The sequence below is a fragment of the Silene latifolia genome, chromosome 6 (assembly GCF_048544455.1).
Source record: "Silene latifolia isolate original U9 population chromosome 6, ASM4854445v1, whole genome shotgun sequence".
NCBI lineage: Eukaryota > Viridiplantae > Streptophyta > Magnoliopsida > Caryophyllales > Caryophyllaceae > Silene > Silene latifolia.
In genome coordinates this window covers 70512044-70577367 of record NC_133531.1, presented here as the reverse complement: position 1 = coordinate 70577367, position 65324 = coordinate 70512044, and the positions used below count along the sequence as shown (strand labels likewise).

The window sequence follows — 65324 nt, the reverse complement described above, 5'->3', positions numbered from 1 at the left end:
AGGGACTAAATAAATTGTATCTCATACAATTAATTAGTTGTCTATTGGGATTCGTTCCTATAGGTGTGACCGAAAGGGGTCAGTTGATCACCGCCGTCTCACGACAATAACGTCAAACTCTAGTCAGCCAACCGTTATCGATTTACGTTAATCAACTGACGAGGATCAAATAATTAAATATCTGACGATATTCCATTAATGAGATTTATTATGTTAACGCACTATTGTGGAGGACACTAACTCCAACAATCTCCCACTTGTCCGACACAAGGTGTGCGCTACCAATTCTCTTGTCCGTTTTAATCTCCCACTCAATGCAAGGTGTCTTTCAGGTCGCACTTGCACATGAACACATCGCGAGTGGTTTTCTCGATCAGGAGTGTGACTACCTAACCGGAAAAATCTCTCACAGATTACTTCCGAGCGTGGCCACGCATTTGTAGTCATTAACTCCTCGAGTGGCCTTGAGATATAGTTACCCAACGTGGGTGGACAATTCCTGTATGCCCTATTTATCCTATTGCACAATACAGCACACCATGACCTAGTAAATGCCCTTTTGGCCTCCTTTCACGGCACGACCTAGGACAAAAACCAAAGTCACTCGAAAACTGCACTTGCTCAGATAATAGTCTCCAGTCAAAATAATCGACTCATTAGAACATCTTAGAGATCCCCGCCACGACCAGGCGTCTATAATAGAACTTAGGGACTCTCTAAATGATCACTGTCCGGCAAAATGTCACACACTCTGCCTATGTAATCGACCAGTCATCACATATGACCTTATGGTGTTGAACAACCATCAATCGACTTACAATCTAGTCACTCAGAGACGTCACCTCATTAAGTGACTAGGGACAAAATACAATGTTCATCTTATTCACTTGAATAGTGTTCAACATTGTCTCCACAACTTATTCAGATAAACAAGGTATTAATAATTACAGTCAAACTGAATAATTGAGTTCTTAAGAGACTCAAACAATGAATGCGATCATCACTTATGTAAATATCAATACTCTATCCAATATTTTCATAACGATCTTCAGCAATTAAGGTATACTGCTCAATCATATTGAGATGACATAACCATCATGTCTACCTTATACCAACGGCTTTGGTTAGAGGATTAGCAACAGTTGCATCACTCTAATTTCCATTGTTATTTTCCTTTGTTCTATGCAATCTTTTCATCACATAGAGCCTTTCTAAGTACATGTCTAAACAAGTTTTTAGACTCTGGTTCTAAAGCCAGTCAAACACTCCCACTGTTTTCACAGTCTCTTGGGATACGATATTCGCCAATGTAACTACTCTAGTCCCATTAAATTCCGGTTATCAACTATCTCTCTTACAACATCGGATGTTGTAATGTACTTAGCTTTCGTTCATGATTTGTACGTATAACACTTATACATACACATCCTTCATATGACATCCTTCATATGACTTCTTATACATATTATTCTTTATGCACATAGCACTCTTACATGCTAACCATTCCTTAAAGAGGCCCATAACATCTTATAAGCATAGGAATGTTTCCGTGTAATCCTTTTACACAAAATTCACAAATTCCTCCAAACTACAAGAGTAAATCCTCAGTGCTTCTCAAGTACTCAAGGTTGCTCTTGATAATTATCTAGTGACTGATCGGGTCCATTTTGTGTTCACAATTAAGTATATGTGGTCGTTGGTCAATGGTCGATACAAAACACAATTTATACTTCACAAACAACTCTACAATTAGTAAAGAGGCAAGTAAAGGTCGGATCCCAAGGGACGGGTATTGAAATGAGAATTCTATTGTAACTAGTAGTGTCTAGGGGTGTCACAAATTGAGTTGGTGTAGAAGGTTACTAAACTAGAATAACAATGAAAATAAACAAGCAAGATGAATAAAAAGGGGTGTAAACAATTGATTAAAAGTACTAGGGTGTCATGGGGTCATAGGGGAATCATGGGATATGATCATACAAACATGTTCTCAAATTATAAGCAAGCAATTATTGTTGTGATGGATCGAGTTGGGTTATATCTTACAATCCTAGGAAAGTTTGGGTCCCGGAGCCGAATCGATTAGATTGTACAACACCTACAAGTCGACTTAATCTTTCCTACTCAACACATGCATGGTCTAACAAGACTCGAGTTGGGTTATGTCTTACAAGTCTCATTGAAAATATAGAAGATGATAGTAAATGCAAGGATTCATAGGCTTAGCATTTCATCAAATATAACATGTGCATGAGTTGAGATCAAAACAAGCAAGCAAATAAGATATGAAAGCATATTGATTTAAGCATGAATCATCCCCATGATGGTTTCCCCTAATCACCCATTAAACCCTAGCTAAGAGACTACTCACTCATTATCATGTTGATCATGCTAGCAAGGTTGTCAATCATACCAACAATATGAAACATGATGAATAAATGAAAGTAATTAACAATAATTAAAAAGGGATTAAGAGATTATACCTACTAATGATTCCAATAATAAAGCAAGAATAATAGAAGTACTTGAATCCTAGATTGAGAGGTTGTCAATCTCCCAATAATAACCCAAATAATCTTCAATTACCCAAAATAAAGGAAGAACAAGAGAGAGATTAAAGAACTAAAACTTGGATTAAAACTTGATTAATACTTGATTACAATATTGAAGAGAGATTTGATTGATATTAACTACACTAATTATTGATAAGAAGAACATGCTCCTCTAATTAGACTAATGGGGTATTTATAGTGAAAATTAGGGAGGATGCATTAGGGTTAACTAAGGGCTAAACTAGTAATTACACTTTTAAGTTGAGCAAGGAGGACCCGGTATTTTCCGAGAGAAGGGCTTCTCTTTTCGTAGCTTGAAGAATGAAATCCGTCTTTGTGCGGAACCGTGCGGATTAGAGTCGGGACGGCCGGATTTGGGCTGTGCAATCCGAGCGGATTCAGGAGAGGGACGCTCGGATTGTTGTAGGGGAATCCGAGCGGATTCCAAGGAGGGACGCTCGGATTGTTGAGGCCGGACGGACGGATTGTCCGCAATCCGTTCGGATTGTTGGTCGGTCAAATTCTTCTTCTTTTCTTCCTTTTTCTTCATAAATTCCTTGGGGATTTCCTTGGGGACGCAAGGATCCTTTCTCAACATTGCTCTTCTACTATGATATGTACAAAGGCCTTCTAGTCTTGTCTCTTCTTGATGCTTGGTCATTGAATACAATCAATTTAGCCTCGTTTTGCCATGAAAATGCAAGATTCTTACTCCTTTCCTACCAAGGGATCAAAATCTCAAAGAATATGCAAAACAAAGAACTAAAGATAAGAAATGACCCAAATAGGCACTAAAAAGCATGGAAACAATGGTAATTCGGGGGCTAAATATGCGCCAATTATGGTCACATCAAATATCCCCAAACCGAACCTTTGCTCGTCCCGAGTAAAGAGGTGACAAAGACTAGGACCAATACTAACCTATCCTAATAATAATAGCCGATATGAGACAATTAGCGGGTCTCACTCCGCCCCTTCAACTCACAACAAGACAACCATGAGGTAGGATGCCTTCTTGCAAGGCAAGGTGGGTCTTGCCAAAATGGCGACACATCCAAACATTAAGCACATAAAAATCACATAATGGATGCATCTACAAAAAGAATAGACACTTTCCTCATCTAAGTGGCGGAAATTATCTACAAGGGAAGCAATTCAAGGGTACACAATCCTTCATAGATGCAATTTGTTCAAACTACTAAGCCTAGAAGGATACCAATAAATCACCTCCAAGTTGTGTCAAGCTAGGGTACCTTTGTCCTCAATCGTTAAATGCTTTTGTCAAGAATAGACTCCCTATGGTGTTAGAAACACTGGAGGATCGCGGAATTCCCCCTCTTGCCTAGACAAGCAGAAGGGTCGTCCCCTCTCTACCATGCACAAAAATGGATACGATGGATAAAGGGATCAATAGATATTTGAGTTTCATTTTGGGAGTTTGCTTTTGTTCGTTTTTCCCCCCAATTTCATGTGGCATATAATATTTGAGAACACTTTCTTTTGCCATTTCTTTTCATTTTTGGCATTTCAATACTTGACAACTTTTTTGCATTTCTTTTTGAACATTTTCAAAGTCACCCCAATTAGTAACGAGGGTGCCTTGTATTTGAAGCTTAGGAGTTCTATTTTTGCTCCTCTTTTCATTTGATGCATTTTTGCAAACTTTTTTTCACTTTTCATTTCTTTGAACTCAAATTGATTTCTTTTTGTTTTGTGCCCATTCCCTTTGATGACAAAAATATATGGTAGAACATGGATGAATGATGGAAGTATGCATGGTTTCAAGGGTCACCTTGGAATAAACGGTAGCCAAGGAGTTATCACACCACAAGGTACTCTTGACTAGGCCTTAATCCATGGGTCAAAGGATACTAGCATGACACATCCTAGGGTGTTTTACAAGTATTCTAACAAGCAAAGTCTTAAGAATAAAAAGCATCTACTAGGGCCTATATACACTTGTCAAGCTTCCCAAGTAGACGGTTTCGCAAATTTTTTCTAACCATGCAAACTACATGCCATGATGCAACTAACATATAAACATCCTAATGCATATGATTCTACCAACTAATATGTCATATAAACTAAATGCAAGTCCTAAGTTCACATTGTTTTTACCGCATCAATCAAAATAAAGCCACATAGTCATTAACATAAAGAGGAAAAAGGAGATTGGAAAGATCATACCATGCGGTCTTCATATTCCTCATGCCTCGGATGTGGCGTAGTCAATCAAAGTGAACAAGGATAAAACAAACACAATATATACAAGACAATATATACAAAGGAAATGAACTTGTTTTTGGGTTTTCAATTTTCAAATTTTTATGATTTTTGAAATTTTTCAATTTTTATGGGTTTTTGAATAAAAGTTAAGTGTTAGAATTCCCATCCCCACACTAATATGGGCATTGTCCTCAATGGCCAAAATGATGGAAATTATGCAAAGATGATGCATGATTTCTATACTAAATGCAATTCTACACTAAGCTATACTACATGATGCATGGTTTTTATTATGACGGAGAGGATAATTTAGATTACCTCCCGTTGTGTATGCATTAACTTCCCCAAACCAAATAAGACACTATTGCTAATGTCAAAGTATGGGTATAGTTCATGCACACACTATGCTATGCATGAAACTAGATTGTCATTTTGGATTTTACAAATGGGAACAATAAAGAACACCTCAATGGTACCGAGGTGTGAGTCCTTTGATGTTGCTAGGACTAAACCAAGAATGATCAAAATGAAATAAAATACAAAGAGATATAGACAAACCGTGGGAGAGTAGGAATCTCCAAGGCTTGCTAGTCCTCCATCATGCTATCATCATCACCACTTCCCTCATGAGAAGTGGTCACATTGCCACTTTCCTTGGCACTTTCTTCTTCATCTTGTTCCTCATCTTGTTCATCATCATCTTCACCATCTCTTTCTCCATATCCACTTGCTTCTTCCTCAATATTATCATCAATTTCTTCACCATTTCCAACAACCTCATTGTCTTCCACCACGTCCCTAGATGCACCCGGAAACAAGGCTTCTTTATCCGCCCAACTAGGCAAAGGACAAGATGGATCAAGGATTCCTTGCCTAGCTAGATGTAGGAGGGGAGGATATTGAGCCAAATATGCATTCTTCCGATCTTCATAAGCTTGCTTGTGCATGGCTTGCATAAGAAGAGTGACATAGTCTTTCCCAATTTCAACTCCTTGCGGTTTGAACTCTTCATACACAAAGGGGTAAGGCGGTATAACAATGGAAGAGGAGGGGGTTTCATGATCACCCTTTTGTTGTTGAATGATGTACCCGGCTTCTTCGGATAAGGGAAGTAGATAGTTGGTCCGGTGGACACTTAGACGACAAATCTTCGCGGGTAAAGTGAATGATCGAGCCTCACTAGTTAGCCATCCATACTTGGTGTCAAGGGGGTTTTGAGCAACCCACTTGAACTTGTTAATCATAATAGGCATATCAATAAGATGGCCACCTTCCTTTGCCTTGTACTTGTTATCCTTATTGAAATTAGGATCAAAGTGCTTGGCTAGGACCGTGACTAGGCCGCCATTAACAATAACGGTTGTACCCTTCTTCCCACTATCAACATGGAGCCATCTATCAACCAATAGCCTCAAAGAATTGAAAGGTTTGGTGTGAATTCTTCCGACATTCAAAGCCGATTCAAGGAGAATAAAATCAAGTCTTGTGAAATGATTGGTGTCTTTCCTAGCAATTATGGTATTTCCCACAACTTTGTGCCATACTCTTATGCCCGGATGATGGACCAAAAGAGCACGACAAGCATGAAAATCATCAAATTTCTTCCCGGAGATTGCCTCCCAAAGAGGCTCGGGGTCATACTTTCCATAATGCTTAAGATATCTCGATTCATCGCTAAGACCCAAAATTTCACCTAATTCCTTAAAGGTAATGCGTCTACTAATGTTAGCTAGACGAAACTCAATATTTTCCCTATCTTCAACTTTGGTGACTTTTAAAGAACTTAAGAATTCCAAGACAAGGGAAGGGTATGTCGATTCCTTTGTTTCAAACAATTTCTTCAAACCCATGGCATTGAAAAAGGCTTTTGTTTGTTCAAGAACACCCAATTTCTCCAAAGCATCTTTACATATGAATTTGGTGGATTGAATTGATTTCATAGCAAACTTGACAAATGTATTTCTATGGGTATCGGAAATAAAAGTTACCTCCGGATAATGCAAGAGTTGATCGATTACCGGAGTAGAAGGTGATGCTCCCATAGAAATTGGTTGTTGTTGTTGTTGTACTTCCAAGTTTGGTGTTGCTACCACCATTGCCAAGGCTTTCTTTGTTTGGAGAGCTTTTTGCCTTTGAGAGAGAGCCTTTGCCTTTGGTGCCTTTGTTGCTTTTGTTGCACCCTTTGTCCTTGCCATTTGATGAACTAACCAAGAAAAGAATCAAAAATCTTCAATTTGTAGAATGCCCAAATCGATTTGAAGGTGAAAGGCTTTGCCTTTATGAAATCAAAAATCGACTCAAAGGTTGAAGATTTTGTTCTTGGTTTTGATTTTTGTTGAAGATGGAGTGATTGATTTGTTGTTTGAAGGATGGTTTGATTTGATTTTGGTGGATTTTGTTGAGGGTTTTTGTTTTTGTGATGGAGAGGATGAGGGTTTTGATGTTGTGGGTAGTGTTTATGAATGAATGAATGAAGGAATGAAGGTGGGAGGGTATTTAAAGAAGTCGAAATTTTCGAAAACGCAGGGGCAATCCGTGCGGATTAGGCTCAATCCGTGCGGATTCTGCAGCTTCAAAATTTTCAGAAGCTCGCCTAAAGACGGGCGGATTCTGGGGAATCCGCTCGGATTCTTCTGTGATGGGACGGGCGGATTTGCTGCAGGACGGACGGATTCTAGTTCAGAGAAATTTCTTTGTTTTCTTCAGCTGCAAAGACGGGCGTCTTTTTCACAAGACGGACGGATTCTATGAGACGGGCGTCTTTCCAGAAATCCGCTCGGATTCTTCAACAGTCAAGAAATTTTCAATTTTCAGCTCAGCTCAGGACGGGCGTCTTTTGGTCAGGACGCTCGGATTCTATGAGACGGGCGGATTATCAGGAATCCGCTCGGATTCTTGTCCTTTGTACCCGGATTCATTCCATTCGTGCACAATGCATTTCCCTTTACCATTCTTCCATTCTTCTTCATTTCTTGTGTTCTTCGTTGTGGGGGCATTACTAAGGCATGGATAGCCTAGGCAATTCCCATCCCCACACTAAGGTAAAGCACTACACATCAATTGAAATCGTTAGTCCCTCCCTCACTTCTCTCTTACATGACAATTATTTTGATCAAAGTAAATAAAATCCAAAAATGACAAAAATGCAATACAAGAATTGAAATGTAAGTTAGGGAGTTAGAAATATTTACAAGTGGTGGTTTAGGGAGGACTCCACCAAACTCTCATTCTTGATGAGATGTCAAGGGGGCATGTTCAAGGTGTTGTTGATGTTGCTCAACACCTTGAAGAAGTAATCAAAAGCTTGTTCATTATTGTGGTAGAGGTCCTCAATAGACCGTGGCTCTTGTTGTTGATCATGATTGATGGCATGCCCAATGTAGGGATTAAAAATCCCTTCAAACTCGTCGTCCCAAAGACCACAAACTTCATTGAGTTGATCATTGAAAATCTCTTGCTTAGATGGAGACAACTCTTCCAATTTCTTTTCTTGGCCAATGAGGCCATCCTCTTCTTCCTTGGTTGATTTTGATGAGCTTTGCAAGCTCTCCTTGTCACAATTCACTTGCTCTTTGAATGGAGCATCTTCAATTTTCTTCCTCCATTGGAGTTCCGATTTCTTCCTTTCATCTTTTCGGCTATAATGATCAATCATGAAACATGGCTCATGCAAACGAGGAGCTCTCATGGTCTTGTCAAGATTAAAAGTTATGCTTTCATCTCCCACTTCTAGAGTGAGCTCTCCATGTTTCACATCAATCACCGCACCCGCGGTGTGTAGGAAAGGTCTTCCTAAGATGATTGGAATGTTGGAATCTTCCTCCATATCAACTATGACAAAGTCTACCGGGATGAAAAACTTCCCAATTCGCACGGGGACATCTTCCCATATTCCTAATGGTGTCTTCGTCGATCTATCGGCCATTTGGAGTGTGATATTGGTGCATTTAAGCTCTCCCATTCCCAACCTTTTACTTACCGAGTATGGCATGACACTCACACTAGCCCCTAGATCACATAAGGGTTTGTTGATCATCGTGTCGCCAATGGTACACGGTATTGAGAAGCTTCCCGGATCCTTTAACTTTGGAGGTGAACTCCCTTGAAGTATTGCACTACTCACCTTAGTGAAGGCGATAGTCTCAAGTTTCCGGATCGACTTCTTCTTTGTGAGGATATCTTTCATGTATTTTGCATAGGCCGGTACGTGATTGATTAATTCCGTGAAAGGAATTGAGACTTCTAAGTTCTTCACAATTTCCATGAACTTTCCAAGTTGATCATCAAATTTGGGTTTGGCTTGACGACTTGGAAAAGGAAGTCTAATCACAATGGGCTCCTTCTCTTTGGCCTTGTCTTCATTTTTCTTTGAAATTTCTTCTTTTGATGATTCCCCTTCTTTGGGGCTTTGCACAATTTCTTCCTTTTCACTAGCTTCCACAACTTCATCCTCAACTTGCTTCTTCGGTGCTTCATACCTTGTACCACTTTTCAAGTGAATGGCACTAACCGTTTCATGTCTAGGGGGATTACTTTGAGGTGGTAATTGCCCCTTTTGTCTTTGTGAGCTTGAAGATGCTAGTTGGGTCAATTGTGTTTCCAACATCTTGGTGTGAGCTAGAATGTTGTTGATGGTGGTGTCCTTTGCTTGGCTATCTTTTTGCATTTGAGTGAAAAATTCTTGTTGATTCTTTTGCATTTGGAGAACCGCTTTTTGGACATCAAAACCTTGGTCATTTTGGTGATTGTATGGATTTTGATTTTGGTAACCTTGGTTTTGATTGTAAAAGGGTCTTTGATTTTGATTTCTCATGGGTGGTGGAGTGTATGTTATTTGAGGGTTTTGAACATTTTGGCTTTTGTATGAGAGATTTGGATGGAACTTGGTGTTTTCATTGTAAAGATTTGAATAAGGGGTACCACTTTTGTAAGCTTGGAAAGCATTAACTTGTTCGGTTGTTCCCCTACACTCACTTGGGTCATGACCCAAAGTTCCACAATTCTCACATATCCCACTTGGGATTGATGAGGATGCCGTCATGGCATTGACATGATGCTTTGATGATTTCGAGTTTTCCTCAAGTCTAGCTATAGCTTGTTCAAACTTCAAGTTGATTGTGTCAATGTGAGCACTAAGTTGAGCACCCAATTGAGTAACGGAGTCCACTTCATGCTTTCCTCCTCTAGTAGCCTTGCGAGGTCTACTATATTGTGAATTATGGACCGCCATTTCCTCAATCTTGTTCCATGTTTGATTGTCATCAACTTCGGTGAACATTCCATTTGATCCCATATTGAGAATGTTCCTTGAATCTTCATATAAACCATTCCAAAATTGTTGCACTAAAAACCATTCGCTAAGTCCATGGTGAGGACATGAGCGACAAACATCTTTGAACCGCTCCCAAGCTTCATACAAAGATTCGTCATCCCTTTGCTTAAAACCCGTAATTTGAGCTCTTAGCATGTTGGTCTTTTCCGGTGGGTAGAACTTTTTGTAGAAAGCTAGAGCTAACTTCTTCCAAGAATCTATTCCAAGGGTGGCCTTATCAAGGCCCTTCAACCATTGCTTTGCGGTGCCGATTAACGAAAAAGGAAATAAGACCCATCTAATTTGGTCTTGAGTCACGCCCGTTTGAGAGATAGCATCACAATAATCGCGTTTCCATATGAGAATGAGGGTCCTCACTAGGCATTCCCCCGAATTGGCTCCTCTCAACTAGTTGGATGAAGGCGGACTTGGCAATAAAATTACCGGTGAGATGTTGCGGTGTAGGAGTACCATTTGGTAGATTCTCCTCGGTAGGTATAGAGTGTGACGAGAATTTAGGCATTGTAGGTGGATTTTGTGTGGTATTGTGTAATGGGTTTTCTTCTCCTTCTATTGCGAAAGGATTGACAAACTCACTAGTGGGTTGAACAACTTCACCATCACCTCTCAAATTCCTCCTAACAAGTCTCCTATTATTCGTCAAGGTTCTTTCGATTTCACGGTCAAAAGGTAACAAATCACTTTGTAACCTTCTAGACATGCAAAATATCAAACAACTCGAAAACAATTAGAACAAACCTTGAGGAGTTTTACTTCCCCAAGGTGAAGAAAGACACAACTAAAAACAATAAAATAAATCTAAAATCAATTAAACACCGTCCCCGGCAATGGCGCCATTTTTGATCGGGTCCATTTCGTGTTCACAATTAAGTATATGTGGTCGTTGGTCAATGATCGATACAAAACACAATTTATACTTCACAAACAACTCTACAATTAGTAAAGAGGCAAGTAAAGGTCGGATCCCAAGGGACGGGTATTGAAATGAGAATTCTATTGTAACTAGTAGTGTCTAGGGGTGTCACAAATTGAGTTGGAGTAGAAGGTTACTAAACTAGAATAACAATGAAAATAAACAAGCAAGATGAATAAAAAGGGGTGTAAACAATTGATTAAAAGCACTAGGGTGTCATGGGGTCATAGAGGAATCATGGGATATGATCATACAAACATGTTCTCAAATTATAAGCAAGCAATTATTGTTGTGATGGATCGAGTTGGGTTATATCTTACAATCCTAGGAAAGTTTGGGTCCCGGAGCCGAATCGATTAGATTGTACAACACCTACAAGTCGACTTAATCTTTCCTACTCAACACATGCATGATCTAACAAGACTCGAGTTGGGTTATGTCTTACAAGTCTCATTGAAAAGATAGAAGATGATAGTAAATGCAAGGATTCATAGGCTTAGCATTTCATCAAATATAACATGTGCATGAGTTGAGATCAAAACAAGCAAGCAAATAAGATATGAAAGCATATTGATTTAAGCATGAATCATCCCCATGATGGTTTTCCCTAATCACCCATTAAACCCTAGCTAAGAGACTACTCACTCATTATCATGTTGATCATGCTAGCAAGGTTGTCAATGATACCAACAATATGAAACATGATGAATAAATGAAAGTAATTAACAATAATTAAAAAGGGATTAAGAGATTATACCTACTAATGATTCCAATAATAAAGCAAGAATAATAGAAGTACTTGAATCCTAGATTGAGAGGTTGTCAATCTCCCAATAATAACCCAAATAATCTTCAATTACCCAAAATAAAGGAAGAACAAGAGAGAGATTAAAGAACTAAAACTTGGATTAAAACTTGATTAATACTTGATTACAATATTGAAGAGAGATTTGATTGATATTAACTACACTAATTATTGATAAGAAGAACATGCTCCTCTAATTAGACTAATGGGGTATTTATAGTGAAAATTAGGGAGGATGCATTAGGGTTAACTAAGGGCTAAACTAGTAATTACACTTTTTAAGTTGAGCAAGGAGGACCCGGTATTTTCTGAGAGAAGGGCTTGTCTTTTCGTAGCTTGAAGAATGAAATCCGTCTTTGTCAGGAATCTGTGCGGATTAGAGTCGGGACGGCCGGATTTGGCTGTGCAATCCGAGCGGATTCAGGAGAGGGACGCTCGGATTGTTGAGGGGGAATCCGAGCGGATTCCAAGGAGGGACGCTCGGATTGTTGAGGCCGACGGACGGATTATCCACAATCCGTTCGGATTGTTGGTCGGCGTCAATTCTTCTTCTTTTCTTCCCTTTTCTTCATAAATTCCTTGGGGATTTCCTTGGGGACGCAAGGATCCTTTCTCAACATTGCTCTTCTACTATGATATGTACAAAGGCCTTCTAGTCTTGTCTCTTCTTGATGCTTGGTCATTGAATACAATCAATTTAGCCTCGTTTTGCCATAAAAATGCAAGATTCTTACTCCTTTCCTACCAAGGGATCAAAATCTCAAAGAATATGCAAAACAAAGAACTAAAGATAAGAAATGACCCAAATAGGCACTAAAAAGCATGGAAACAATGGTAATTCGAGGGCTAAATATGCGCCAATTATGGTCACATCAGTGACACTCACTAGGAAATGATTGGTAATGACTTCTCATATTCTCAATATGATAAGTCCCGACGAGAGCAGCTTTTAGCATATTTAATAGATCCTGCAGCGGAAGCAAAAAGATCATATTAAGTTGTTCAACAACTTGAACGAGTCAAGAATTTCATCACATAAGTCTCTTGACTAAGATGCTAGTATCCATGGAGATCTATCTCATTAGATCCGGATATTTAAGATGCGCCATGATACTCTCAAGTATTTACCCGAGAATATTTCTAGTCACTAATATGTCAAACACATATTTTAGACTAAGAAATATCACCTTAGCTACATTTCTAGTCAATAATATGTCAAGCACATATTTTAGACTAAGAAACTCACTTTAGCTCCCACTAAACTCCATGTATCATCATGTTATCTCGACACTCGAGTAATACCGTTTTGATAGACTACATGATTGAACCCAAAGTTCCAACTCTTTGACGTATATAGATCACAAAAGGGATCTTTCAAGCATGCTAGGCTTCTTAGCATTGACAACATCAACAAAACTTCTCCCTTCATAAGATACAATCAAGGAGAAAGTTTCATTATCCTTTTGCCTAATCTCATCCTCATGAGAGGCAATATTGCTAAGACCATACGAATTGATAAAGGCATTTGGGTTGTCACAAACTCTCTATAACAAGCCCAAATTTTAAACATCTTATGTAACCTTTACGACAAGATCAAGGTAACCAACCAAAGTATTCACCTTAAATCAAGTCTCGAAAACATCTCGTGTTTCCTTCCTTGAGCAAGGAGATCAATTCGAATTGCATGGTGACACGCTATTACATAGAGTTCATACTATAGAAAAGCCTTTGATGAGGGTTTAAGATTCGTCACTTTTGAAAAGTAACGCAATATTATCGCAAAATTATCTCCTTATAACCACTTAGCCACAATAAAGAACGTCTTCTTGCATTGTACTCACCACTGAGCCTCAATAAAGAACATCTTCTTGCATTGTACTCAGTTTGTGGGTCTTGGACTTCCGTAAGTTCAAAATTTCTCCCACTCTGTCTTCCAGAAAATGAAAATCTTTCTGGAAAGACAGCATTACGAGCCACAAACTCTTTGTTCTCGTTTTGGAGGAGTAAAAACCAAGTGGTTCAATTTTGGATAACCCTCACAAATACACCAATTGGTTCTGAACATAAACATTTATGATCCCAAATGTATAAAAAGACAAGTTAGGGACTCTCCCTATCCATATCTCATATGGAGTCATTTAGGCTATTATAGTCGGGTTTTAAACTTTTAGTGAGAAAATAGCTTACAAAAATTGTGAAAAACCTCAAACTATATCTCATAAAGTTTGGTTTATATACTTGACTACACCATACTCTATGGTTTCCCAAGGAGAAGGTGTATGTGAACTGGTTCACAATCGTCTTAGTGATCATCAAGGTCATTACTTGATTATTACCCATTTCACCTTCAAAGTCATTACTTTGAAATTTCTGATCAACATTTTGATCTTGGCGTGCATTTGGTTTACTACTTCATTTTGAAAATATAACACGTTTCAAAAATCACTTTTATGTCTTATTAAATAGATACAAGGTTTTCATATCTACTTAACAATACGATAAAAGTAACCAAGTATGTATATTACCAACTATCGGCCTTACACATCCGTATGTCTATGGTCAATCACCTCACTATTGTGTTTCTTTTCTGCAAAAGAAAACATAATTTATGCAGACACACCATAAGATTCTCAATCAAATGGTTGTTCGATGTGCTTATCGTTTATTTGTTTAAACGATTTTACTTGAGGTTTGGTCAATTGGGTTCACCAGATTAGAGACTTTAAAATCTACAAGATAGTATAACATTTAGTTTTCGTGAAGAATGTAAAATTCCTCTAACTTAAGTGGTCTAAACCAACCACCAAGTTATCATAGGAGTAGGTACAACCTTTTGTTTTAAATCACATGAGTGATGCCTTCTATGTATAAACATAGATGATTACATTCTTTTAAAACCAAATTTAGGTACATTTGTCCCTATCGAAATCATTGCTACTCTAGCACCATTTCGATACAAAAATGTCCTATGCTAGACGTCTTACGTTTTATTAATTCATGTAAACTTCTTTACAAAGAAATGACCCGTACTTGGTATCTCATACCAAGATAGTGGGACTAGCCTATCCATTGAGTAGATGTCTCTTTCAACTTTGTTCTATCGCATACATCTAGGGTTGATTCTTCTTAACTCCCACTCACTTTCACATTCCTCTTTGCTTCAATCAAGCAAAAAATGAATCTCATGAAGTCCGCTCTTCAAGTCATTCGTGATATTTTATACACTTAGTAAGAGTGAATTACTATAAAGTGAGTGCAACATGTGGTAAAATCTCAACTTCTTGCGAAATTGGACTACCTAACCGTTCAATTGTCATCATATGTCTAAACTCTTTAGCGCATAAACAATCAATTTGGCCTTTCTCGAAGTGAGCCATTTGACGCTATCATTTTGGAGTATTTTTGTGTTTTTGAAAACTCTTTTCTTAAACTTTTGAATTACTCTTGAGTAATTAAAACTAATACGTCATCTTCATGACGGAGGTGTCACTTCCGAAATCAAGACTCTCTTGCTAAAATGTGACTTCCTTTTAAACTCATAATATGAGTTTGCAACATAAAACCCCTTTTTAATATGTATGGACGTTAAGTTGTATAATAATCACAAAAATTCTTGTAAGCTTATGTAGGTGAATTGGTAAATCATGTTACCAATCATTAATTCCTTTAAGAAAACCGCTTTCTATGAAAGAATGAAACAAGTATTACAATAAATAGAGAAAGGAGGATGAAGTGCGCGATGTCATACATTTATGAGAATGAACGAAAAATAGGAAAAATTAACATTCAATGTTTTAATTTTACTTTTGAAACATCTTTAACAAGTTTTAACATTTATATAATGATCTCCCACTAAATTATATAAATGATTCCAAGACCCAAATATTAAACAAAAATGAGCATCGCTTGGGCGAAACATCCCATAATTGTGTAAATTCGGTAAGTCACGTTGACTAATTCTACCTCTAGAACTCCTAGTCGACGAATTTCCTTAAATCCATCTACTAGCCCCGGAACACAAGACCATCTTATATCCCATTGAGTCCAACCAATTTTAGCGTGTGATAACCGTTTACCACCCTACTTACCCAAGGTAAAAAGAGAACACCCCGCTTGGGCGAGCGTGGCTCTAATGAACAAGAGATTCATAGGTGTTACTAATTGGTAAGGCTAATCTCAATTTTAGATATGTGAGAGATCTTGTCAATTTAGTCATAAATTCCTTATACGTGAATTAATTCGGTGAATGTAAATGATATGAATTGACAACCGCGAAAATAAAATGCATGTGAATGGCGATTTTGGCATGCGCGAAAATAAAACAAGCAAATATGTAAGCATATGAATAAATCCTAGTATGGCCACCTAGTTAATAAAAACTAGTCTATTACATTTCGGAAACCAACTCCTTGGTCCCTTGCCTCTTCATTCCATAAGTGGCTCTTCCTTGTGGGATTTGGAACACCTTCCAAAAATAGACTCCGTCTCGTTGTAATCCGTCTTTTGGAAACGCCGGTAAGAATAACTATTACAATTGAATTACATAGCTATTCCTATTATACATTAATTAATAAAATAAATAAAACTATTAATTAATTACAAACCGACGATACGAGATCGTATTTAATTACAAACAAATCGATATTCCCATTCATTTCGGGTAATAACGATTAAAATTAAACTAGGCCATACTAGGTACAACAAGATAAATACTTTAAATAAATGACAATCATTCATTCAACTTAAATATATATGCTTAAAATGCTGTAAATTGATGCCAAAATCGCCATATCTATCAATCGTTGGTATCCATCTCGGTTTTTGTGGATTTAATCGATTTTTAACATGTAAAAATCAATAATTAACTCTTAAATCTCATTTAATTCTAAACTAATTGTTCAAACTGATTTGAACCTCAAAATAAGTCCTCACTAATTTTATGATGAATAATTAGTTTGATTTGCTGATATTTTCCTAATTTAATCGGTAAAATCATAATATTTAAGTAAAAATCCAAAATAATTGAAAAATTACCCAATAAATTAAAACAAAAATTTTGAGTATTCTGAAACACTCCCAAGAACATCACAGAGTCAGAAAAATTGCCCCAAAAATCCGGATAAAATTTATGAAGAAAAAGATCGATATTTATCGGTTTTTAACCACTAAAACCAATAAACATCAAAACAAAGTGAAAACACATATGCAAAATCCCTTTTAACATTTAAATAATATTCTTAAATGTACATAAATTTATCATGGGCAGAATCAAATGTTTCGAAATTATGATTAATTAATTTCACTTTTATCGACTTTTATCTCATAAAATCAATAAACATGCAAAAAATTTGAACCAACCTCCAACTTTTTGCATAAAATCAGTAGAAAACATGCATGAAATACCATAAAAAATCCATGCACCGAATCAACTTTTAACTATTTTTAGTCAATTTTTAACTAAAATGCGACATTTTGACTCGGTTTTCTACCACAAATCATTAAAAATAGCAAAATAACTTCAAAAATCACCAAACTTAACCACAAACCTTTTAAGATAAGTAGGTATGCATGTCCCAAAAATTTCGTGCTAAAACCTCTTCTAACACCATTTTTTAGTTTTTATAAATTATCTCATTATTCATTAAAATGCTTAAAATCAACACGCAAATTACAAGCCTAAGCTCTGATACCACTTGAAAGATCAAAGATCCATATTAGACTCTCTAATAAAATTAAATTATCTCATAATTTATCATTTAGGTGATCTATGTAACATGCATGCTAATATGAAAGCATAAAAATGAAAGTATAAGGAAAAACAATTTCCTTACATTGATTTTGTGGTAAAAAAGGCACAGACTAGTTCACCTTACTAGCTTGTTCTTGAGCTTATTCCAAATGGATGATCCTCCTTACTAATCTTCAAAGAGAAGATCTCCTTCTTGCTGCACCCAAGAACTTACCCAAAAATAATAACAAGTATTTTACTAGAACTTGTTAATATTATACCCTTGATATTATTTGTAATATTACTAACTCTCTTAGTAATAAAATTTATTTACTAACAATCTTAGTAAAGATGGATAATTGATTTTAGAGAGATGAATGATATTGTTCACATGCAAAACATACAAAAATGAAGTAGTGAAGAAATGAACAATAGATGGAGTAAAAAGGAAGGGAAGTGGCGGGTGGAAAATGGAGTGTTGGAGTGGACAAACTTTGTCTTATATTTTTCATCTTACATCACATGCAAAATGTTATATAAGATAACTTATGGTAGTATACAAAATAAGGTGAAATGATTATGTGAGTAATCATCCACTACTCTATTTTACACGGTCCACATGCCCATTTACGGGTCCATGTTGGTTCTTATATTTGTCGCACAAATACGTGTAATTTTATTTTAAACATCGTTTCATGTTTAAATACTTCCATAATTAATTCGTCCAAATCACTCCGTAAATATACGTGTACCACTACACATATTATTTACGTACTAATATGAATCACATTAATCAATTAGTACAATTTTAGTGAATTAACAGTTAATTAACTAAAACCCGTCTCCCAAAATTTATTATTCAATTATCACATAATTAAATAATAACTGCCGTTCCTCGAGTTCGCAACTCGAATTCTCTCTTAAAATAATTGTCTAACCTTTTAGTCTACAAATCAAGGGACTAAATAAATTGTATCTCATACAATTAATTAGTTGTCTATTGGGGTTCGTTCCTATAGGTGTGACCGAAAGGGGTCAGTTGATCATCGTCGTCTCACGACAATAACGTCAAACTCTAGTCAGCCAACCGTTATCGATTTACGTTAATCAACTTACAAGGATCAAATAATTAAATATCTGACGATATTCCATTAATGAGATTTATTATGTTAACGCACTATTGTGGAGGACACTAACTCCAACAATTTTAAGGCAGAATTTTGAGTAAAAACCATCAAAATCAACTTTAAATATGATACCCATAACATACATTACCCAATTTCCCCCTTTCATATGAAAAAGACAATCAAAATTCAAGTTAAAATTCCAACCCTAGAAATTTTAACTCATGCTTTCCCCCAAATTGATTCGATTTTTATATATTTAGCATCAAGCAACAAATTGAAGCAAATAAATCATGTGACAACAGTTATAGACAAGATTTGGCACATATAAATCGATTTTTCAGCAAACACCAACATCCTACATGCTTCTAATTAATTAAAACATAGAAAATAGGATAAACATTCTTACCTTGAATGATTAATGAGTAAGGAGGACGGATTAAGCAAAGAAAACACAAGATTCAAGCAAAAAATCACAACTTTAAGAGCAACTTTGAGAGAGATTTAGAGATTTAGGGTTTTGTGTAGATAGGAAATAAGAAGAAATAATATAGGAGAGGGTATAAGGATCCCGCAAATCCCCGGGTACTGTTCACTGACTCTCAATCGAGTAAGTAGGTTACTCGATCGAGTGGCCTCTACTCAATCGAGTTGGAGCTACTCGGTCGAGTTTTCGCTAGCAGATCCAACGTTTTCGATGTCATAGCTTCCTAACTAAATCGAATGAGATCTATTCGATAGAGTAGATACTCTTACTCGGTCGGGCAAGAATAAAACGAGGTCAAAAGTTACGAGTTTGAGTAACGGTTCCTGCAAAACAACAATGCGTGTCGATTCCAAAATAAATTCGGAAATCGTTACCGATTATTACACTCATTTACAATGCGCCATTACTACCCAATTGTAACACAACGGTTTCATTCAACCAGATACATAATATTTCATTTTATAACGAACATTACCCAAAACGATTTATTACATCATTAGCTTATTCATACATACACTTGACACATTACTTTACTTCTAATCATGCATTTGCAACTTCAATAATACAACTTATAATTATATCACTCTAGCATTCATCTAACATCAAACCATCATTTATCATCCAAGCTTACTAATAATTAAATCAAATCACCACGAATTAACATCTACTTTACTCAACTTAACTATGCCATAACATAAAAGTACTCATCCATTTATTCATTGCAATTCTAATTATCACTTGATAAACTCTACCATGCAACATGAAACTTATCATCCCTTGACGTACTCACACGCCTACCAAGACTTACTATTCCTTATTATCACATACCCAAGCCCCGCAACACCTTTATAAGCCAACACGCATAGATAATTGTAGAAATCGCTATTATCACCACATGCAAGACTCACAATTCCTTTATAACTATTACGTAAATAACGATTTAGGAAGCATTATTATCATCACTTCACACGACACTATTACGTACTATAAACATTCCACCACTTCCACTACTTTCATAGCTACTTTCATTCAACCTCAGACTTTCACGTTTTCTCATCACAGTTACACATACTAGCATTAACAGAGGCTCCATCACAAACATTTCTAACATAACCATTATACACACTAGGCACATAATTCCCGACTTAATATCCCATAACCGGTGACTGCCTTAAGCATAATGGGGCCATGATTTTGAAATGAGGGCACCTACTCACCCAAAATATAGCATCAGCTGGGGCTCCCAATATACATACACCAGGTTCATTTTATTAGACTCTCTACATTCATTAGGCTCATTTGTTACAGGTTCCAAAATCGTCGCTCTGATACCACTTTGTAACACCCCCATATACCAAGGAGCCTTAACAAGACCTTCCATAGCATATAAGAGCGTTACCATCTCGGTTGCCCGAGGACAGTAATAATCAAGTGTCGATAAAAGAACAATTAAGTATATTACAAGTGATTAACAAAACTACTGATATATAAAAGATACAACTCAAAACAACTATCAGCTATGTGAACTACTTCTGTCGTGACTCGTTGAAGACTCATCCCGCCAAGCACCCAGCTAACATCCAGATCACAACCTGCTCAGACTGACTGCTCACCATAAGGGATCACGGCAGACACAACAGAAACAAACAACAAGACAAAACCACACAAGGTCAGTAACTGAGGAAATACACCAACAACCATAGACACAACACAAGGACAACAAAACATACATACACCGCATCTCCTCCAACCAATCACCATCACCGACTGTCCACAGGACCAGCCCTGCCAGTGGGGGATCACAGCCATTCCCACCTAAGCCCGCTCATCAAATCGAGCGATAAACCCATGTCCATTAATGTGCACATCCCTCCCGTGGCGGGTTCCACTGAGGGTGAACTATGGGCTTGAAGCCACTCCCGCAAGTGACTCCACTCAGCCGAGGACGCACCTCAAGAACCATAGACAAACAATCACAATGAGTTGTACCATAACAACGTTAATCGAAACAACACAACACCAATCAATTACCACAATCAATCAACCATACTGACACTACATCAACCAAACCATATTAAAAGACACTCTAGACAACCAATAATACTGAGTAGGCGAACCTACCTTTAGCCAACCGCAGCGATTTCGCGTCCGAACACATGACACCAACCAACCAAGCAACACACCTATACAAACAGTACAATCATCTATCACTATCACTACAAACACAACTGAAACAACGATGACGATGATGATGACGATAACATACCTATACATAGCAATCCGGCGTCAAGACCGCTACTCGACTCAAGCATCCCATCCCCATGGCATAAGCATCCTCAAGGACCTCAAAGAAAGGGATTATGGTGAAGGGAAAAGAGAGTGACGACATCTAGGTTTAGGAAAGAGAAGCGGAAATGATTTGAGGTTTCACGATTATCGATTTATAATTCCCCGCTGCAAACCCGTTACTCGATCGAGTAACTAACTTACTCGATCAAGTGAACCCTACTCGATCGAGTTCCCAAGCTACTCGATTGAGTAGCCTCAGCTAGATCGACTAACACACAAGCCAAAGCTGACATCGTCACCTGTCATCACTTGTAAGGTTTCCGATGGTCAAGATAAGTGTCTAAGGTCGGTCAACGGGTCCTTAATAGGACTGGTATTACAAGTACACTGACTCGGCGGGCATGACGACGATCTCAGAGATCCGGGAGTTTAGTGAGGCAGTGACAGACACTGGTCTGCACGAGTGGCAGCACATCGTGACGAGGGTAAGCCCCCAGCTTTGGCTGTCTTTTATGTTTTATTTACATATGAATGCATTTTCTTGAACCTTCTCTGTATTTGAATGAACGTGGCACCGTCCAGGCACGTGGAGCCGTGGAGGATGGCCAACCGGCTGTAAACTACGACCATTTAGGCCCTTGCAGCTGGCTCGGGATGGCAGGTATGAACCTTTTGTGCCCGTTTCTTATTTTTATTATCTCCAATTTTGTGTAGGGAAGTAAAGTAAAAAATTGCTCCATTTCTTCTGTGTAAAGGGAGTGTAGCTTGGAGCGTGAGCTGGCGCAGTCCCAAGAGGAGACGGCCTACCTCCTGAGAGAGCTCGAGGTTAGAGATGCTGATATTGCTGCTCTTGAGGCGACGGTAGCTGAGCTAAGGGGTCGTCAGGACTAGTTAGCTGGCTGTTTGTTGTATTGTTGTACACTTTCTTTTGATGTCACTTTGGGCAGGAGCCCATGTTTTGATGTACATTTCTTTTTTGGTTGTATATATGATGGCATGTGTGCCTTTGCTGCTGGGTGTTTGCTGTATCTGCAGGTTAGCTTAAAAACAGGTTTGGCATGTGAAGGTTTACGCCGTCATGCTATCGAAATTCACGTAGAAAATCACATAGCAAAGAATATAATTAACTTAACTTAAAACTTAAATGAATGGCCTACATAAGCGCAAAAAGAAAAAAGAAAAAAAAAAGTGCCCGAAAATAGACAAAAATGAAAAAAAGGTGCCCGAAAATGGACAAAAATGACGCGACCGGATGGTAGGGAGGGCTACCCCCTAAAAAAAGAATTTAAAAGAAATGTCTAAGTGTATTAGAAACATTTTGAAAAGAGGGAGTGAAATGATTCCCCGAAAAGAAAAAGAAAATAAAAATGAGTAAGTGTGTGTATATGGCGAAAATGTTGATTTTGCCACGAAAAGCAAACCCGTAAAGATTAGGAAACACAAATTTGGCAATTACACGGACTTACCGAATTAAATCCTTATAGGAATAGGAAAATTTAACTAAAACGGAATTAGGAAAGATCCACGGTCGTCAAACGAGGGAAAGGACTTGGGGAAGAGGCACAGCAGGAGTTGTGATCCTTCGAAGAGGCGCAGCAACTGCTGCGTCTTCTGTCCATTTGGTTCGTCCTTGGCTGAAATTAGGAAACAGCGAATAGTATAAATAGAGACCTCGGTTGAGCTTCTATGCTCACAATTCTCTCTTCCTCGATCTCGTCTATTACATAAAATCTCTTATAAATTTCTCAAAATTTCCAATAAAACATGGATGCCTTTGAAAATCGCATTAAGGAGTGGACGAATGAATTCACAAATGTGGAGAAACACGACATGGGTGCTTTTAATTTGGGATCAAACATAAGTTTAAAGCTAGTGAAGGTTATGAGGCCCTTTCTGGATACTTGTCTTGAATATTGGGACTCGAATTTCCATGTATTTGCCTTTCCGGGGGGCGAAATTTGTCTTTTTTCGTGAAGAAATTGCTGCGGTTGGAGGATGGGATGCAGAAAGTGTTCCGGTTATACCTCCTAGCGCTCAAGGATATAAAAACATAGTTAGGGACTTGCTTGGATTGACCAAGGGTGAGGTGGACCATCTTGTGACCTCAAAAGGTGTCCGCATGTTTGAATTTGTTGATCGATTTATAAATAGGGAGGACCCTACTATCTTCTATGTGGCGAGGCGCCGAGCTTATGGATTATGCCTTCTTCATTCCTATATCCTGCTAGGGCATGTGGACCAAAAGATGGGGGTGACCCTCGATTTCTAGGCATAGTGGAGCAAATGGAACTGCGCAGGAGCCTTGCATGCTTGATTTTAGGGGAGACCATTCTTGGTTTGGACAATAGGAACGCGAACCGCGAGAAGTCTTATCTTGGGAGTCCTATTATATTTACAGGTAAGAACCCGTCTTTTGTCCTATTTGGCCGTGTTTTTTTTTCGTCTTTTTTTTTGGCTGAATATGGGACTGACTCCCATCTCTTTTTCTTTGCAGATTTGGCTAATGGAAAGGTTGCGGTTGATCGAGCCCCCAGTTGATGTGATAGGATATCGCTCTCGATCGATTGCAATGAGAACGAGGCTATACATGGTGGACTTCACTCGAGTGTTAAATTATTGGGAAAATAAACTGAACAGTGAAGGCGACCCCTTGATCAGGTGGATAGTGCCATGGTGGCATCTTAGGTCAGTGACTAGAGTATCATCCTTGGATCCGACGCGGTCCATTCGCGTTCCTGGCTTGGAATTCATGGTCCATACTTTTCCGGAGAGATTTATGAGGCAAGTGGGCTTAAGACAGAAAATCCCGAAGCTAGACACTGTCCCTCAAACTGCCTTGGCGCATACTACGTACTCTTGTCGGGAGCGGGCTATTCGCTGGGCCCAAAGGAATATATGGTTCATACCTGTACCGGTTGATTGCCTCATTATGGGTATCTGACTCATATCTGTAGTGGAGAAAAGCTAGTACCCCTGAGGAGCGTGAGAAGCAAAGGAAGCATGAGCCTGTAGACTGCAAAATACGTAAAGTGGCGAAGGAGAACCAAAGTCACTTGACTGATGATGAAGACGCCGGATATCGGGTTTTTCGTCCATTGAAGGAACCAAAGAATGCTTCTGCTGAGAAGATGGTGGTGGATCGAAATGGGAAGGCTAGACCGCGAGAACGACCGTTGGTGATTAGGTCGGAGATAACACAAGAGCGTCCCGCTCATGGTCGAGACAAGAATCATGACAAGGATGACAAAGGCAAGGGGAAAATGGAAGAATAGCTTAGTCATTTTATAATAGTATTATTTATTATTATTCAAGTTGTAATAAAAGGTGGGGTTTTAAGTAGGGTTGTTCACTCAGTTGTCCGGACCAAAGACCAGACCGGACTGGACCATTTGGTCCGGACCAGACCGGACCGATATTTATTTGGTCCGGTCCACGGTCTACCTATTTACTCTACTTTGGTCTTCGGTCCGGTCCTGGACCAAACCGAATGGACCGCGGACCGGACCATGGACCGAAGTTATATAAAAAAAGAATTTTTAACATTGCAATATTATTGATTTTATTTTCTACTTTGTTTACATATATTATATTAGATGTATAATTATGTAGTTAAATTTTGTAAGAAAATAATGTTGCTCATTTTGATCGTTACGAACTTCTCGAGTTCTAGTTTTATATGGTAAAACATGTCAATGACAACAGTATTTAATCCACTTTGATCCATTTGGTCCGGTCCGGTCCTCGTGTTTTTATGGTCCAGACCGGACTGGACCAATATTAATATGGTCTGGTCCTCGGTCCACTTCTTAACCCTTATTTGGTCTTCGGTCCAAAGAGTTTGGTCTGGTCCAGTCCGGTCCCGGACCAATGAACACCCCTAGTTTTTAGAATCCTAGCCTAGCATTTTAAATTTCGGCATTTAAATTTATATGTATGAGGCGTATTATTATTATTTATGGAACAATAAATAAAATATTTATTAGTTAAGAAACTTTCATAATTTTTCTTTATTTATTCTTGTCGAATTTCAAATGCAACATGCAAATGTCCTTCTATTTACATCTTAAAATGACGGGTTGTATCCAGTGAAGGATTGCCTACGTATTCATTAGAAAAAATGAAATCAAATCTTGTGCGTAGTTCGAGAAAATGTAAAAGAATAAATGTTCGAAGCAAGAGCTTGTAATGAACTTAGAAAATAAGCATGTGCTTTACTTACTCCTAAGGAAGTGCAATTTAATTTATTTGATGATATGAGGATGTCAAAATGTCAAAACGCAAGAGCGAAATGTCATGAGCTTTTTAGCGGGCCAAGGGCCGGTTTTATTTCGTGTCACGTAAGCGGCACGTGGGTCACGCGAGGCGCGTTTTATCCTATTTCTAAAGGTAGTACCGTTCCAATTGGTCTACGTTGCTTGGATTTGAAAACTCATTCTCGTCTAGGTCTGTGATCTTAACCGTACCCCCTGAAAGTATGGACTTGACTAAGAATGGTCCTGCCCAGTTAGGCTTAAATTTTCCCCGTGGATCGACAGGTAAAAGAGCTCTGACTGACTTGAGTACTAAATCTCCTTCCTAGATATTTCTGGGTTTTACCCTTTTATCAAAGGCTCGTTTGATGCGTGCTTGGTATGTTTGCACATTATGTAATGCGCGTAGCCTCCGTTCATCCAAGAGGACAAGTTCGTCATTCCTATCCCTTTTCCAATCAGCTTCTGGAATTTGACTTTCATGTAGAATGCGCAGAGATGAAATCTCTAGCTCTACTGGTTGCACAGATTCTATGTCGTAAGTTAAATAGATAGGAGTAGCCCCCGTGGGCATCCTAACTGACGTGCAATGTCCCCATAATGCAAAGGGTATTTTTCTAGGCCAATCTCGATAATTGTCGATCATTTTCTTAAGGATTGTGACGACATTTTTGTTGGCTGCCTCTACCGCACCATTAGTCTGAGGTCTGTATGGCGAGGAATGGTGATTCTTGATCTTATATTTGGCTAACAATTGTGCCGCTTCGGCCTAAAAATGTGATCCATTGTCACTGATGATTTTATGTGGGCAACCATATCGACAGATGAGATTGGTTTGTATGAACTTTGCCACATGTTTGGCTGTAAGGCTGGTGTAAGATGCTCGTTCAACCCATTTAGTAAAATGGTTGATAGCCACAAAAATGAAATAGTGACCTCTTGTCCCAGCTGGAGTGATTTTCCCGATGATGTCTATTCCCCAAGCAGAAAATGGCCAAGGAGATGTCATGGTATATAGCATTGAGGGAGGAACATGTTGCACATTCCCGAAGATCTAGCAATTCTGACAATGCCTAATATATTTGATGCAATATGACTCCATTGTCGTCCAATAATACCCCAGACGTGTAATCTTCTTTGCCATCATAGGTCCACTCATGTGAGGAACGCATTCTCCATCGTAAACATCTTCCATTATTTTATGTGCCTGTGAATGATCAAGGCAACGCAAGACGACACCAAGAGGTGTTCTTTTGTACAACTCTCCCTGCATGAGGAGGTATTGAGAGGCCAGTAGGCATATGGCGCGTTGTCCTCTCTTATCCATATCTGGTTGGTATGTACCATTGAGCTTGAAATTGAGGATGGCATGGAACCAAGGTTCCTCTGAGTTTTGTTCTTCACCTGTTAGGAAGTGTACATAGGCTGGCTCTGATCACCGTTCGATACATAAAGGCATTTCAACCATGTCGTCTGGCATGTTAATCAAGGATGCGAGTTTTGCAAGAGCGTCCGCAAACTGGTTTCTTCGCAAGGCAGGTGTAGATAAGTAACCAGATCGAAGAATTGAGCGACTTGATCTATCCTAGCCTAATATGGTGCTAGGCTTTCACTTCGGATTTTCCAGGATTTGGTGATTTGGTTGATGATTAAAGATGAGTCACTGTGAACTCGAAGATGCTGATACGTGCATATTCTATACACTTTATTTGCAGTTTTGGCACGTATTTCCATGCGTATTTGTTAGCTTAAAGCTACTATTTCTCCCGAAACGGTTTACTTTGGAATTTCTATGATTTATTGTAGGAATGAGTGGAAGTGAGCTAAATCAAGCTTAAATCGTCCTCCGGAAGCAACTTTATGGAACCTTGGAAGATGGGAGTTCGGACTTGTTCACCTCGGGATGCGTGCATGGAGTGAAGAGGCTGTTTGGAAGAGAAAAGAAGCTACTGCACAGCGTAGTTGGTCGATCGACCAACATCTCCAGTCGATCGACCGTGGAAGTTCAGCAGAAGAGAATCACTGTACTGGCTGGTCGATCGACCGTGCCACTTGGTCGATCGACCAAGCCGCGAACCTGTGATTTATTTTACGCGTTAGACTTTTGAAAGCCCACTTGTAATTAACTTTTGGGGAGAACGTTTATCAGTAGTACGCAACAATAATTTAGGTTATGCTTTTCATTATTCAACAACTGAAGTTTTTAGATCTAGTTTTGGGGAACAAGAAAGTGTAGACTACGGATTTCAATTCAATTGCTTTGTTCATCAATTATTTAGTAAGCTTTAATTCAATTTCCTTCTTTTCTTATTGCTTGTCAATTTAATTCTTGTTGTTACCAATTTATATTCAAGTAATTCAGTTTTAATCCTTCATCTTTTATTCAATCTCAATCATGTCAATTTTATTCTTTGTCTTTAGTTTTGCAATTGTCGTATTTTTAATCATGTGTAGCTAATCATCTTGATTGGGAACTAGGTGAGCCATGGCGTAAATTAGGGTCGAATTTATTAGTATGATTTCTCCCGTATCGATCTTATTTTCTTTTGATAAACCCGTCTTGCTAGATTGAAAGATTAGTAAGTTAGGTTTTCATTAGTTTTGGAATTTCCTTTGAGCGAAAGCTTTGAGAAATTCTAGAAAATTAGAAGACCGTAAGGTTAAATTTGAGCATTGATCGAAAGGCTTGCTCATATTTCCTGAGACCGTATTACAGGACCTCTGCTACCTTTTTTACCTGACCTTAGCCATGGTGAACCGAAGTTCCTGATCTCCCTTTTATCTTGTTTGAGAAATTTCTTATTTTGCCAATTAGCCTTTAGAATCAAACAAATTCAAAACCCCCATTTAATTGTTACTTAAATAGATTAAAAATAGCAAATAGAATTGATCTTGTCTCTCTGTGGTTCGACCCTTACTATCACTAGCTATAGTTTTAGTTCGGATTTATAAATTAAATTTTGATACAAAATGACGGTATCAAATTTTGGCGCCATTGCCGGGGAGACGGTGTAATTCTGTTTGCTTTATTTTTAGTTTATTTTTCTTGTCTCAAGGAACTTTGGTTCCTTGAGGCCGTTGCTTACTCTTGCTTCTAGTTTTGCTTTTGCACAGTTAGAGGACAGATTTTTGAGAGGAAGGCTTGAGTACTCTCAGTTTTGCGATCATGACTACAATATATGATAATCTTCAGCCACAAGTGCATCATGTTCCAAAGGGATACGATTTACCCACCCCTACTCATGGTCATTTCGAATTCCGTTCCTCCTATATCGATTTAGTGGAGCGAAATCAGTTTGCTGGTCAACCGGACGAGGATCCTTTGAAGCATATGGAAATTTTCACAGACTACTGCAGTTCCATACCTGTACCGGCTGGGGTGACCCAAGATGAAGTAAAGGAGATGATGTTCTTATACTCCTTGAAGGATTCTGTGCGAGATTGGTACCGCTACCTTGATAGGGTAGCAGCTGGAGTCACAGATTGGACATCTCTAGCATTAGCTTTCTACAAAAAATACTTCCCACTCGCAAAGACTGATGCCTTGAGAAGCAAAATTACAAATTTCCAGCAAGGACCTGATGAGGAATTTTGTGAAGCATGGGGACGTTTCAAGAGTTTGGTTCGGTTTGTCCCTCACCACGGTTTCCAGCAGTGGTACCTTTGCAACTAATTCTACAATTCTTTATATGATGACTACAAGGTTATCCTGGATGCAGCTGCGAATGGTAGGTTCCAAAATAATACTGGTCAGAATAAAGGTTGGAACACTATTGAGGAGATGGCAGTCCATAGAGCTGAGTTTGGGAGTTCGCGTGGAAACTCGCGAAAGCAAAGTGATGAAATGAGTGCCGTTGCGACACTCATTAATTCTATTACTGCCCGGCTCGAAAAGCTCGAGACTTCTAAGGTTTCCGAGAGAGAAATTGAAATTCTTGTTCATAACTCAGATGAGACCGCGGAATTGAGAGAAATAGTCCGAGCTCTTTTGGTTCAAGTCACGAAAATAGAAGAAGCTGGGATTGAATCTGCAAAGAATTTTGTGAAGCAGTTAGAGAATTTAGAGGCTAACCAAGTCGCCAATTCTTCAAGCAAATGTGAGGGGCCAATTGAAACCATTAATGCCATTAATCTCCGAAGTGGCCTTTCTTATGATGGTCCCGATAAGCCAAGAGAAGACTCCGGAAATGATGAAAAGACAAATTTAAATTCTGGTGCGAAAATGAGCTTTACTGCCAGTACCAGCGGTCGATCGACCAACAACAGCAGTCGATCGACCAGGATCTCTGACGAAGGAGTTTCTGACCAGAAAATTGAACCCAGCACATGTGGTCGATCGACCAACAACAGCAGTCAATCGACCGAAGTTCCTGACGAAGGAGTTTCTGACCAGAAACTGTTCAAACCCAGTGTAATTGGTCGATCGACCGAGCCCAATGGTCGATCGACTGGGTCTCCAGTGCAGGACGCAAATCCGTCAATTAATTTGCATAATTCTATACTTATTGATGATTTGATGGAGGTTTTAAATTTACTGGAAGCCGAAGGTTCTTGATCCTACTACGGCCAGTGTTGCGATCCCGTATCCGGAGCGTTTAAAGAATACTAAGTTGGAGCGCAAGTTTGGTAAGTTTTTGGAGATGGTCAAGAATCTTGAGGTAACCATTCCTTTCACTGATCTAATTACCCAGGTACCCTCTTACGCTAAATTTATGAAAAGACATTTTGAATCGTAAGAGAAATTTTCATGATGATGGTGCTGTTGCTTTTGTGGAAGAATGTAATGCTCTTTCGCAAATTAACATACCACTTAAATTAAAGGACCCGGGTAGCTTTTCAATTCCTTGCACTATAGGTAACCACGAAATTGGAAAGGCCCTTTGCGATTTAGGGGCCAGTGTCAGTGTCATGCCATATTCTGTCTGCGAAAAGCTAAATATTGGTAGACTCAAGGTGACCGATATTACCCTTCAGATGGCAAATAGATCGACTCAGAGACCTTTAGGAGTCTTAGAGGATGTACCCGTTCGAGTGGGTAAGTTTTTTATTCCTGTCGATTTCGTTGTTTTGGACATTGCAGAGGACAGTCAGATGCCTATTATTTTAGGTAGACCATTTTTACATACAGCTGGGGTTGTAATAGATGTCAAACGCGGAATCATAACCTTAGAGGTAGGGGATGACACCATTGAGTTCAGTCTTGCTCGTAAGGCTACTGAACCTGCTGATGATGACACGTGTTATTCCGTTGATATTGTTGACATGGCTGTTAATTGTAACTCGAGGGAATCCTTAGCCAAGGATCCCTTAGCTGATCTAACCTGTTTAGATGAGTGTGCAGATAATACAGCGGAGAATGCTGAGGAGCTAGATGTTTTGGTAGCCTTAATGGAAAGCTACGAGCTCACAGAGGAAGAAGATGAGATGCTCATAAGCCTGGCCAACGAAAATTTGGTAAACACTTGCTATACCATTGAAGCTGATTCTGCATATGCTGTAGAGGTAAAGGTGCCAGAGCGTAAGCCATTTCCTCCTAATCTTAAGTATGTTTTTCTAGATGATACGGAGCAGTACCCAGCTATTGTTAGTGCTAAGCTTAATGATGACCAGCTTTCTGCTTTGATGTGTGTGCTTAAGAAAAACAAGAAAGCCTTAGGTTATTCTTTGGATGATATTAAGGGCATCAGCCCTGATATTTGTATGCACAGGATAGAGCTGGAGGTGTGGGAAATAATCTGTATACTTCCCTTATTATTAAGGATTATAAAGAATTTTATGATGACGATCACTAGTCATAAAATTAAATACATAAACAAAAGTAAAGGATTCAGAAATAACCTTCGGTCCTAGCAAAAATGGCCTAAGAACAATATCAAAATAGATATTCGCCTATTGGTTGCACCCAAGACGATATGAGATATGCCCTTTGATAATGCTAGAATCGATCCAAATTTTCTGTAAAATTTAGGTTGTTTTTGTGTTTTTCGTAGAGATGAGAGGCAAGGAATTCGGTTAGTATGAATTAGGGTTCCAAAAATGCTCTCCCTTTTTCTTCTTATAAAAACCGAAAATGGGTGTGAATAAGGGAGATATTTCTATTCCCTCATTCGGCCCATATCACCGAAATAAGGATTATATTTTCCTTATTTTCGGTTATTCCAAAAATGTACAAAATGTGTTAAATTGTCATCTAGTGAGGATCGAACCCATGACCTCTTGGTTTGTGTACCCTCACTATTACCACTATGACACATTCAACTTGTTGATATTAAATATAACTGATTACATTTAATTACGAATTAACAGATTAATTCGTCCAAGCTAACATTACATACATTTAATTAAATATAACTTATTATATTTAATTTACGAATTCACAGTTAATTCGTCTCAACTAATATTATTTAATCTTCATTAAATAATTGTCTCATCAACACATTGACTAACTGTTTAGTCATATTAGGCATCAATGTGATCATATTTCTATAACCACATCTCTCAAACACATCCTATAGGTGTGACCTTTAGGGACCAGTTGATCACCGCCATCTGTATGATAATAACGTCAAACTTTCTAGCAAGCCAACCGTTATTAGGTAAACGTTAATCAACTGATTAAATATACGAAGTATACCCTTGTGAACCTGTAAGAGATTTACAAATGTTATCACACTAATTTGTGGAGGACACAAGCTCCAACAAACTCCCACTTGTCCTCACAAGTGTATGTGCGATAACCGATTCTCATATCCTAAAATTTCTCCCACTCAATGTAAAACAATTTGCAAATCCGCATTCACAAAGGTCGTATTTTACAAGTGATCATTATCAAGAGTGGTTTCCCCGACTAGAGAGTAACTTAACTGATAAACGAATCAACATTCGAGCATGGCCATGCATTTCAGTTACAACTCCTCGAGTGGCCTTGAGAAATAACTATACCTAATAAGGGTTGGATATTTTCCTCAACTCGAATCCTGCAGATGTAAGCACAGTATGAAATGACCCGAAAAAATCTACTTAGCCTCCGATTCTACGGCAGACCGTGAGAAAGAAACCAAAGTCACCCAAAACTCGCTTAATCTCAAGAGACAGTCGATAGTCAAAAGAATCGACTCTAGGAACACAATGGATGTCCTATCTACGACCTGGCACCGAATGTTATTAAACATTTAGGACTCCATTACGTTGTCACAAAAATTTGTCCTACGAGGTATCGTTATAATCTCGCATCTGTGATCGATCAGTCAATCGTTTGACTTATGGCTCGTTGAGCCCACCATCAATCGACTGCACAATATAATAGCCGGAGTTATCACTCACATTGCGATTACGGACCAAAACAAATATAATGTAATTCAGTTCACTTTGTGGCGTTCAATGTTGTCAGTACAATCCACATGAAAAATAAAATATTATAATAAAACGATGAAGTTATAAATAGTATATGAAAAAGATAATGTATCAAATCCATAATCAGGTACTACAACTCAGGAACACGTTTAATTCCCATGGAATTAACGTGCCCTACATACTTATCATAATTCAACGGTTTAGTGAGAGGATCCGCGATGTTATAATCCGTCGCAATCTTGTCTATCACTATCTCCTCTTGCTCCACGTAATCACGGATCAGGTGAGCTTTCCGATATACATGTCTAGATTTGTTGCTAGACTTTGGCTCCTTAGCCTGGAAGATGGCACCTCTATTGTGACAATAGATGGTGATCGGGTCATTCGAACTAGGAACTACCGAAAGTCCTTGTAAGAATTGACGCATCCATATCGCTTCCTTTGCTGCCTCCGAAGCGGCATAGTACTCGGATTCAGTAGTAGAATCTGCTACAACACTCTGTTTGGAACTCTTCCAGCTGACCGCAGCACCATTAAGAGTGAAGACGAACCCGGACTGAGATTTTGAGTCATCTCGATCCGTTTGGAAGCTAGCATCTGCGTAACCGATTGCGCATAGCTTAGTATCGCCTCCATAAGTCAATACCCAATCCTTAGTCCTCCGTAGGTACTTGAGGATGTTTTTAACAGTTATCCAGTGTGTTTCACCTGGAGTCTTTTGGTACCGACTCGTCATACTCAATGCATATGCCACGTCTGGACGTGTGCATATCATGGTATACATCATCGATCCTATTGTAGATGCATAAGGAACACGACTCATGCGCTCAATCCCTTCAGGCGTCGTGGGTGACTGAGACTTGCTCAACTGCATCCCAGTCGTCATTGGAAGGTTCCCCTTCTTGGAGTTGGTCATGCTGAACTTCTCAAGAATCTTATCCAAATAAGACTCCTGACTAAGTGATAACGTCCGTCGTGATCTATCTCGGTAGATACGGATTCCCAAAATGCGCTGTACCTCACCCAGATCTTTCATCTGGAAATGGTTCTTCAACCATTCTTTAACCGAAGATAGGAGAGGAATGTCATTCCCAATCAAGAGTATGTCATCGACATACAATATTAAGAATACAATCTTGCTCCCACTCGACTTGATATATAAGCATGGTTCTTCGACCGATCGAGTGAAACCATACTCTTTTATCACCTGGTCGAAACGATGATTCCAACTCCGAGAAGCTTGCTTAAGTCCATAAATGGAACGCTTAAGCTTGCATACTTTCTTAGGATGTTCAGGATCTATGAAACCTTCGGATTGCACCATGTACAACTCTTCCTCCAAATAACCGTTTAAGAAGGCGGTTTTCATATCCATTTGCCAAATTTCATAATCATGAAAAGCGGCAATCGCTAAGATTATCCGAATGGAACGTAGCATGACTACAGGTGCAAAAATCTCATCATAGTGCAATCCGTGCACTTGAGTGAAACCTTTTGCCACAAGTCGCGCCTTATAGGTATATGGTTGCGCGTCTACAGAACGCTTTATCTTGTAAAGCCATTTGCACTGTAGAGGTTTTACCTTATTAGGTAAATCAACTAGATCCCACACGTCATTCTCATACATGGAGTCCATCTCGGATTGCATGGCTTCGAGCCATAGCTTTGAGTCGGAACAGGTCGTAGCACCTTTATAGGTAATGGGTTCATTACTCTTTAGGAGTAAAACGTCATTCTCCTCGACCATACCAATGTATCTGTCCGGAGGATGAGAGACTCTACCCGACCTCCTAGGTTCCTCAGGAATATTAACCGTATCATCAGTTGGGGGAACAGCTTCCTCCATCCGTTCCTCAGTTGTTGGTTCTGGAATCTCCGACAGCTCGAAGGTTCTATTACTCGTCTTGTTCTCGAGAAATTCTTTCTCTAAGAACGTCGCACTAGCCGCAATAAAAACTCGATGTTCGGTAGGCGAATAGAAGTAATGACCAAATGTTCCTTTTGGATAACCTATAAAGTATGTCTTGACCGATCGCGGGCCGAGCTTATCCTCGTGTCTCCACTTGACATAAGCCTCGCAGCCCCAAACCCGAATAAAGGACAAGTTAGGGACCGTTCCTTCCACATTTCATATGGAGTCTTGTCGACGACTTTAGTCGGACTTCGGTTAAGTATAAGAGCAAAATGACAAAAGAGCATAACCCCATAATGAATCGTGCACTATTGTGTGACTCATCATGGATCGAACCATATCGAGTAAGGTTCGATTTCTCCGTTCGGACACACCATTCAATTGAGGTGTTCCGGATGGAGTTAATCGCAAAACGATTCCACATCTTTCGGTGTTGATCAAACTCATTTGAAAGATATTCGCCACTCCGATCTGAACGGAGTGCTTTAACCTTTCTACCCGGTTGGTTCTGTACCTCGTTACACGGTATTCCTTGAATTTCTCAAAGGACTCACTTTTATGCTTCATTAAGTAGACATATCCATATCTACTCAAATCGTCCGTGAAAGTGATAAAATATCTATAGCCATCTCTAGCGATTGACATAGGTCCACAAACATCGGTATGTATGAGTCCTAATAGGTCACTAGCGCGCATTCCAACACCTTTGAAGGAAATTCGAGTCATCTTGCCAATGAGACATGATTCACACGTGCCATATGTAGAAAAATCGAATGCGGGAATAGTCCCATTATCGACAAGTTTCTTCACGCGTTTCTCATTTATGTGTCCCATTCGACAATGCCATAGATAGGTTTGATCTTTGTCACCAACCTTTATTTTCTTATTATTCACGTGTAATACTTCCGTGGTTTGGTCTAAGATGTAAATTCCATTCATGGAAACTGCTTTGCCATAAATCATTTCATTAAAAGAGAAAATACAGCTATTATCCTTTATTGAAAATGCAAAACCGTCTTTAGCAAGTACGGAAACAGAAATAATGTTCTTAGACAAACTGGGTACATAGTAACAGTTATTTAAAAATAACTCAAAACCACTAGGGAGTTGGATTACATATGTTCCCTTCGAGACAAAGAAAGAACTCGTGCTCCATTCCCGACTCGCAGGTCCACATCACTTTTTTCGAGAGGCATGATGTTCTTTAGGCCCTGCAAATGATTACACAGATGAGAACCACAACCAGTATCAAGTACCCAAGTTCCGAAACTTGCATGGTTAATCTCAATCATATGAATATAAGATGACATACCAACGAACGACGCGGCTGCTTTGATGTCCTCACGGTAGACGGGACAGTTCCTCCTCCAATGTCCAGTCTTGTGACAATGGTGGCACTCTATGTCACCGCCCTTGCTCTTTGCCTTGCCCTATGAGCCACTAGTCTCACCGGGCCCACTCTTACCATTTCCTGGCTTTTTAAACTTTGGCTTACCTACAGCTAGGTCGCCTTTCGCCTTGCCCTTACCCTTACTTTTATTGGAAATCGTGAGAACATCCTGCTTCATGCTCCCACTCAATTTCATATCCTTCTCGGTCTGTACGAGAAGGGAGTGTAGCTCATGAGGACTCTTTTTCAAGTCATTCATGTAGTCGTTCGCCCTAAAAAGGGCAAAACCATCATGAAGAGAATGAAGCATTCGGTCAATGACAATGCTCTCACTGATTTTGCAATTAAGTGCCTCCAACTTCTCGACATTCTCAATCATGTGAAGAATGTGTGGGCTAAGCGGTTGGCCCTTCTGGAGTTTCGCATCAAAGAAGCGACAGGTATGCTCATATGTAACGATTCTCGGTGCTTTTGAGAGCTCGTTAGTGAGCGTAGTGAAAATCTTGTTTGCACTTTGGGCAATGAAGCGTCTCTGCAAATTGGTTTCCATTGCAAAGATGAGTACGTTCTTTATCGCACCCGCTTCCATAGCGAAGTCATTATAAGCATCAATATCATTGATTCCTGCATTTGGGCCTGGGTTTGGCGGTATTGGCTCAGTTAAGTACTTGAGCTTACCGTCAACAATGGCAGCATTCCGTAGTGCCGCCTCCCAGTCCGCAAAGTTGGACCCGTCGTTTTTCAGACGTGTGAACTGATTCATTTGGTCCATGAATATTTTCAGCCAGGATTCGTGTGCAAGTGTGACACTCGGCATTGGGATTTCGTTATTTCCAGCCGTTTTGTTGTAACAGTATTATGAAAATAAACGTGTTCTACACTGCGAGAAGAAGAATAAAAATAATAAGCATGTGCATCGTTTATATTTTTAAGTCTAATGAACTACTGTCATAACGCGAAGACTCAAAACATTTATATAATTGACCTCCCTCAAGAATTATATAAATGATCCCAAGACTCAATTCTCTGTAAATTGATAAGCTAACCTTTTAGCTAATTCTACCGTTAGAATTCTTGGTCGATAAATTTCTGTAAATTCTATCTTTAGTCCATCATAATCACGAGAAACTCTTCGGACTATGATGTTGAGGTAAACTAAGTCAACACAACTACTTACCCAACGTAGAAGGGGTCATATTATGCCTACCGACGAAGAAGGGATTCATAGTTGTTTGCCCTTATAAAGACTAATCTCAATTTCCGTTTTAGAGGAAGATCCCATCAACTTTGTTTTAATTCATTTTAAGTGAACTAATATCTAGCATGCGAGAATGAATAAACTAAGGTGATGGCTTAAAGACTGTGACATCTGTATGTCCATGAAAACTAACATACAACCTATATGAGTCAATTTTCATGCATTTTATTAGTAGGTGGTTTGGTTTTAGGCGGAATATGATGCATAAACTAGCATGTGAATGAAAAGCAATGAAATGAAAAACGTAAAAAAAAACAAGAAAAGTCCTAGTGTGGCCTATCCTATCAAAATGAACAATAAATACAAGTTTGGAATCCTCCTTGGACCCGAGAAGCTTGTCTTGATGTTCCATATTGATCCATGTAGCGGGAGTGAGCTCCAATCTCCATCTTTAGTCTTCTTTTGAAAATTACAATAAATAAAATTTACATAATAAACCTATTTATTACATTCTAATTTCAAAACCCAAAAACTAAAGAATAATAAAGGAGATTCGAGATCTCATAATTACATAAAAAATCATGTTTCCTTCATTACGAAAACATAATTTGACTAAGGCCACACTAAGTATTACAAATTAAGAAAAATTGCAAAAATACGTAAATAAAATACATTCAATCGATTCATTCAACAAAATTAAAATAAAATGCATCAACTAAAATAAATTAAACATACATGACACAATTCCTTAATTATATTGATTAATTTATCCAAACCACCTATTTAAATCAAATTAAGTGACAATTCCTCAATTAATCACATTAATTTCAATCTTAATCCATATTAAACTTGTAATATGAATTCAATCCGTCAAAATTTTAAACTGCTTTAAAATAATTCGGTATCTTTTAATTGTGAACCGTTTCACAATAACTAATTGGCCAAAATCAAAACAAAAACAAAATCCTTTTTTTTTATTTGGTCTCGGCATAAACAAAGAAAAACAAAACAAGCATGTTTCTTATTTTATACACGGTTTTATCTGTAAAAACCGAAACAAAAAAAAAATTTTTTTTTTTTAAATTCTGTCCCCTGTGAACAGTAGCACTTGAACAGTAACAACAAAAAAAATTTTTTTTTTTTGTTTTTTCGGATGCTTTTTCAAAACGGCATAAACAAAACAACCGCAAAAAACTTTAATCGGAGAAAAACCGAGAGCAAAAAAAAAACAGCAAAATTTTTTTTTTTTAATACTGTTCATCCGTGAACAGTACAGAAATAGCAAAAAAAAATTTCACGGTTTTTAAATTAGGACCCTAATGCCTTTTTAATTTCAACTTAGTCTGCATTAAATCAAACATGACGATTCCATTTATGTTTTAACTTAATCTGCATCAAATCAAACATCTACCAATTCTTCATATGATAATTTTAACTGATTAAAACAACATTATGAAAAATAAAAATGGAAATATCACATCAAAAAGAACAAACACCGGCTGCAAACATTTTTTTTTCAATCGGCATTAACAAAAAAAACAGCCGTGCCCTAATTTTTTTCGGAAACCCTAAAAGTTTACATACAATTTTTATGAAAATCATCAAAATTAAAATTCTTGGCCTTGGCTCTGATACCACTTGTGGAAAATAATCTGTATACTTCCCTTATTATTAAGGATTATAACGAATTTTATGATGACGATCACTAGTCATAAAATTAAATACATAAACAAAAGTAAAGGATTCAGAAATAACCTTCGGTCCTAGCAAAAATGGCCTAAGAACAATATCAAAATAGATATTCGCCTATTGGTTGCACCCAAGACGATATGAGATATGCCCTTTGATAATGCTAGAATCGATCCAAATTTTCTGTAAAATTTAGGTTGTTTTTGTGTTTTTCGTAGAGATGAGAGGCAAGGAAATCGGTTAGTATGAATTAGGGTTCCAAAAATGCTCTCCCTTTTTCTTCTTATAAAAACCGAAAATGGGTGTGAATAAGGGAGATATTTCTATTCCCTCATTCGGCCCATATCACCGAAATAAGGATTATATTTTCCTTATTTTCGGTTATTCCAAAAATGTATAAAATGTGTTAAATTGTCATCTAGTGAGGATCGAACCCATGACCTCTTGGTTTGTGTACCCTCACTATTACCACTATGACACATTCAACTTGTTGATATTAAATATAACTAATTACATTTAATTACGAATTAACAGATTAATTCGTCCAAGCTAACATTACATACATTTAATTAAATATAACTTATTATATTTAATTTACGAATTCACAGTTAATTTGTCTCAACTAATATTATTTAATCTTCATTAAATAATTGTCTCATCAACACATTGACTAACTGTTTAGTCATATTAGGTATCAATGTGATCATATTTCTATAACCACATCTCTCAAACACATCCTATAGGTGTGACCTTTAGGGACCAGTTGATCACCGCCATTTGTATGATAATAACGTCAAACTTTCTAGCAAGCCAACCGTTATTAGGTAAACGTTAATCAACGATTAAATATACGAAGTATACCCTTGTGAACCCTGTAAGAGATTTACAAATGTTATTACACTAATTTGTGGAGGACACAAGCTCCAACGGAGGAAGGCCACAAGCCTTACCAGACAGGGTCAACGCAAGTTGAACCCGAAGATGCAGGAAGTTGTTATGGCCGAGGTGATGAAACTACTCGATGCAGGTATTATTTATACAGTTGGCAACTCCAAGTGGGTTAGCCCAGTTCAGGTAGTTCCGAAAAAAGGAGGGACTACCGTGGTTAAAAATGAGAAAAATGAATTAATACCAACGCGAGTTGTGACAGGGTGGCGGATGTGCATTGATATAGACACTTGAATGCCGCCACCAAGAAAGACCACTTCCCCCTCCCTTTTGTTGACCAAATGACTGAAAGACTTGCTTCTAACAAATTTTTCTGTTTTCTAGACGGATATTCAGGGTTCTTTCATATCCCTATTCATCCGGATGATCGAGTAAGACCACTTTTACCCGTCCACGGGTGTTTTTGCATACCGCATGATCGCCTTTGGATTGTGTAACGCCCCAGCTACCTTTCAGAGGTGCATGATGGGGATTTTTTCTGATTATATAGAGAATATTATGGAGGTATTTATGGATGATTTCTCAGTTTATGGTAATGACTTTGATCGTTGTTTAGCTAATCTTGATAAAGTCATGCAGCGTTGTATTGATGTTAATCTTGTTTTAAACTGGGAAAAATGTCAGTTCATGGTCAATGAGGGAGTTGTGTTAGGGCATCTGATTTCTGATAAGGGTATACATGTTGATAAAGCAAAAGTGCAGGTGATTGAGCAATTGCCTCCTCCCATGAATGTTAAAGGAGTGAGGAGTTTCCTTGGTCACGTTGGTTTTTATCGGCGTTTCATTAAGGATTTTTCAAAAATTGCTAAACCACTTACACAATTGCTCCTTAAGGATGCTGTCTTTGAGTTTACTGATGAGTGCCTTTTAGCTTTTAACGAGTTAAAGGAGGCTCTAGTTTCTCTGCGCCGATCATTCAAATTACGCCGATTGGGACCTCCCATTCGAGATTATGTGTGATGCCGGCGATTATGCGATTGGTGCGATTTTGGGACAGCGGAAGAATAAAGTTTTGAATGCCATATATTATGCGAGCCGAACTGGGATGAGGCTCAAGTCAATTATTACACCACTGAGAAGGAGTTTCTAGTTGTAGTTTTTGCCTTAGATAAATTTCGGTCTTATTTGTTAGGTTCTAAGGTTGTTGTTTATCTTGACCATGCAGTCAAGAAGACTCTCTTTCTTAAGAAGGATGCGAAGCCGAGGCTTTTGAGGTGGATACTCCTTTTGCAGGAGTTTGATTTGGAGATTAAAGATAAGAAAGGTGCAGAGAATGTGGTGGCTGACCATTTATCTCGTCTGCAGCTGACAAAAAGGGAGAATTCGTTACCCATTAATGATTCTTTTCCTGATGAGAGTCTGTTAGCTATTACTAATTCGGGGTCTTATCCACCTCCGTGGTTTGCTGATTACGCTAATTTTGCTGTGACAGGTAAGATACCACCCGAGCTTTCATGGCAGCAGAAGAAGCGGTTCGCTTATAATGCTAGACAATACTTTTGGGATGATCCTTATGTTTTCAAGGAATGCGCAGACGGTATCAAATTTTGGCGCCGTTGCCGGGGAAATTTTCAAAAAAAAAAAAAAAAAAAAAAAAAAAAAAAAAAACTCAGAAAAATGAAAAAAAAAAGGAGACTGAACTGGGCAGAGAGCACTTGTGCCGCTTCGGCCTAAAAATGTCGATCATTTTCTAGGCCAATCTCGATAATTGTCGATCATTTTCTTAAGGATTGTGACGACATTTTTGTTGGCTGCCTCTTCCGCACCATTAGTCTGAGGTCTGTATGGCGAGGAATGGTGATTCTTGATCTTATATTTGGCTAACAATTGTGCCGCTTCGGCCTAAAAATGTGATCCATTGTCACTGATGATTTTATGTGGGCAACCATATCGACAGATGAGATTGGTTTGTATGAACTTTGCCACATGTTTGGCTGTAAGGCTGGTGTAAGATGCTCGTTCAACCCATTTAGTAAAATGGTCGATAGCCACAAAAATGAAATAGTGACCTCTTGTCCCAGCTGGAGTGATTTTCCCGATGATGTCTATTCCCCAAGCAGAAAATGGCCAAGGAGATGTCATGGTATATAGCATTGAGGGAGGAACATGTTGCACATTCCCGAAGATCTAGCAATTCTGACAATGCCTAATATATTTGATGCAATCTGACTCCATTGTCGTCCAATAATACCCCAGACGTGTAATCTTCTTTGCCATCATAGGTCCACTCATGTGAGGAACGCATTCTCCATCGTAAACATCTTCCATTATTTTATGTGCCTGTGAATGATCAAGGCAACGCAAGACGACACCAAGAGGTGTTCTTTTGTACAACTCTCCCTGCATGAGGAGGTATTGAGAGGCCAGTAGGCATATGGCGCGTTGTCCCCTCTTATCCATATCTGGTTGGTATGTACCATTGAGCTTGAAATTGAGGATGGCATGGAACCAAGGTTCCTCTGAGTTTTGTTCTTCACCTGTTAGGAAGTGTACATAGGCTGGCTCTGATCACCGTTCGATACATAAAGGCATTTCGACCATGTCGTCTGGCATGTTAATCAAGGATGCAAGTTTTGCAAGAGCGTCCGCAAACTGGTTTCTTCGCGAGGCAGGTGTAGATAAGTAACCAGATCGAAGAATTGAGCGACTTGATCTATCCTAGCCTAATATGGTGCTAGGCTTTCACTTCGGATTTTCCAGGATTCGGTGATTTGGTTGATGATTAAAGATGAGTCACTGTGAACTCGAAGATGCTGATACGTGCATATTCTATACACTTTATTTGCAGTTTTGGCACGTATTTCCATGCGTATTTGTTAGCTTAAAGCTACTATTTCTCCCGAAACGGTTTACTTTTGAATTTCTATGATTTATTGTAGGAATGAGTGGAAGTGAGCTAAATCAAGCTTAAATCGTCCTCCGGAAGCAACTTTATGGAAACTTGGAAGATGGGAGTTCGGACTTGTTCACCTTGGGATGCGTGCATGGAGTGAAGAGGCTGTTTGGAAGAGAAAAGACGCTACTGCACAGCGTAGTTGGTCGATCGACCAACATCTCCAGTCGATCGACCGTGGAAGTTCAGCAGAAGAGCATCACTGTACTGGCTGGTCGATCGACCGTGCCACTTGGTCGATCGACCAAGCCGCGAACCTGTGATTTATTTTACGCGTTAGACTTTTGAAAGCCCACTTGTAATTAACTTTTGGGGAGAACGTTTATCAGTAGTACGCAACAATGATTTAGGTTATGCTTTTCATTATTCAACAACTGAAGTTTTTAGATCTAGTTTTGGGGAACAAGAAAGTGTAGACTACGGATTTCAATTCAATTGCTTTGTTCATCAATTATTTAGTAAGCTTTAATTCAATTTCCTTCTTTTCTTATTGCTTGTCAAATTAATTCTTGTTGTTACCAATTTATATTCAAGTAATTCAGTTTTAATCCTTCATCTTAAATTCAATCTCAATCATGTCAATTTTATTCTTTGTCTTTAGTTTTGCAATTGTCGTATTTTTAATCATGCGTAGCTAATCATCTTGATTGGGAACTAGGTGAGCCATGGCGTAAATTAGGGTCGAATTTATTAGTATGATTTCTCCCGTATCGATCTTATTTTCTTTTGATAAACCCGTCTTGCTAGATTGAAAGATTAGTAAGTTAGGTTTTCATTAGTTTTGGAATTTCCTTTGAGCGAAAGCTTTGAGAAATTCTAGAAAATTAGAAGACCGTAAGGTTAAATTTGAGCATTGATCGAAAGGCTTGCTCATATTTCCTGAGACCGTATTACAGGACCTCTGCTACCTTTTTTACCTGACCTTAGCCATGGTGAACCGAAGTTCCTGATCTCCCTTTTATCTTGTTTGAGAAATTTCTTATTTTGCCAATTAGCCTTTAGAATCAAACAAATTCAAAACCCCCATTTAATTGTTACTTCAATAGATTAAAAATAGCAAATAGAATTGATCTTGTCTCTCTGTGGTTTGACCCTTACTATCACTAGCTATAGTTTTAGTTCGGATTTATAAATTAAATTTTGATACAAAACGACGGTATTAGATGCTTGATCCCTAAACTCACTGTCGCTTGTAGACCAATGAGGTAAGCTTCATATTCTGGTGCGTTATTTGTCACCTCGAAGTCGAGCTTGACAGAAAGACGTGTATGCTCGCCTTCAGGAGAAATGAGAAAAACTCTTATTCCGAATCCTCCCAAATTGGATGCCCCATCAAAGTAAAGATCCCAAGAATCCATACTGGTTTGCAGAATATCCTCATCTGGAAGCGACCATGTGTCTATTGCTTGCGTATCGTTGATGGGATTATCTGTGAAGAATTCAGCCACGGCACGTCCCTTTATGACTTTCAAAGGTACATATTTGAGATCGAACTCTGAGAGCATTAAGGTCCATCTTGCTAAGCGTCCGTTGAGGACGGGTTTCTCCAAGAGGTATTTGACGGAATCCATTTTAGAATACACCTTACAGAGTAGCTAAGCATGTAATGGCGTAGCTTCTTTGTTTCCCACACAAGAGCGAGGCATGTCTTCTCGAGAGGTATGTACTTATTCTCGTACTCTAAGAACTTATTACTAAGGTAGTAGATAGCTCTTTCTTCCTTTCCAACAATTTGCATGAGCATAGCCCCCATGGCTGTTTCGGTGACTGTGAGATATAAACAAAGAGGTTGATCTCGTTGGGGAGGCATTAGCACGGGTGGCTTAGCCCGTATCTCCTTTATCCTGTCAAATGCCTTTTGACGGTCATCGTTCCATCTGGTATGGTCTGTTTTCTTGAACTTTTTGAAGATAGGTTCGCAGATCATAGTGAGTTTCGATATGAATCGACTTCTGTATTACACTTTGCTCAGAAATCCTCTGATCTCCTTTTCTGTTTGGGGTTGTGGCATCTCGATTAAGGCCTTAATCTTGGATGGATTAATTTCTGTCCCCCTCTCGCTGACGACGTATCCCAGAAGCTTGCCTGACGTTACTCCGAACGCACATTTCTGAGGATTGAGCCTCATGTTGTACTTGCCCAATCTAAGGAAGAATTTGCGCAGGTTATCGATGTGCCCCTTCCTATCCTTAGATTTGACAATCATATCATCCACGTACACCTCCACTTATTTATGCATCATGTCATGTAGCAAAGTGGTCGCGTGTGTTGGTATGTGGCCCCAGTATTGATTAGTCTGAATGGCATAACAGTATAACAGTATGTGCCCCACTAAGTGACGAAGGTTGTCTTGTGCATATCTTCTACAGCTATTTTGATTTGGTTATACCCTGCAAACCCGTCCATGAAGGATAATAACGCGTGATTGCTGTATTATCTACCAATATATCGATGTGTAGTAGAGGGAAGTCGTCTTTAGGACTCGCTTTATTAAAGTCACTGAAATCATCACAAACCCGGATTCGCCCATCTTTTTTTGGTACGGGGACTATGTTAGCCACCCATACTCGGAAACTTTGATGAATCCGGCTTTGAATTGCTTATCGACTTCTTCTTTAATTTTAAGAGCCCACTCTGTCCTCATCCGACGAAGCTTCTGTTTTACAGGCTTGAAACCTGGCTTGATTGAAATGCGATGTTCTGCAACATCTCTATCGATCTCTGGCATGTCCTTGAAAGACCAAGCGAAGACGTCTTTGAACTCGTGCAGGATGTCGATGAAATTGGCTCTTTCAGTTGGGTCTAGGGTCGTCCCTATCCTAAATTCTTGGGTTTCTAAATCCGTTCCTACGTTGATAGGTTCGGTGTTTTCTATGATTGGTGCCCCTTCCCCCTCTTCTAGTATTTCTTTGATTGATTTGATTGAGTCTGGGTCAGGATCATCCTCATTATCATCGTAAATAGAATTGCATTCAGAATAACACAAGGAGTAAGCAGGATCAGATTTAGTCTTATTAAAGTTTGAAAACAGCTGAAACAAAGAAACCATCTGCGCAGTAGTCAGTGGCGGTAAAGGGACAGTTGCTGGGACATTCCCCAAGCTACTGTTACTAGGCGATGCTATTATAGGAGAAACAAAGGGGTCATGAGTGACGACAGGAGGAGACTCTCTAGCGACTTCTCTAGACTTAGGTTTCGACTCCGACTCTGACTCGAATTCATCATCTTCGGGTTCTCCTTTGAACATCTATCCTTATCCAGTAGTGACCTTGAAGAGCTTTCCTTGATTGTTGGTCCATTTGATCGACTTTCTCCATCCTTTTTGCTGATTTAGGTTGGTGTCAGTGATCAGTGTTCTAGGGTTGAAATGGTCGTCTTGAAGTATCCTCTCCAAACAGAAGTCTAACAACCTGTTCGTCGAGACAAGGTGTCTGACGAGTTTTGACGGTAGGAACCGTTTCTGGAGGAATGAAGTAGCAATCGTGGAAGACCTCGATTCCAACTAGTTGAATGCCTTTGTACCTCCAAGGTTCGGGAAATACATAAAGGTGTTCACAGTCCCCTTCTCTGACGAAGTGGCCATTTAGTGTAGGGAGATAGGGTTGCATTTGGATCCCCTGACTTTTGCGATTTTGAACTTGAGCAAGAATTTCAAGAGTTTCGGCTTTTATGGGCTTGTACCCCAAGCCTAGTGGTATCTTTTGGGAGTCTTCTTCTTTAAAAGGTGCAAAGGTATTATTTCTGATAGGGTTTAGTGGCATTCCTGGGAAGTATCCCTGGGATTTGAGTATGTGGTTGACCACTAAGTTGGAGTATGGGTTGAAGTATAGGGGCGCTAGTTCGCTCTCTATAAGGTTTATGATGTGAAATCCTCCAAGCTCGTACACTGGATCTGCAACTACTTGGTTGCTTGACATTTTCTCTATCACGACCTTGATAGATGACGAAGTAATCGTCACTACCTTGCCATCTAGAGGGATCTTGATCTTTTGGTGTAGGGTGGATGTTACTGCTTTGGAAGCGTGAATCCAGGGCCTACCCAGAAGTATATTACAAGATGCCTCGATGTCCACTATCTGAAAATTAACCTTTCGCTCGATTGGTTCAGTGGCCACACTAAGGTTAACTAGCCCCACTACTTTACGTCGCGTTCTATCGTACGCCCGAATGCCTTGGTTAGTAGGAGTCCAGTCTAACTCTTTCATGCCTAACTTGTATGCTATTTTTAGTGGTATGACATTGACTGCGAAGCCATCATCCACCAGAGTCATTGGTACGTTTTTCTTCAAGCATGTGACTGTGATGTATAGAGCAATGTTATGAGTGACCCCAAAGGGAGGCAAGTCCTCATCTGAGAAAGCAACTGGGTTACTTAGCTTGACTGAATCTTGGAAGACTAGGTTAACGACGTCGTCGGGTGTAGAGTCGTGTGCTATGTTCAATTACAGCCAATGCTTGCAGTAAAGCCTAGCGATGAGGAAATGAACTCGCAACTAGTTTCCAGACTGAAAGATCAGCCTTTGTCTTTTGAAGTTGCTTCAATAAATGATCAGGAGAAGTATCTTCTCTATCGTTTGGTGTGATGACATTGGTGTTAGTAGCAACTGGACCATTCGTTTGAGTGACATTTTGATATGGACGTCCTGACCGAGTAAGGTGATCCACATCTTGATCTTCACTAGCCTTGACTAGAGGGTGTTTTGTGAGGTAAACATCTTCATCGTCATCCTCCCAAACTCCATTGACGATACTGAGCTCTCTTAAGCTTATGATTTAAGCTTGTAGCCTGATTATTTGCTCGACTAGACTGTCGATCACTGCGATCACTTCTTGCATTGTGGATTCTAGAGATAAGATTGGAACCACTGACCTGTTTTCCCTAGGTATAGTGCGTAGGGATGCCACTATAGCTTCTAGCTCTGAAACTTGTCTACTTACACTCTTTGCCCATGCGATAAAATAAGCGATAGTAGGGGAGATGGTGGAATAACACTCCTCATTTTCTATTGCATTGACCTAATCTTCAGCTGGAGAAATGAGGTGTTAGCAATCTAAGGTGGATTCCTCATCTGTGATCATCAGAATTCCAAGAGGATTCTGAGTATTGTTGGGCTTACTTGTAGGAGGTATAGGCAGGCGCCCATCTTCAATCATATCTTGAATGACATGTTTCAGTTTGAAGCAATTCTCTGTATCATGCCCCTTACCTCTATGGTACTCACAGTAGGCATTCTCATCCCAAAACCTAGACTTCTTCTCTGGTTCAGGTGTAGGTCCTATGGGTTGGAGTTTGCCTTGTTTCATCAGTCTTTTTAGAGCATTGGAGTACGAGTCACCAACATTGGTGAACTTCCTTTGCGGGTTATTCTTCTTGGTAGATGATTCGACAAGGTTGACCTCGTCGGTCTTGCTAGTGGAGCCATAAGAACGACTCGTTGCGCCTTGATACCCGCGACCTACCGTTTTGGACAAGAGTCCCTTACGGATATCGTCTTCAATTCTTGTTCCTAATACAGTTAAGTCTTTGAAAGACTTTATGTTTTGGTAACTTTGGTGGTTCGCATAGATTGGCCTTAAGTTGTCCACGAACTTTTCAACAAGAGTAGCCTCGTCTAGGCGTTCGACGAGTTGCTTGCTAGTCTTTCTCCACCTATTTAGGAAGTCGGTGAATCCTTCTTTCTCATTTTGGGTAAGAACCTCCAGAGTGCGCATATTGACTTGAATTTCAGCATTATCTGCGTATTGTTTGGTGAACTCAATTGCAGCATCATCCCAAGTAGCAATTTTCTTATGATCCAAGGAGTAGAACCATTGCTTAGGAATAGTGTCTAGAGATGAAGGAAATATCCTTAGGAACATCTCTGGCTTGATGCCTTTGATAGACATATAATCTTTGAAGGCACGAATATGGTTCAAAGGGTTTTCATACCCCTTAAACTTCGGGATGTCAGTCATGTTGAAGTTAGTTGGTAGTTGGGCATTTACTGCCTCATATTTGCGACTGTTTTCCCTATAGATGTCATCTCCCTTTAGGTGCATTAGCTGCTCCTCCAAATACTGGAGTCGTTTTTCAGCTTAAGTAGGACCTGGTGGAATATTGACTTCTGGTTGTCCAACAAAGGGTGGAATATTATCGGGTATGACCATGTCAGGAATGGCATCTTCTGCAGAGGAAGTCTAGCTTCTACAGCGACAATTCGGCCTTCAATGGCGTTAAGGCGAGCATAAGCTTGGTCTTGGCTTGTCTGGAGACGAATGAGTGCAGCTAGGATTTGATCATTACCATTTACGGACGGTTGAGGTTGACCATTAACGCTTCCGTGACTAGTTCCCACCATTTTGGAACTGAGGATAAGAGATCGACGATGAATCAAAACGCGATCGACCATTTTTAGCAGCACACTTACTCAAAAAAGAGTTGACTCGTAAAGTGGGCCTGTGCCACTGTGCCAAGTGAGGTTTTAAAATGATAAATTTTGAAATGTTTGTCCTAGACAACTGTAGTGTAGTTGTAGGAGTACTGACTCGAAGCGAGGTTTGAAATGGGTTTGAGGCCTGAATTTTGACTTGACATTTAGAGAGAGTTTCGGCTTATTTTGCGCTATTTTAGGCCATTTTCGAAAATATTTACATTTCCAAAAAGATTTTATTTTACAAAATTTCGTCATGATTTTGTTTACAAAATGGTGATCACGTATATGATACAAACATATATATGGGCATTATAACGGTATGTTGAGTGCATTTAAGGGGTTTTGGCTTGAAAGGTGGGTTGCTATACCAAGCAATCAAACCCTAGTCTGTGGAGAGGTCCGTGCCAAGCATGATTAAGGTCGGTTACTAGTCCATTTCCTCGAGTAGTGAAAGCCCTTGATACAAACATGAGTATGTACCACGATATGGTTGACGTCAATCGCTATCCATCTTTAGGCCCAGATAAGAATTTAGACCGTCCAGACGGGACGATTGGTCGAATGGGTTGGGTTAAGCCTAGGAAGGCCGAATAAAACGACCTAAGAAGGTCGAGTAATGAAAACCGATAACTGTCTCATATAAACTATTTCCTAACCTTGTTCAAGTTTCACCCTGGGTACACGTAAGTATATCATTCCCAGCGGAGTCGCCAAACTTTGGACATGGGACACTCGCGCCGCGCGTTGGCCACGAGACGGCGGCACTTCTCCCACGGAACCTTGGGTTTGCCAAAGCACGTCATGGGCCGTTACCGATTGGTGAGGCATTGAAACCGGTGAAAGGTTGAATAAGCCTGCGTTTGTGGAGTCACCACCAATTTATTGTGGAAAATTGGAAACCGTTCGAATACCTCGTGCCATGTCAAGACACAAAGTAGTGACATGAACACTAAGAACTAGTTACCCTCAGCATTCTATGTCTAGAATGACTCTCGTGATGCCAATGAACATGGATGTTCACAGAGATCTTGAGTAAGGGGTGAGGGTACGTATTAGGAAGCTCTTTAATCGAACACCTAATCCCGCCCGCCTCGATAGCGGCCTCTACTAATGATTAGGGAAATCGTTCATATTTGATATGTCGTCGATGTATTGCATGCAATGCAATAAGCACAGATTAATCCTACCATGTGAGATTAGACTATGTCGGTTAACACGTAATTTAGCGAACAATGTGGCAGATTAGAATTAAATTAAATTAAATTAAATTAAATTAAATTAAATCTACGTCAAAAGCACGCTCAAAGACGGAATTTCGAAGAAGAAAATTAAATTAAATTAAATTATGAAAATATGGCAGATTAGAATTGATAATACGGATAATAGTCTCTTTAAACCGCAATTAGGAGCTACGTCAAAGCGAGAAAGAGTTCAGGGACAGAAGCCAACCCAGAATAGACGCAACATCTGCTGCGTCCCTTAGAAGAGGCGCGGCACTTCCTGCGTCTGTTCTCCAGTTGGACTCTGGCTGTGAAGTCAGAACCACGGGTTGTTATCGTTCATTGGTAATTTAAAATCGGTTAATGATATTAGAACTCAAGTTGAAGTACTTTTAACAGATTACATGCATACTAATATCGTCACAAGTCAGATTAAAGACTAATAAATTATTACAGTGATAATTATACGATGTCGGATTTGTAAAGGTCGAAACGTTGAACTTGAAAGCGGAATTGAATTTGATAAATTGAAATCAAATAAAAAAACTATGTACAAAAGACGAATTCCAGAGAACCGATATGAGAAAATCGAATCTCTAAAATCCGGGTTTGAAATAGATGAGGAAAACCCGCAAATATTGAATTATAAGGGATTTAAGTCGAATTAAACGTCATAATTTAGAAAGGAATAATTAAAACATGATTTATGTACTGAAATGAACAAAAGAAACGAAAGAAATAAGAGAAATAGAAAATTGCAGAAGGTCGAGGAAGAAGAAGAAGAGCAGGAGCAGCGGCAGCCTCTGGAAGAAGCGCAGCGGGTGCTGCGGCCCTTCGAAGAGGCGCAACTACTGCTGCATTTCTTCTCGACGTAAGACCTCCGCTGTTTTGTAAATACGGTTTTAAAAGATGGTTTTAAATTGGTTTTGAGCGTGCTTTTGATGTAAATCTTATATTAGATGATACAAAATAAAAGATACAAAAATAAAACGGGATTTTACACCCTCAGAATTACATGTTTGACGAAGCGAGATTAACTAAAGTTATCGTTTAGTGATTGCTCGACTCGAATATGCGTGGAAAGTGCCCTTGTTAAATGATTTAAAAGATTGATTAAGTTGATTAAAGTGGAGTTGGTCAAATTGGTCGGTCTATGCAATGTGACTGGGACTCAGAATGATCTGAGCTTACGTGGTCGATTGATCAAGCACGTAGGTGTCAAAAGCAATAGCGTGGTCTAGAATGCAATGAAAGAAGAGAAGGGCAGACACTCGCGTGCCAAATATGGAGGCCGAAGGTCTCTATTTATACTAAACACACGAAGGAGGTTGGCGGGAGGTGCAGAAATGAGGTATCTACAGTCATCCGTTTATCTTGATAATGGTCTCTGAAGCCAACGGCTTCAGAACACCCAGTTAAAGCATTTCATGCTACACATACAACGATAAACCTCACATAAAAACACATCAAGGTCATCGACCTTTGAAAATTAGATCACTTCGGAAAAAGATTGAGTCTTTGACCTTGGATTCGAACGACTTTTGAAGAAATGGGCCTTAGGCCCGGATTCTGAGTTTGAAATCGGGAGTATCCGTTGGGGATATAATATTACTTTAATCATCAATATTTTGCAAAGGATTAGATTATCTTTAAAACAGCTTAGGTCTTAGACTTGAAAATTTAAAATTTGTTTTATTTTGAAATGGGTTTTTTGCACCGGGTTTGAATTTCGAGATAGAGAGCTTCCGGTAAGGATTATTGATTTTTCCAACAAGATTCTTTCCGAAACACAACTATGGAGATGCGACTCGTACTTCATACGACCCATAAAAAAACTTAGCCTACTAAAGGTGTGTGAACATCTATCGACTTGCTAGGGGTAGAAATGCAAATTGGCCATTCCGGTGCGCGAAATAAATCAAAAGTCGACGAAATCAACATGAGCTGGGCACAAAGCCCGAGGGTCGCCATCCGGCCTGAGGGGCGCGCAAACCGAGGCCTACACGGCAACTTGCTTGGGTGGCACTCTAGGGCTTCCTAGATGTGTTGCCTCCTTATTTTTTCTATATTAGGAGACCTGCTTGATTCACAACTCTGCATCATTAACAAAATCTTTCTCTTTTCTCAAGTGAATCCTGAACTTTAATCATGCAGTCATTGATCGGAAATATGAAAGGCTGGGCTACCGATTTCAAAAAGCGAGAAACCCAAAACCTCTTTGGCGCGGGAATTCACCAAATAACTATTCACACCCAAATTAAACCCTAAATCGTCTTTCTAGACGAGTGTTTGAAGATGTGGGACCCCATTTATCACGTCTTTGACTTTCCAGAAGGAGAAGTCAGCCCCTTCCTGAAGAATTTACCGTCTTAGGTGGGTGGAAATCAACTTGTGAACCTGTAATTCCCTTATTTTTCATCAAGCAGGGAGAGAAAATATCGCGAGTAGTTGGGCTTAACTCGCAATGAGGCACGTGACATCGTCACTGGAAGGCGAGTGAATCTACTCGTGTTGAGGGATAAATTCAAAATTGCTAACGACCCCGCGATCTCGATTACTTATCGGCATCGAGCCTTTGGTCTTATCATGCTACATCTTTACTGCTTTGAAGGGAGTATAGAAGTTCCAACTTGTCAAGGTCAGGCCAAACTTATTCAAGTCGTGGAACAAATGGAAGGTCGTCGGAACTAGGCTTGGGTTATCTTAGCTGAAACTATTAGGGGCTCAGATGCTCGGAAATCCAACCCAACTGCTGCATACACCGGATCTACCCGTCTTCTGCAGGTTTTTATTTTTTCGTTTTCTTTTCTTCTTTTTTCTTTTTTCCTTTTTTTTCGGCTTTTTTTTTTCTTTTTTCTTTTTTCTTTTCTTCTTTTTTTTCTTTTTTTTGGCTTTTTAACTACTTCTAAACATATGTGGCTCTTTGAAAGACTCGGATTATCTGCCTAACCATCCAAGAAATACCATATGAGCAGCTTCATCTCTCGACCACTGGTGTGCGCATTCGGCCAAACGTCAGCTTATTGGCGCGAAATGTTGACTATTGGGGCAGGGTCCCACATTCGTTGGGTTTTACCTTGGCTTTCTCTCGACTCATTCACGAGTCTCTCAGACATTGATAAAACAAGGTACATCATGGTGCTGGGCCTAGATAAGTTCATCTATATCTACCCCGACCGAGTACTTCGTCAATTCAGCCGCCGACAGACTGTTCCAGCCGTTGAAGCTACTCGTGGGCCAATCTTTGATGTTACCCACTCTAAGTGTCAAGCCTAGCTCCAGGCTTGGAATAGAAGGACTATTTGACATATGATAGATCCACCAGAAACAACATGGGTTTATCCCTCTTATCTGAAATGGGCTACCGAAGCAACTTTTGAAGTTAGAAGGAAACTGCGGAAGCACGATGCTGTGGATTGGAAGTATCACCAAGACAGCTTACTGAACCAACCTTACTTCAAATAAATATTCTCGACCCTTTCTGAGTACGGCCGACCTGAGACCGACAAGAACTCTAGGACTGACCCTAAGACTCCAAGTGTTTGGCAAAGGTTGGGTTCGACGGCTAGCAATGGGCCGTCTTTGGCTGACAGGCTTGGTCATCGACCGAGTGTGAAAGATTGACTGCGCCCGCGTGAAGAAGACCTGACTTCTTCGAAGAAACGGGCTAGGGTGATTGTTATGGATAAAAAATACTGTTTATAAATCCCGACGTGGCATCAAGTTGACAGGAAGAAGTGGCAAAGAAGTGGCCACGTGGAGCGCGATGGTTGGTAGAGGAAAGGAAAGAAGGATCGCTGAGGTGGCACATTGTAAACCATGGGATCAAAAGGCAACAAACACATTATAATATGGGCCAAGGAAGAAACCCACGTACAAAAGGAAGGAAATATTGGGCTTGGACGTTTTCAACAACTGTTACCTATTTTCATGGTAACAGTCCGAGATTCCTGGAGCAGACGTAGGGACAAGTCCAGTAGCCCTAGTTCCAATTCTAGCAGCTATATAAGGATAAGAAGACCATCACACAAAGGGCGTTCACCAATATAATCAAGACTCCACTCAAAAAGTTCATTGGCAATTGGCGATAATTCTCTACCAACATTACACTTGTATTTCCTTACTTGTTCATAAAACCTCGATTATAGTGCAAAAGTTGGCGGGATTCCGACTCCCCCCGCGGTTGTTCCCACACCGGGTTTTCCGCGTCACCAAAAATTCTCCGTGTCTTTTTCTTCGTTTGTCTCTATTTCGTCGTTCCTTTCGTTTGCATTTTAAACATAATTGGCATTTAGAATATTCACTTTCACCCACATAATTAATTCATAACCGGTAAAAATTTACCAAAACAGTTTGGCGCCCACCGTGGGGCATAGTGATCATTTTCTATAGCCAAGCCTCGCAAAACCGAACCAGCCGTTACAATGTCTGGAACCAGCCAGAATCCTTCCAAAGAAACAGCTGACAGTATGTCACCCTATCTTCCGCGCAGACTTACTTCGCATCCGCGGATCGGTCAATGCATCCCCAAAGATCCAGCCGCACGATCCCCGTCAAGATGTCAACTGAGCCATACCTCGGCCTTCGTAAGCCACCACAGATTCCGAAGGCAGCAGGTGCACCCAGTCAGTCCAAATTTAGCAGGGAAAGCAGCCCCAGCAGAGGCGGCGAAGCAGTATCCAGAAGCCCGACCCAGGAAAGCTCAGGCGCAGAAGTTCTCCGAAGTAGAGGATCTCCAGCACTCGATCCGATGCAGGTGATGATTCAGGGGATGGACACTCTGCGTCGGGCTGTTGAGGATCTGAGGAAGGACAACCAGAACCTGATGGCTCAAATCGTGACAAAGTCCGGTCCAAACCAAAGATCGCACTCCATGCTCCAGCCAAACCAGCAGTGGAGGATCGGGTCGACCAATCCCGTCGAACTAGTTACTGTGCCGTGGATCTTGCAGAGTAGCACCAAATAACCAATCGAGCCAAGAGGATTGGGATGTCCGTCATTCGATAATCCACCCGGTCTGCAGCAGACAACAGTAACGCTTTGTTTAGCACCCTTCGGATCGACCTTCCACCCTTTTCGGTACCCCCGCACACTGCACACCAGGATGGCAATGACTCCTCCTCACGCAACAATTCCATCCTGCAACCAGTTCACCAGTGGATCCTGGATCGGAGGATTACAGCAGACACCAGGATGGCAACCTGGATCCATAATCAGTGCAACACCAGTAACCAGTCACCCAGCACCAGGACAATTCTCTGGAGCACCCTGGCTAGGAGGTACACCTACTGGTTCCTTCCCGCCTGTTTCTAACCCTCTTGCAGAGCGGTAATTCGGCTGGAGCAAAGAATACCAAGAGCCGAGGAGCGATGTATAGGATACCGGCGTAGCCGTCCGCCGGGAGAAAGCGACCAAAGATAGCTACGCGTACTCACCTTTCGTGGATGATATAGCTCTAATCGGTGTTCCTAAAGGATGTGTGCCGCCAGCTATGACACTCTACGACGGAACCACAGATCCACTTGACCATATCAACCACTACAAGCAGAAATTGATGGTGATAACCGCAACTGGATCTCTAAAGGAAGCTTGTATGTGCAAGGGTTTCGGGTCAACACTGTCAGGAGCAGCCCTGTAGTGGTTCGTCGGTCTACCTAACAAAAGCATATCCAGCTTCGCCGACCTAGTCAATCCCTTCAACCAAAGATTCGCCGAAGCGAGATAAATGAGAAGCAAACCAGTGACCTCTACCGAATAGTGCAAGGGTTTGAGGAATCTACCCGTGATTACTTGAACCGGTTCAACAAAGAGAAGGTGTCAATTCCGAGGTGTGATATAGCAACCGCTATACAAGCCTTCCGCCGAGGGTCGCACCGTGATTCACTATACAAGGAACTAACCATGCATCCATGCACTACCTTTGAGGAGGTGCAATCGAAGGCGATTCTTTGTCATGAGGTCGGAAGAAGACTCGCACCTGTAAGAGGCACTTATGATTCAGACCCGTATCCGAAAAGGCTCCAAAGAGAGAAGAAGAGCGAAAGATCCAAACCCTACAGCGCGGAGCGTGAATAAAGTTTCTAGAAATTCGAAGGAAAGGGCGAAGCGATCCGCCTCCCGAAAGTAAGTGAGTATGGTTTCACTACCAATCTTGCAGGACTATTCAAAGCCTTGAAGGAGCCGGACGCAGAGTCGGATGGCCAAAACTTCCGGAAGGAAACCCCCCAAAGAAGAGAGACACAGTAAGAAGTGTGAGTTCCACGGCAGCAACACCCACAACACCGATGAATGCCACTCCCTCAGAAAGGAAGTCAAATTCTACTACGACCAAGGAAACCTGGATCACCTCCTACCCAGAAACGCAACCAGAGTAAATTCAGCGGATCAGGTTCTACCATCTCCCCCTCCTCATTGCTCTAGAACTGTGAATGTCATTACAGGTGGATCAGAGCTGTGTGGGCTGACCTACTCAGCAGCTAAGAGGCACACAACCAGGACAAAGGGATACAGACCAGAAAGCTCCTGCAAGGTTAACCACCAGAATCTGTCGTCAGTCATCTTCGACGAAACAGACGCAGGATCTGCTCCTGAACAGCACCACGATGCTCTAATCATCACGCTTCCCATAGGAAATTGCAAGGTGAAAAAGATCCTGGTAGATACCGGAAGCTCCGTCAACTTGATCATAATGGAAACACTCAAAGGAATGGGATTCACCGAGAAAGATCTAGCTAAGAAGGCAATTCCCTTGGCTGGTTTCAGCGGCGAAACAAAGCACTCCCTAGGAGAAATCATCATCCCAACCTACGCCGGGGTGTAAACAAACAGGTAAGGTATCTGTTTATTGATGGGCCCTCTACTTACAATGTAATCCTTGGCAGGCCCTGGATCCACGAGATGAAAGCAATTCCCTCAACGTACCACCAATGCCTAAAGTTTCCAACACCTTGGGGGGTGCAAGAAATACGTGGGGATCAGGAAGAAGCTAAGGATTGCTACAAGGTGGCTCTGAAGCCAACAACCGGTTCGCCCGCATATCAATTACAGAGCCAGCGCATCCAGGACGAGTACATTGAGCCTCAGCAGGCAGAACTAGACGGAGTCATCCTGGACTCGCTGCACCCAGAATGAACTGTTCTCATTGGATCTGAGTGTAGAGGTAAGATTCGTGAAGAACTCGTTCGGTTGTTGAGAGCTAACATAGATTGCTTTGCTTGGTCACATGATGATATGGTAGGGATAGACCCAAGTGTGATAACTCACAAGCTAAGTGTGGATCCAAGCCATAAACCTGTGCAGCAGAAAAGAAGAAAATTTGCTTTTGAAAGAAACCAGGTCATAAATAAAAAAGTAGATAACCTGCTTGCTGCAGGAAAGATTCGTGAAGTAAAATACCCAGAGTGGTTGTCTAATGTCGTGGTGGTCCCAAAGAAGAATGGCAAGTGGAGGGTCTGCGTCGATTTCACGGATTTAAACAAAGCTTGCCCAAAGGATCCATTCCCTCTACCACACATAGACGTCATGGTGGATGCTACTGCGGGCCACGAGATGCTGACATTCCTGGATGCCTGGAGCGGATATAACCGATAAAGATGCACCCGTGACCGGGAAAAGACAAATGTTCGATCCGAGAGAGGTATCTATTGTTATAATGTCATGCCTTTTGACCGAAAAATGCGGGATCTACCTATCAGAGGCTGGTAAACATGATGTTTAAAGAACAAATAGGCCAAACTATGGAAGTATATATAGACGATATGGTCGTCAAATCGAAGCGAGCTTCACAAAGACCACCAAAGACTGGCGAAACTTTCAATACCCTCGGAAATATTAAATGAAGTCAATCCTACGAAGTGTACCTTCGAGTATCCGGTGCAAAGTTCTGGGGTACATGGTAACCCGAGAGGGGATAGAGGCCAAAGATCGAGCAAATAAGAGCAATTATGCAGCTAGAATCACCGCAGAAACCAAAAGACGTCCAGCGCCTGAATGGAAGAGTGGCAGCCTTAAACAGATTCATATCCAGATCCTCGGACAGATGTAGGCTATTCTATGATATACTCAGAAAAAGCCAAAGATTTGAGTGGACGGACGACCACGAAAAGCATTTCGGGAGTCGTTATCTCGGCACCCCACCTCCCCGTCGAAACCGAGCCAGGAGAACCACTTTGTTCCTATATCTGCATCGATCCACGTATGACGATCGGTGCGGTGCTAGTACGAGAGCGGGAAGGATCACAAGATCCGGTATACTACATCGCAAGTCTCTCGCTTCCCAGGCGGAGACCAGGTACACATCACTAGAAAAACTTGTCCTTGCACTAGTTACTGCATCCTATAAATTACGTCCCTACTTCGAGTCTCATACAATTTCTGTGATAACTAATTACCCTCTTAAAACTATCATGAGAAAACCAGAATTGTCAGGAAGAATGGCTAAATGGTCCGTGCATTTGAGCGGGTACGATTTGAAGTTTGAACCCCGTACGGCCATAAAGTCTCGGCTCGCGGACTTTGTTTGTCCGACTTCTATCCAAAGACTCCGCACCCGGGCGAACAGACATCCCGAATCTGAAGAAGACAAAGGAGAGCAAGTATGGGAGCTACATGTGGACGGAGCCTCCAATGCCAAAGGAGCAGGAGTAGGGCTGGTCCTCAAATCACCCTAGGGAGACCTCATAGTCCAAGCCGTACGATGTGAATTCAAAGCCACAAACAACGAAGCAGAATATGAGGCACTAATCCTGGGTCTGAAGCTGGCTCTGGATCTGAAAATCAAACACCTTCAGGTCTGCAGTGATTCTAAGCTTATAGTTAACCATGTTAATGACTGCTATGAGGCCAGGGATCCCAGGATGATGGCATATCTAGACGTAGCAAAGGAGCTGAAAATCAGATTTGTCACATTCAACATCAAGCAAATCCCCGGGAGCGAGAATGCGAGGAAGCGACGCACTAGCCACCACAGGGGGCAACCTTTAAGACAGAACTATCTCCACGATACCAATTGTCCACGTCTTTGGAGCCAAGAACACTAAAATCTCGGCGAGAGCGAGAAAAGGTGTGCGGACCAAAGCGGTGAAGAACATACTCCAGATTGGAGAAAACCCTACCTAGATTGGTTGCAGAATGACGTCCTACCAGCAGACAAAAAGGAGGTAAGGAGCTTCAAAATGAGAGCATCCAGATTCATACTAATTGATGATGTTCTTTTCAGGAAATCCCTCGCTGGACCCTACCTCAGATGCCTGGATTGGGAAGAGTCTCAGGCTGTTTTGCATGCTCTCCATAGTGGATACTGTGGAAACCATGCAGGGGGCAGGAGCCTATCCAACAAGGCACTGAGGCAGGGATACTTCTGGCCCACAATGCGCAAAGATGCCGTGGAATTCGCAAAAAGATGTGACGCTTGCCAAAGGCACGCCCACGTTAGCCACCAGTCTGCAGAGCCTCTACACCAGGTTATCTCACCATGGCCCTTCATGAAGTGGGGAATGGACATCGTGGGACCACTACCCAGAGCACCAGGAAATAAAGTCTACATGCTCGCCATGACGGATTACTTCTCCAAATGGATAGAAGCAGAGTTATTCTCCTAGGTTACAGAAACCCAGGTGATATCTTTCATTAAACGCAATATCATATGCAGGTTTGGCATTCCATCTGAGATTATATGTGATAATGGGTCCCAATTCATTGGAAATAAGACGGAAGCTTTTTGTGCTAGGTGGAATATCTCGTTGCAGAAATCTACTCCTAGGAACCCCCAATCCAATGGACAAGCCGAATCCAGCAACAAGATTATCATTGAAAACTTGAAAAAGAAACTAGAGGAAATTGGGGGCAAATGGGCAGAAGAGCTACCTCTGGTTCTCTGGGCTGACAGAACCACACCAAAGGTTGCAACGGGGCAAACCCCTTCAGCCTGGTGTTCGAGTGAATATCATCCCATCCGAAGTCAGGGTCCCAACCCACAGATATGGATGCATCACAGAAGACCGGAACCAGATGGCAAGCAGCCTGGACACGATAGATGAACTCAGAACCAGCGCCCAGATCAGGATGGCTTCCTACCGACAGACGGTGGCTAAAAGCTACAACAAGAACGTAAAAGTAAGAACTCTGCAGGTGGGAGACCTGGTCCTGAGGAAAGTCTTCCAGAACACCAAGAACCAGCAAGCAGGGAAATTCGCCTACAACTGGGAGGGGCCATACCAAGTAGAAAGCACAGTTGGAAATGGAGCCTACCGACTCATGACTATGGAGGGGCAAATGGTTCCCAGATCCTGGAATATCACCCACTTGAAAAAATATTTTACTTAAGTCACCAGCATGGTAAACAACTGGGTACTCAGCCTACCAGATACAGTCCAGCCAGGTTCTAGATATTGCCTTACATATTTTCTGGCTCTAAAACGTTATTTTTGAATTCAACATTTCTGGTTCTAATAGCCTTGCTCGTATTTTAATTCTATCAAGTTTTAAGTTGTAAAACCACCTTGAATAATTTAAAATTTTATAAAGGAGCCAAGTAAATAAAATGCAAACTAATCTGGCAGAGCCTGTATTCATTACAGAAGGCGTGTGTCCGTGGCTAAGCACGTACAACCGGGACAACCAGCCTCCCGCGATGCATTAGCACCCACGCAAGCCTGGCTCCTCGGACGAGTGGGCATACTAGACCCCTTAGCCAAAGAATCTAACAAATGATGGCCAAACAAACGACGTGCATGCACAAGTCAAAGCACCAGGAACGGTACGACACAAAGAGATAACCATTAGGAAATACTTAAGTTTCAAAAGCAAAGTATGTCTGGCACCAGAGCCAGACCAAAAGTACATAAACTGTTCAAAATAAAGATGTCATGCCCCGTAGGGCCAAAAACTAACTAAGCATAGCAAGAGTCTTTCAGATGCAGGAAAAAACTAATCTATGTCAATATGCTCCACAGCTTCAGAAGCAGCTGCCTGAGTATCAGAAGCAGGAGAATTCACCTCTTCCTCAGCATCCTTATCATCAGCGAAGAAGGCACTGGTTCCACCAAGCCGGCCAAAGACATCCAGATTCAGACCATCAGGGAAAGCAGCAGCAAGCTTCCCCTCTTCAGCTCCTAAGTCCCAGGCCAAATGCTCTCCCTTCTGAAACATCTTTATACATTTGATCTTCGTTTCCAGAGCAGCATAGGACAAAGCATTCATCAGAGTCCCTTTCAACTCCCGCACATCAGAAGCCTTCTCCTCCTGGATCTGAGCAACACGAGCCTCAGCATCTAAAGCACGTTTCTCAGCATCTGCAGCACGTTTTTCCACCACAGAAATATGTCCCTCAGCTTCTGAGGCACGCTTTTCAGCATCGGCAACCTTCTTCTCAGCATCAGCAATCTTCCCCTCGGACTTTTTAATCCGCCCTTCAAAGAATAGAGAGATCACATGCAAACTCGCTTCGAGTGGCCTCCTCCAACAACAAACTCTGGGACTTGTTTAGATCAGCCTGAGTCTTGAGCCTATCCTCATTGGCTTCTTTCGCCAGCTTCTGGAGTTTTGCATTTTCTGCTACCAGGAGAGACACCTTCTCCCGCAGATACAGAGCCATCTGGAAGGACTCGTGCACCAGAACCAGGTGTTAAAAAAAAAAAAAAAAAAAAAAAAAAAAAATGAAATGGCAGCGGCCAATGGTCGTTTACCTCAAAATAATGCTCAGCTGCACGGTCCACCGAGTCAAGCAAAGGTTTGCTATCCAACGCAAATCTAGGAGCTGGAAGAAGCATCTGGTTGTCCAAGCTACTCGCAGACCTAGCCCTTCCAAAATCGTTTGGAAGTGTGAAGACAATAACCCCAGAAGTGGGAGCAGATTTAGAACCCGAGGCAGCCCCAGAAGCAGGGGCACTCCCAGAAGCAGAGGCAGCTCCGGAAGGAGGAAGGGCTTCAGAAATTGGGATTGGGCCAGAAGCAGACTTGGCCGGGACAGAAGCAGGAATAGGCTTAGGGACCGGGGGACCTCCAGAAGCAGATGACCCATGCCCAGGTAGTGGAGGCCTCACAACTAGAGGAGTAGCCGATAGAGTCAAGCCTTGGCCCGGCTAGTAGCAACAGACCTTCTCTTGGGACGAGGTCCGAACTGGGGGGGGGTAGACTTTCTTTTCGGCGAAAGAGCTTGGGGCGCGCCGCAACTGCCTTTTCCTTCGAGCGAACATCCTCCGGAGAAATTCTAGATTTTGCGAACCTGAAACAAAGAAAGATCAAGTCGAACCGATATATAAAATATCCAAAACGAAACCTAGTCAAAAAGGAAGAACAACGCACTAGTCGACATTGAATCTTTCTCTTCAAAGAAATGTTTTCTTCACCACAAAGAGAAATCCCGAACAGTTGGGGAAAGTCCTATTTTCTGGAGGTGGACTAAATAGCTTGGAAAGAGAGGCGGTTCCGTCAGGAGACAAAGGCAAAGGGCACAAACCTGCACAAAAAACCAAGTAAGAAAATATGAGCATCAAAGGCAAATACACAGGAATAAGGGCATGCAAATACCATCTGTTGATCGCCAGGCACTGACAATGTAGTCAATAGGAGCAGGAAGAGTGTCAATTTTCACGAAAATGAAGCGGGAAAACCACTTGCTGTCGTCCGGCTTCACGGGAAAGATAATGCAATTCTTTTCCCCATCCCGAACCCGAATGGTCACTTGACCCCGGGCGAGGGACCTGACCGAAAACAAGTGTGCAAGGTCCGAGAGACCGATCCCATAACCAAAACGGTTATTCATAGCATCAATCGCAAGCAAGGTCCGCCAAGTATATGGAGCCACTTGGCAAATAGCCAAATGATTCAAGTTCAGAAACTCTTGAATCAGAGGAGGAAAAGGAAACCTCAAACCCAGACGGAAGGCATATTCATATAAACATATCCACCCCACCCTCACTGAGTCAGCTTTTTGGCCAGGGGTTGGGATGTGAAACACCACATTGTCAGAGAAACCAAAGGTTTTCTTGATATAATCAAGATCCTCGGAGGTGAAATCAGAATCACAAGAATGTTTGGCGGAAAGGACGCCGCCGGAGAGGAAAACGTCAGACGGCATCACTGGATCCGAGGCCGAGGTCGGAGAAGCAGATTCTTGTGACATGATATGCAAAGAAATGAAAAGAAAGCGAAGTTGAAGACGAAGTACCTGTGGAAAAGCAACCGGCAGAAAGAAAGAGAGTTTATAGGAAGGAGAGATGAAAGTGATTGATGGCGACGGAGAAGTGAGAAAGTAGGGAGTTTGGGGAATATCGAGGGGATATAAAGGGGAGAGAGGAAGAGTTAGTGGGATAGTGGGAAAGTAATTGTGACGGTTGAGGAGTCATTAAGTGGGGAAGATGTAGAAACCAAGATAACTGCTAAAACTTCGTCAGTTCTCCACATCGCAACTGAAATTCCCGCCCAAAAATATTTGAGACGGAAATTTGGGGGCAATTGTTATGGATAAAAAATACTGTTTATAAATCCCGACGTGGCATCAAGTTGACAGGAAGAAGTGGCAAAGAAGTGGCCACGTGGAGCGCGATGGTTGGTAGAAAGGAAAGAAGGATCGCTGAGGTGGCACATTGTAAACCATGGGATCAAAAGGCAACAAACACATTATAATATGGGACAAGGAAGAAACCCACGTACAAAAGGAAGGAAATATTGGGCTTGGACTTTTTCAACAACTGTTACCTATTTTCATGGTAACAGTCCGAGATTCCTAGAGCAGACGTAGGGAGAAGTCCAGTAGCCCTAGTTCCAATTCTAGCAGCTATATAAGGATAAGAAGACCATCACACAAAGGGCGTTCACCAATATAATCAAGACTCCACTCAAAAAGTTCATTGGCAATTGGCGATAATTCTCTACCAACATTACACTTGTATTTCCTTACTTGTTCATAAAACCTCGATTATAGTGCAAAAGTTGGCGGGATTCCGACTCCCCCCGCGGTTGTTCCCACACCGGGTTTTCCGCGTCACCAAAAATTCTCCGTGTCTTTTTCTTCGTTTGTCTCTATTTCGTCGTTCCTTTCGTTTGCATTTTAAACATAATTGGCATTTAGAATATTCACTTTCACCCACATAATTAATTCATAACCGGTAAAAATTTACCAAAACAGTGATGATGGGTAAAATATCGTCTCGACGTGATAGGCCTTGCGACCCGGGTTCGGCTTAGGCTTGGACTTAGCTTAGCTGTTTCTAATATATATTATCTTCTATTACGTTGGGTGCTTTCCTTCTGCTTGTGTGTGATGGGCTTACCTCAAAATAAAATTTTTAATGAGCTTCACTCGGAAATCAAGAATAAATAAAAAACTTCTATTTATTATAAATTCCAATTTCTGCATAAAAATTCATTTTTGCATTACAAAGTTTCCGGTTGTACTCTTTTAAAGAGTTGCCTACGTATCTGCTTTGTAACAGAATCAAATCGGGTTCGTAGTTCTCCTGTTGAAAACATTTCATTCAGCGTCAACAAATGTCAACAACTTCTGACTTATTCTATGCACAAAGCAATTGGAATATTATTTCATAACATTTGAGAATGAGGGCTTTTCAAGGGTAGTACTTCTTCAACTGATCCAAATTTA

The 65324-nt window shown here is 40.5% G+C and overlaps 2 non-coding genes across 2 annotated transcripts; one reads left to right on the top strand and one right to left on the bottom strand.

Moving 5' to 3' along the window:
• The first annotated feature begins 10138 nt into the window (after window positions 1-10138).
• On the top strand, window positions 10139-10245 carry LOC141589187 (small nucleolar RNA R71). The gene has a single exon (XR_012520137.1). It is a non-coding gene; the product is annotated as a small nucleolar RNA R71 (small nucleolar RNA).
• Window positions 10246-29245: 19000 nt separating this feature from the next.
• Window positions 29246-29354, bottom strand: LOC141588882 (small nucleolar RNA R71). The gene has a single exon (XR_012519848.1). It is a non-coding gene; the product is annotated as a small nucleolar RNA R71 (small nucleolar RNA).
• Between the last annotated feature and the right edge of the window lie 35970 nt (window positions 29355-65324).